General features: G+C 35.2%; 4 protein-coding genes and 1 non-coding gene across 8 annotated transcripts; 4 read left to right on the forward strand and 1 right to left on the reverse strand.

Moving 5' to 3' along the window:
* Positions 1 to 11271: 11271 nt before the first annotated feature.
* Positions 11272 to 15259, forward strand: LOC25494706 (ASC1-like protein). Its single transcript, XM_013598430.3, has 6 exons — positions 11272 to 11499; positions 12824 to 13053; positions 13152 to 13307; positions 13477 to 13662; positions 14277 to 14461; positions 14718 to 15259. Exons 1-6 carry the CDS (start codon positions 11362 to 11364, stop codon positions 14747 to 14749), a joined length of 927 nt encoding a protein of 308 aa, XP_013453884.1. The 5' UTR covers positions 11272 to 11361; the 3' UTR covers positions 14750 to 15259.
* A 2692-nt stretch (positions 15260 to 17951) lies between these two features.
* LOC25494707 (ASC1-like protein) lies at positions 17952 to 25678 on the forward strand. 3 transcript variants are annotated; one of them, XM_024784305.2, is made up of 7 exons: positions 18127 to 18263; positions 19114 to 19279; positions 20514 to 20743; positions 20889 to 21044; positions 22987 to 23172; positions 24878 to 25062; positions 25402 to 25678. In XM_024784305.2, the coding sequence occupies exons 2-7, from the start codon at positions 19277 to 19279 to the stop codon at positions 25431 to 25433; spliced, it is 792 nt and encodes a 263-aa protein (XP_024640073.1). In that variant the 5' UTR covers positions 18127 to 18263; positions 19114 to 19276; the 3' UTR covers positions 25434 to 25678. The 3 variants fall into 3 exon arrangements, with proteins under 3 accessions (XP_024640072.1, XP_024640073.1, XP_024640074.1); XM_024784306.2 differs by having other exon boundaries at positions 18144 to 18263; positions 19126 to 19279; XM_024784304.2 differs by lacking the exon at positions 19114 to 19279 and having other exon boundaries at positions 17952 to 18263.
* A 1552-nt stretch (positions 25679 to 27230) lies between these two features.
* LOC25494709 (uncharacterized) lies at positions 27231 to 28240 on the forward strand. Its single transcript, XM_013598434.3, has one exon. The coding sequence runs from the start codon at positions 27382 to 27384 to the stop codon at positions 28141 to 28143; it is 762 nt and encodes a 253-aa protein (XP_013453888.1). The 5' UTR covers positions 27231 to 27381; the 3' UTR covers positions 28144 to 28240.
* A 3752-nt stretch (positions 28241 to 31992) lies between these two features.
* LOC25494710 (peroxidase 11) lies at positions 31993 to 34593 on the forward strand. Of its 2 annotated transcripts, XM_024784392.2 has the most exons (5): positions 31993 to 32120; positions 32373 to 32457; positions 32905 to 33096; positions 33194 to 33359; positions 33997 to 34593. In XM_024784392.2, exons 2-5 carry the CDS (start codon positions 32380 to 32382, stop codon positions 34419 to 34421), a joined length of 861 nt encoding a protein of 286 aa, XP_024640160.1. In that variant the 5' UTR covers positions 31993 to 32120; positions 32373 to 32379; the 3' UTR covers positions 34422 to 34593. The 2 variants fall into 2 exon arrangements, with proteins under 2 accessions (XP_024640160.1, XP_013453889.1); XM_013598435.3 differs by lacking the exon at positions 31993 to 32120 and having other exon boundaries at positions 32171 to 32457.
* A 34103-nt stretch (positions 34594 to 68696) lies between these two features.
* LOC120580750 (small nucleolar RNA R71) lies at positions 68697 to 68803 on the reverse strand. Its single transcript, XR_005646507.1, has one exon. It is a non-coding gene; the product is annotated as a small nucleolar RNA R71 (small nucleolar RNA).
* Positions 68804 to 72089: the final 3286 nt, after the last annotated feature.

The raw sequence follows: 72089 nt of genomic DNA on the forward strand, positions 1-72089 counted from the left end.
TGTGGATGAATTATATGATAGGGTGTTAGATTCAATTGATGTATTCTTTATCTATATTTTGTTGTGAATCTCACCCCTTCTGCTTGAAAATGTTGCCCTTCCTATGGGTAACTTGCAGGTGATCCTGAGTAGTTGGTGGTGGCTCAATGTGTCTAGGACTCTGATGCGTGGGATGGGGTTTATAGTTTAAATTTCTATCTATGTATCAAATTTTGGAACATGTTTAATGTTGGGTTTTTATGTTGAGGCCTAGTGCCAAGATTAAATGTTGGATAATGGAGTTTTAATATGATGAATATTCCGCTGCAATTTAATGAAGTTTATGTTAAATAGTTTTAATCTATTAAGTATTTATGTTGGTAGTGTGACATGCCGTTTGATGTTGAACTCTGATTTTATAAATATAATTAAATTGATTTTGGGGAACGGGGTGTTACAATTGGTATCAGAGCCTGGTTGGTCCGTCCGGCCAAGTAGTAGAGTCGTGTTGAGCCACCATAGGATAGAGTGTCAACTCTAATATTGTTGTGTTGTTGTTTTTGTTGTTCTGAACTGTTGATCATTATGTAGAATCTTTAGATGGCTGGTAGAAACGACGCTGCTATTGCTGCTGCACTTGAGGCCGTAGCTCAAGCTGTTCAACAGCAACCGCAAGCTGGTAACGGAGAGGTGAGGATGCTGGAGACCTTTTTGAGAAATCATCCCCCAGCATTCAAAGGAAGGTATGATCCAGATGGCGCCCAGTCATGGTTGAAGGAAGTGGAAAGGATTTTCAGGGTTATGCAGTGCTCTGAAGTGCAAAAGGTGCGGTTCGGGACGCACATGTTGGCTGAAGAGGCAGACGACTGGTGGGTAAGTTTGCTACCAGTATTGGAACAGAATGAAGCTGTGGTGAACTGGGCAGTGTTCAGAAGAGAATTTCTGAATAGGTACTTCCCGGAAGATGTCCGAGGTAAGAAGGAGATTGAGTTCCTGGAATTGAAGCAGGGTGATATGTCGGTTGTTGAGTATGCTGCAAAATTTGTGGAGCTTGCAAAGTTCTACCCCCATTATGCTCCGGAGACAGCTGAATTCTCCAAGTGCATTAAGTTTGAGAATGGCTTGAGAGCTGATATCAAGAGGGCCATAGGATACCAACAGATCAGAATTTTCTCTAATTTGGTGAGTCGCTGCAGGATCTATGAGGAGGACACCAAAGCTCATTATAAGGTGATGAGTGAGCGAAGAGGTAAGGGACATCAGAATCGTCCTAAACCGTATAGTGCCCCGGCTGATAAGGGTAAGCAGAGACTTAATGATGAGAGGAGGCCGAGTAAGAAGGGTGCTTCTGCTGAGATAGTATGCTTTAAGTGTGGCGAGAAAGGTCACAAGAGTAACGTTTGTACCAAGGATGAGAAGAAGTGTTTCAGATGTGGACAGAAGGGCCATATGCTAGCCGATTGCAAGCGCGGTGATGTTGTATGCTATAATTGTAATGAAGAGGGTCACATCAGTACTCAGTGTACACAGCCGAAGAAGGTTAGAGTTGGTGGGAAAGTTTTTGCTTTGACTGGCACACAGACTACTAATGAGGACCGCCTCATCAGAGGTACTTGTTTCTTTAATAGTATTCCTTTAATTGCTATTATAGACACTGGTGCTACTCATTGTTTCATTGCTTTAGAATGTGCTTATAAACTGGGTTTGATTGTGTCTGATATGAAAGGAGAAATGGTTGTTGAAACTCCAGCTAAGGGTTCAGTGACTACTTCTCTTGTTTGCTTGAGGTGTCCAATTTCTATGTTTGGTAGAGATTTTGAAGTAGACTTAGTTTGTTTGCCGCTGACGGGAATGGATGTTATTTTTGGGATGAATTGGTTAGAGTATAACCGAGTTCATATCAATTGCTTTAACAAGACTGTGCATTTTTCTTCTGCTGAAGAAGAGAGTGGAGTTGAAATTTTATCTACAAAGCAGATGAAGCAGTTAGAACGTGATGGAATTCTGATGTATTCTCTAATGGCATATCTGTCGTTAGAAAACCAAGCTGTGATTGATAAGTTAGCAGTGGTGAATGAGTTTCCGGAGGTGTTTCCTGATGAAATTCCCGATGTGCCGCCAGAGAGAGAGGTGGAGTTTTCAATTGACCTTATTCCCGGAACAAAGCCGGTGTCGATGGCACCGTATCGGATGTCAGCTTCTGAGTTAGCTGAATTGAAGAAACAGTTGGAAGATTTGCTTGATAAGAAGTTTGTAAGACCCAGTGTCTCACCGTGGGGAGCACCTGTGTTGTTGGTGAAGAAAAAGGATGGTAGTATGAGGTTGTGCATTGACTATCGCCAATTGAACAAAGTTACAATTAAGAATAGATATCCGCTTCCGAGGATTGATGACTTGATGGACCAGCTAGTGGGTGCAAAGGTGTTCAGTAAGATTGACTTGAGGTCAGGTTACCATCAAATTAAGGTGAAAGATGAAGATATGCAGAAGACGGCCTTTAGGACACGATATGGTCATTACGAATACAAAGTGATGCCTTTCGGTGTTACTAACGCGCCCGGTGTGTTTATGGAGTATATGAATCGAATTTTTCATGCTTTTCTGGATAAATTCGTGGTGGTATTTATTGATGACATACTGATTTATTCGAAGACTGAAGAAGAGCATGCAGAACATCTGAGAATTGTGTTGCAAGTTTTGAAAGATAGGAAGTTGTATGCCAAACTGTCGAAATGTGAATTTTGGCTAAGTGAAGTAAGTTTCCTTGGTCATATTATTTCTGACGATGGTATAGCGGTTGATCCATCAAAAGTTGATGCAGTATCACAATGGGAGGCTCCGAAGTCAGTGACTGAAATCAGAAGTTTCTTGGGCTTGGCTGGTTATTATCGTAGATTCATAGAAGGATTTTCAAAGATTGCATTGCCGTTGACTCAGTTAACTTGTAAGGGTAAGTCCTTTGTGTGGAATGCTCAGTGTGAGAGTAGTTTCAATGAATTAAAGAAAAGATTGACAACTGCTCCTATTTTGATCTTACCTAAGTCGGAAGAGCCATTCGTGGTTTATTGTGATGCGTCTAAGCTGGGTTTAGGAGGTGTTTTGATGCAAGAAGGCAAGGTGGTAGCATATGCTTCTAGGCAACTGAGGGTGCATGAAAAGAATTATCCCACTCATGATTTGGAGTTAGCTGCGGTGGTTTTTGTTTTGAAAATTTGGAGACACTACTTGTATGGTTCCAGATTTGAAGTGTTCAGTGACCACAAGAGCTTGAAATATTTGTTTGACCAGAAGGAATTGAATATGAGGCAGAGGAGATGGCTTGAATTGTTAAAAGATTATGATTTTGGGTTGAATTACCATCCGGGCAAAGCTAATGTAGTAGCGGATGCATTGAGTAGGAAGACGTTGCATATGTCTGCTATGATGATGAAAGAATTTGATTTACTGGAACAGTTTAGAGACATGAGTTTGGTGTGTGAGTTGTCGCCTCAGAGCATACAGTTGGGGATGCTAAAGATTAACAGTGATTTCCTGAATAGTATCCGAGAAGCACAGCAAGTGGATGTCAAGTTGGTTGATCTAATGGTTGCTGGTAATGGTATTGAAGATAGTGACTTCAAGGTTGATGATCAGGGCGTGCTAAGATTCAGAGGTAGAATTTGTATTCCTGATAGTGAAGAAATGAAAAAGTTAATCCTAGAGGAAAGTCATAAAAGTAGCTTAAGCATTCATCCGGGAGCTACGAAGATGTATCATGATTTGAAAAAGCTGTTTTGGTGGTCTGGGTTGAAGCGAGATGTTGCTCATTTTGTGTATGCATGTTTAACTTGTCAGAAGTCTAAGGTCGAACATCAGAAACCTGCAGGATTGTTGACACCATTGGATGTACCGGAGTGGAAATGGGATAGCATTTCTATGGATTTTGTGACGAGTTTACCAAACACTCCGAGGGGACATGATTCGATTTGGGTGGTGGTTGATAGGTTGACGAAGTCGGTACATTTTATTCCTATCAACATTAGTTATCCGGTAGCTCAGTTGGCCGAAATTTATATACATAGTGTGGTGAAGCTACATGGAGTTCCTTCGAGTATTGTGTCGGATAGGGATCCGAGGTTCACTTCTAGGTTCTGGAAGAGTTTACAGGACGCTTTGGGTTCGAAGTTGAGACTGAGTTCGGCTTATCATCCTCAGACAGATGGTCAGTCGGAGAGGACGATCCAATCATTGGAAGACTTGTTGAGAGTGTGTGTGCTTGAACAGGGTGGAGCTTGGGACAGTCACCTACCATTGATAGAGTTCACCTACAACAACAGTTATCATTCGAGTATAGGAATGGCACCATTCGAAGCATTGTATGGTCGAAGGTGCAGGACTCCATTGTGTTGGTTTGAATCAGGAGAAAGTGTTGTGTTGGGACCGGATTTGGTTCAGGAGACTACAGAAAAAGTCAAGATGATCAGAGAGAAGATGAAAGCGTCGCAGAGTCGACAGAAGAGTTACCATGACAAGAGGAGGAAGGCCCTTGAATTTCAAGAGGGTGATCATGTATTTCTAAGAGTCACTCCGATGACAGGTGTAGGACGTGCTTTGAAATCGAGGAAGTTAACTCCGAAGTTCATTGGTCCGTATCAGATTTCAGAGAGGATTGGAACGGTGGCATATAGAGTTGGCTTGCCACCACATCTATCGAACTTGCATGATGTGTTTCACGTGTCACAGTTGCGGAAGTATGTAGCAGATCCTTCGCATGTTATTCCGAGAGATGATGTGCAGGTTAGGGACAATCTCACAGTTGAGACCTTGCCGTTGAGGATCGATGATCGGAAATTAAAGGCATTGAGGGGCAAGGAAATACCCTTGGTGAGAGTAGTTTGGGGTGGAGCAACTGGTGAAAGTTTGACTTGGGAGCTGGAAAGCAAGATGAGGGACTCTTATCCTGAGTTGTTTGTTTGAGGTAAGATTTCGAGGACGAAATTCAGTAATTTGGGGAGAGTTGTAACACTCTAATTTTTATTTAGTTAATTTTTAATTGTGTGGTGTCATTTATGTGATTTTTGGTGATTTATGTAGTATATATTTGTTTATTATATGATTATTTTACTAAATAATTAAAATAATACAAGAATAGGATTAATTATTATTTTGGGGGTTATGAAATAATTAACATAATTAATAGGGAGTTAATTGCTAATTAGGGAGTGGGAGGTTACATTTTGGGAGTGGAGAAAAGGAAAGAAAAATAGAGAAAACTGTCTTACGTGAAAACAGTCAAGTTAGGGAGAAAACCAAGAACAAGGGAGAGAAGCCTAGGAACCAATTGCTGCTGTGTTTTTCTGCGAATCAAAGGTAAGGGTGAGGTTTACTGCAATTCTATAGATTCTGAATTCTGATTATTGATCTAACAGGTTTATGTGAGAATTGAGGGAAGTTAGGTTTTGGTTGATTAAAGGGGTTTTGAGTGTAGGGATTGTAGGATTGAGGTTAGAAATGGGTTCTGGGTGCATAAAACCTTTCATTGCATATCTGTAAACTAATTTGGGGAGTGAATTGAGGAAAAATGGGATTTTTAGGGAAAACCTGCATTCTGCCCGTACAGAAGTTCATCGCTCGCCTCGCGAGTAGCCATTACTCGCCATAGCGAGGGAACAACTTCATCGCTCGCCTCGCGAGGGATATAGCTCGCCGTGGCGAGTAGCATTGTAAAAATCTGGATTTTGAAAATGTTGTTATAAGCCGTGTTTTGGGTAGTTTCGTGTACCTTGATGATTTTTAAGAGGACTAGAGCAAGTTTTAAGTTTGAAAGATGATTAGGGAGCTTAGAATTGAGGTTTGAGTGAGAAAAATGTCATTTTTCCCGAGAGCACCATATTTCTGTTCGCCTCGAGTTCGCCTCCAACTCGCCATGGCGAGTAACTGTGTTCCTGAGCTCGCCATAGCGAGCAGATGAGCTCGCGAGGCGAGCTGCCCAGTTTTTTTGTTGGTTAATTTCTGTTGTTGTTTGGATGGTGTATTTTGTTGAATTATTGCATGGCTGGTATGCTGATATATATTTCCCTGGATGCTTTAGTTGGTGTTGATGAATGTATGCTGACTGATTGTGTGGTATATAATTAAAATTCCCTTAAAGGTGTAAGTTGGTTGGTGAATCATATATATGTATATGTCTAGGTTGGTTGGTATGTAGATATACTCTATGGGGATTAGTTGCATTAACATAACAGTGGGAGAGCTTCGGCTCTGGAATGCTTAGTCATTCAAAGTGGTGGAGTACTAGTTACTCAAAGTGGTGTAGTGGTGAGGACTTATGTCCTGTTGAGAATGCTTTAACCATTCGACAGCGGTGTGGGTCACGGCCCTGATCTTTGGTACCACATGCATGGGTGTTTAGAGGAGTCTTAGTGGAGTAGTGGAGAGGTGCATTTGTTGTTGAGGAGTTTATGAATTAATATTGTTGTTAAGATGCGAACATGATGTTATGTAAATATTAATGTGGATGAATTATATGATAGGGTGTTAGATTCAATTGATGTATTCTTTATCTATATTTTGTTGTGAATCTCACCCCTTCTGCTTGAAAATGTTGCCCTTCCTATGGGTAACTTGCAGGTGATCCTGAGTAGTTGGTGGTGGCTCAATGTGTCTAGGACTCTGATGCGTGGGATGGGGTTTATAGTTTAAATTTCTATCTATGTATCAAATTTTGGAACATGTTTAATGTTGGGTTTTTATGTTGAGGCCTAGTGCCAAGATTAAATGTTGGATAATGGAGTTTTAATATGATGAATATTCCGCTGCAATTTAATGAAGTTTATGTTAAATAGTTTTAATCTATTAAGTATTTATGTTGGTAGTGTGACATGCCGTTTGATGTTGAACTCTGATTTTATAAATATAATTAAATTGATTTTGGGGAACGGGGTGTTACAAAGGCCTCATCAAAGTATCTCATAAAAATCCAATTAACAACTTAATCATGTAAATTCATAAGCAACACGTAAGGAATAGAAAAACATGCAACAAAGTTCCCATCCCGTTACGTATCAGAGCAGCTAAAGACACACATGAGAGATAATCCACTCACGACAGCAATCTAACAACAACTTAAACTCGATCACCTGCAAGTTACTCATACGAAGAGCAACATTTCCAAGCAGAAGGGGTGGGATTTCACAAAACAATAATATCAAGCATATGATAATCAAATCATAACCATCATCATATAACATCATAAATCATCACATCATAAACATCATCTTATAACATAAACGACACAACATAATCATCACTTAATAATAATAATAATCATATACAACACAACATAATCATCATCTCATAATAATATAAACAACACAACATAATCTTCATCTCATAATAATATAAGCAACAACATATTCACCATCTTATAATAACATAAGTAACAACATAATCATTAATATTCCATGGTTTGTCTTTATCAACAACTTCAACAATTCATCAACGACAACGTCAACCTGACAACACAACTACGTGAGAGTACGCCACCTCTTATAATACGACAACGTAAGAATACACCACCTCTTAAAGAATAACAACATAAGAGTACACCACCTGTTATAAACGACAAGTAAGAGTACACCACCTCTTAAAGAATAACAACGTAAGAGTACACCACCTCTTAAAGAATAACAACGTAAGAATACACCGCCTCTTATAAACGACAACGTAAGAGTACACCACCTCTTATAAACGACAACGCAAGAGTACACCACCTCTCACAAAACACCTGAACATAAACAGTCACCAACAACAGCTTCAACTACGACTTCAACAACTTAGACAACATCAACAACTTAAGACTCCAATACTTTGGAACGACAACTTACAACTTAGATAACTTAAACCAACATCTGCAACTTGATCAATATTCAACAGCAACAGAAACAACACAAACAATTCTCAACATAACAATATTAATGAAAAGCATCAACAACTTAAACATCATACATTTTCCACATAAGGCATATAATTATTTCACATAATAATCAACATCTTAAAACATCATATATACATATAACACTTCATCAATCATGGACAATATCGTATTCACAACATATACATACATATATTAATTCATCAATCATAAACAACATCATACTCATAAACATATACATTCATATAACACTTCATCAATCATGAACAATATCGTATTCACAAACATATACATACATATATTAATTCATCAATCATATTCAATTATTCACTGTGACCTACGTGCAGTAATTTGACCATAACTCAAGTTCTATAAATCCTTTTGAAGTCAAACCAACGGCATTAGAAAGCTAACATCCATACCTACAACTTTCGTGTTTACACCTAAGACCAATTATGTACCAATCAATATCAGTTTTCATTTCAAATTCGGAAAAAGTTGTGCTGAAATTCATAAAAATTCACTGTGACCTACGTGCAGTAATTTGACCATAACTCAAGTTCTATAAATCGTTTTGACATCAGGCCAACGCATTAGAAAGCTAACATCCATACCTACAACTTTCGTGTTTACACCTAAGACCAATTCTCTACCAATCAATACCAGTTTTCATTTCGAATTCGGGGCAGAGATGAAAAGAAAAATCAGAAAAAGCAACCTATATTATTCAACTTCACTTTCATTCAAAATCATCACAATCATCACTATTAACCCTAATTCTCAAAAACTAAAACCTACAACATGTTAAATCCAATTTTTAGAATCATAGACTTAAGATTATTGAATGTTAGTCCCACCCTTACCTTAGATTGATTGACAGCAAGGTTCTACAGACTTTTCATTCTCTGACTCTTCTCTTCTCTTTGTTTTCTCCCAAATCCTTGTTTTCACGTAAAAACTATTCTAACCTAATTTCTCCTCTTTTATATCACTAACCACTTCTCTTAATTCTACTTAAGCCCACTAAACTTCTTTAATTTCTAATTCAGCCCCCCCAAGTCTACTTATTCTATTATTTAATCATATTCTAATAAATAATAAAATAAAACCACTTAATAAAATATCAACATACCACATAATCAAATAAATCATATAATTCGACTCTATCTCATTAAAATAATTAAATAAATCAAATAATTCAAAGAGGGTGTTACATCTTGCCCTGGAACGCCTTGTCGTTCAAAGCGGGAGGACTCATGTCCTGGAACACTTATTGTTCAGTGCGGTGATGGCTTAGGCCCTGATGAATGCTTTAACTATTCAATATCCGGTGAGGGCTTCTGCCCTGTAAATTGGTACCACATGCATTGTCGTGTTGTCGCATTTGTTGAGGAGTCTTAGAGGTGTAGTCATGTCATTGCATGAGTCGCTGTCGTTGGTTGAATTGCCATATTATTGATGATGTTGATGATTATGAAATATATGTATATTGAACAATTGATGAATTCATTATCTATATTTATTGTTGTGAATCTCACCCCTTCTGCTTGAAAACGTTGCCCTTCCTATGGGTAACTTGCAGGTGATCCTGAGTAGTAGGTGGTGGCTCAATTGTTTAGGACTCTGATACGTACGGGATGAGATTTATTTGCTTATTTTCATTCCTATGTATCAATTTTTGGAACATGTTGACGTAGCCCTTTATTTGGTTGTTGGATTTATGTTGATGAGGCTTTTATGCCAAGATTATTTATTGGAGAATTAATATGTTGGATGCTAGTGGTTAATTAATGTTGAAAATATTCCGCTGCAAGGTTTTGATGAAACTATTAAGTTGTTGTTTTATTAAATAGTTTTATAATCTATTTAAGAAATTTGAAAAGTAGTGTGACATACCCGTTTGGGATATACTCTGATGTATGTTTATTTGTTATTTAATTGCTTTGGGATAACGGGGTGTTACAGTAAACCGTCTTTCAAATTACTAGATGCATTTGTTATTTTTTTTTCCTAAACATACCCCTAATTAATACTACAAACTTGTCTTGAAACATGAAAAGACAAATTTAATACACTACAAACAAAGGACAATTTGGTAATATTAACATACAAAATAGACACATTAAGTACACTAAAAACATTTCTTAAGAAATGTGAAAAAGACAATGGGTGCCTACATTAAGGGACGGAGGGAGTATTAGTCGTTCATTCACTAACGGGGGGTTATAGGAAGGTGGAAGACTAAGGATGGACATCCACTAAGTTATTTATTTATAACACTCCCCATTGGATGTCCATCACGATATGCTTCGTTAAAACCTTACTGGAAAAAAAATTAGTGAAGGAAAAATAGTACAATATCCTTTTACATAATATATTTATTTCTCCCCCTCAACAATACAACCATCTCTGAGACGACGAATATAGGAATTCGGATCCGCTCTGCTCGGAGAGTATGATAGAACACAGATTGGCGCTAAAAAAAAGGTTCTTTAGACGATAAAGAAATGCAAACGAACCAGAAGTCAGCACGGTAGTTAAGTACGAATAAACTCCTGCAAGTTCAAACCATGTATGAAGCCGCTACCACAACACTCATTTTGCTGCTTTTGCTTCTCCGACAAGCTGTCTATTTAGTTGTATGGAAATTCTAAGAGACGATTATTTCTAAGAAGAAGAATAAGAAGATGAAGATGATGATGATGATGATTAAGAAAGAGAGACAAAGCCACCAAAATCACTCAAATGAAACCCGAAAAGTAATAAGAGTGTGGTCGAAAACTTGTTTCAACATATTTCTACAAAGAAAAATGATATTTTGACAACCAATTTTAAACAACATTTAGTGACAACATTTTTCCTCCGTTCTTAATGGACAATAACAATAAGAGTAATGATATTTGAACAACCATTTGAGACAACTTCTATTTTCTTTCTTTTCATTGGTGGAAAACAATAGAGAGAGAAAAAGAAAAAAAGAAAATAAGAGCATAACCTGAGCATGAGAGAAAAAATTGTTAAAAAGTTGTCACAAGTTGTACAAAAAAAAAAATAGAAAGAATAAAAATACAATGAAAATATGAAAAAGAAAATTGTCACATAATTGTTAAAAACGTTTCAAAATATTACTACCTCCGGTCCTGAGAAATTTAGGTCAACAAAAGTGAATGTATTTGGACTGAATTTTTAATTAGATACATCAACTTTTGTTGATCCAAAATTCTCTTATAAATAGGACCGGAGGGAGTATATTTGTACAAATATCAGTTTTGATTTCCAAGTAATCGAAGATGATGTGTCCTCACGAGAATGAAAGTTGACTATTCAGTCATGGCAACCAACAAACAAAGTTTGGTATATATAAATATAAATATAGATAGATATAGATGAAGGATGTGATTTGGTTGAACAAAACAAAGTATTGTACAAATTAAGAAACAAATCTGCAACAACAACAACAGCAGTTGGGTATGGATTTGTTTCAACAACTGACCTCCGTTGACTGGCAACAAGAATCCTTCCCTGCTTATCAAGATTTCTTCCTTCTTCCTTTCTTCGCTTTCTTCTTTCCATCGCTTCGTATCTTTCTCGACAGATTCATTTTTGAGGTATCTATCTATATGCTACTGATTTACTCTTCTTTCTTGATTTTATTTTTTGTTCAAAATTGGTAAAGTTTTATTGTATGAATTAACTGATTCAATTTGGGGGAATTCCATACCTCCTTTTTCTATGTTTTATTTCACTTAATTTCATTCTATTTAATATCATTCAATCCCACACTTGTTCAATTAAGTTTTGAAATCAGCTAGTGAGTAACAAGAACATCATCATGTATCAAGAAAGTAACTTAATGGCTATGAAGCACGGACACTCCTCGGATTAGGCGTGTCCCAGTGTCAGACACGTGTCGTGTCCGACATCGACACTTGTAATTACACTGAATTATGTGATTTTTTCAAATTATTAGCTGTGTTGGCGTATCAGTGTTCGTGTCCAGTGTCTGTATCCGTGCTTCATAGCTTAATGGTGAACCTGATAATGCAATTGTATGCACTAGGAAGTTACAAGGCCTATTGACACCAAGTGGGTGGGTAAAAATGTTAAGAAATTAGACAATGATTCATAGATAAACTTGGAGTATGAAATAGTGTTGTTGTAGCTAAAACTTGGGAAGAATGATTTGGTTGATGTTACAATGGTTGGATGAGTAGATGATTGTGGTAAGGACACTACTCGGATTTGGTGTGTCCTGATGCCGTACACGCGTCGGTGTCTGACACAACACTCACCTATTATTACACTTAATTATGTTATTTTCTCAAATTATTATCGGTGTCAGTCCGTGTTTGTGATTCGTAGCTTTTCATTGACTTTATACGTTGTGACGTGTGGTGGAACCCTTCCACCACAAGTCCTGTCAGTGTCGTAAGCATAGTTCCTCGCCATTATGGATGATTGCACAATATTCATTTGGATTTGCAAGTTAGACACCTTACCTCATTCGTTGTTTCTTTCTCACACAATTTCAGAAACAAATCAAGTCATTTGAACTGATAATGCAAAAGAGACTTTGATTAACATCTTATCTAAAGAATGTAGATGTTCTTCGTCAGATTTGTTCCAAATTACACCTATTGGTTTCTAACCTCATCTGTCAACTCATGTTAAGATTTAGACTAGAAAAACAGGATCAGAAAGAGTTACATGATTGACTTATCCTATCTAGCTGACATAACAAACAGTGTTTTTTTATTCCATATCAGGAGAGGGAGAATAATCGTTTATTTTCATTCTTTTCTCTAATTTTTCTTTCACATTCTAATGATACCTAAAGTGTACCTTTAATGGTTATTGTCTTTCTATGCATCTTTCCATTTTTTCTGGATAATTTGATTATTTTAGTCTATCTGAAGTAAATGGAATGTGTAGAAATTGGCCAGACGGTTCATTTTTGGAAAGGGACATGAAGTGCTTGATTTTCATACAGATGATGGTAGAAAGAAGATTAACAAATTTAAGGAATCAGCGTGGAAATGTGTTTATTTTCTATCGGCAGAAATTTTTGCGTTGTCTGTAACATACGACGAGCCTTGGTTTACTGATACAAAATATTTTTGGGTTGGGCCAGGGAATCAGAGATGGCCAGATCAAAAGATTAAGTAAGATTTTTATTTACATGCCCAATTGTTGTTATTTGTCGGTTGTCATTTCAAGTTAGTAGTTAACTATCGATTGAGTAACCATTTACAATTTTCAGATTGAAATTGAAAGGACTTTATATGTATGGTGCTGGATTTTATTCATACTCCATACTTGCTTTAATATTCTGGGAAACAAGACGCTCTGACTTTGGGATTTCTATGACACATCATGTTGCTTCTCTCAGCCTCATTGTATTATCCTACATTTTTAGGTGCGATTTCATTGTCTAAATGCCTTTATCTTTAGGAAATTGTCAGCGTCTCTACGGAAATTGGTTTTAAGAACACATTTTGGACTTAATGTCTGCACTAATTCTATTTTATTTAAATTCACTCCACTAGTTCAATTTCCTATTTTACTTAATTTTTCAATACACTCAGGTTTGTTCGAATTGGATCAGTTGTTTTAGCTCTTCATGATGCTACTGATGTGTTTCTGGAGATAGGGAAAATGTCCAAATACAGTGGTGCTGAAAAAATCGCTAGCTTTGCATTTGTTCTGTTTGTTTTATCTTTCACCATACTACGTGTCGTTTACTACCCATTTTGGGTTCTTCGAAGTACAAGGTTTGTTTTCTTTCTTTCACCTGTTAAAATTCCCCCAGTTGCCACTGTAGTTGCTAATCTAGGTGAATTATATAATGTCGGTAGCCATTTAGTGGAAGTTAAAAAAATCCCAAATGTAAATTTAAAGGATATGATCAGTTTACTGCTCTTCTTAATCTTGTAAAAAAGTAATCATCGGTGAATGGTGATAGGATAGGTACACTTTTTTTCTCCTAAACTCTTAATAAAACAGAGGCTGTGCGATAATTTTTTGGATTTTACTTCTAAAGTGAGCAATTCCCTTCAGATGATACAAAAAGTCACCTCATGATGGATTAAACAACTGTTTATATTGCGTCTATATGCATAACATATCATATATATGTTAGCTTATCAACAGTTGATTTTCTCATCAATAGCTGGCACATCTATAATGAGTAAAGTATAAGGTGGAAAAACCAAGAGTTGAAATTTTAACAAACTCGTAATTTGTCATGATTTATCTAGAATATTCACCTTTTGACTTGTTAATTAATAATTGATAATACTCATCACATAGTCTAAAGTGAATTACTCAGTTTATACGAGTGATATATGTTTATTTATCTATTTAACTGTTTTATTCTTTGTTGCAGCTATGAACTGGTTGCCACCTTGAAATTGGAAAATCATTGGGTGAATGGTTCTATACATTATTATGTATTCAATAGTCTTCTATTCTGCTTGCTTGTTCTTAACATTTATTGGTGGGTGCTGATTCTTCGGATGCTTGTTGGTCAAATTCGAGCAAGAGGGAAAGTTAGTGAAGATATACGATCTGGTAAGTTGTAAGATTTGTTGCAGATATAGCTTTCTAATGTGATTTTTTTATTGGAAAAGATACCAACTGCGATAATTGATCCATTTTAAAATCTATATGGAAATATAAATTATCACCTTTCGTTCAATCAATATTGATGTGGAAGACCAATCTACAAAGCCATAGTTTGTCAATGAATTTAGACTTTAGTCTGTAGAAAGTTTAACTGGTTGTCTAAATTTAAACCGCAGCTTGTCACATTTTCTTTTATACGCAGATTCTGAAGATGAGCATGAACATGAAGAATGAGCATGACCACAACATTGACCGTTGTCCCACTTTGTTTGAAATAGTAACATTTTTTTTACACCTACCTAGGCATCTCATAGGTACAAACTCTGATATCCCTCTTGTAGGGTTTATCCAATGGAACACCAAGCACAACCAAGTTTTAGTGTGGAAAATATTAAACTCATGAAGATGTATAAAGCTCATACCTTAAGCCAGTTTACCTGTGGTTAAGACATTTACCTAATTCCATGTGAACTCCTTGTGCTCTCCACTGGAAAAATCTGTAGCGATCTCATCGCTTACCAAAGATGAAATTGCTTGGAGGACCGATTCGATAAGAACTTTTGTCATTTACAAAATGCATTGTTTTATAAGTAAAATATCTGAAGTCATAATCTTATTTCATCTCACTCTATTTTTTTTCTTATTTCATCCGACGATTTGTGAACTCAGTGAATTACAAATGACATCATCATGTATAAATGGAGAAATGAGGAGATATTATTAAATCATTATGTTCATTTGATAGATTGTGAGTCAGAGGAAAGATCCTTGGTAAAGTGGAGAATTCTTTTCTCCATTTTCTTTCAATTTTCCATTCCAATAATACGATTCTTCCGTTCAAATCAAATTTTTCCCTAAGATGTGAGTTAGAAAGTTTTTGAGTGTCGTTTTAGCCCTGTTTGGATAAAACTTAATTTGCAATTTATAGCAAATTAAGGTCAATTGTTTTTCTTATACGTTATAAGTTGTTTTTATTAGCTACCTTGAAGAACTTGTAGAAATAAGCTAAAATAAGCTTTCTCTTTTTTTAAATAAGCTAAAATAAGCTTACGTGTTGGATTTTATAGATTAACCTTAGTTAATAATTAAAATAATAAATTATTATATTAACTATTAAATTCTAATTACAATTCTAATTACAATATTGTATTAAATAAAATACTATTTATTAATGGGTTGTAATTGTAAATGAACTGTGATGGGTTGAATTGTTTTCCATAATACACCTCTTGAGAGGTGATGTCTTGCTGCTGTCTTTGGTGATGTTCAAGTGGTGGTGATGCAGTGTTTTTTCTCTTCCCTAAGAAAAATGCTTTAGACCCAAAAATCTAATTTTACATAATTATCCTTACAAAAGGTGTATTTTATATTAATCTCTGATTCTCGGTAGAAATAGGCTACGGTAATTCGGAGTTCGGTTGGGAAGTAATTAAAGTTTGGTCGAAATTTTTTCAATCAGAAATCAAACTCAAGTTTTTCTAAACAATTTGTCATTAGGGTGTATTTGGATTGGGGGTTTTGGAGAGAAAGGGAGGGGAGGGGTCACTTTTATTTTCTAAATTACGAACAATGTAAAATATTTTTTTAAAATAAATTAAGTGTTTTTGAAGTATCATATGAACATTTATCATGTTGTTAATTCAATTTTCTAAAAATTATTTCATAACGTCCATAATTTAAAAAAAGAAAAGTTAGTCACCCCTCCCTTCCCCTCCTAAACCCTCCATCCAAACACACTCCTAGTGGAAGTCATTAAGCGTTTGACATCAATTGTTTAGTTCTTATAAAAGATATTCCCTTCGTCCCAAATTAAATGTCATTTTGAGTTTTACATGATTATTAAAAGAATGATTAATAATTTTGATTTTAATAGTAAAATGTGTTTTTTGTCAAAAAAAAAAAGTAAAATGTGTTTCATTTATTAAAATACTTTTATTAATTATGGTTAGTAGAGTAGTTAAATGATTGAAATACAATAAATAAATGTATGTTATTGAAAAAGAAAAAAAATATTCTATTGACATTATAAAATCAACAAACAATTTGAGACAAAAAGATACTCTATATGTCTTAAATTAAGTGTCATATATCCGGATTTTCTTTTTCTCATATTATTTGTCATTTTTATAATTTCAATATCACATTTATTTATTTTTCCACCAACTTACTCTTATTTACGGTTAGACATGGCAACAAAACCCGCCCTCGTCAGACCCGACCACCCTCGTCCTGAATTTAACGCGGAAAAGTCGATTTAATTGGATGCGGGTGCAGGTGTGGGGGAAATCTGGATTTTTAGTACGGGGGTGGGGATGCTTACACCCGCCCCACACCCACCCCCGCCCCGCACCCGCTTTTTAAAATTTACTTTATTAAATTTTATAATCTTATTCCATTAGCACCAACCTATTTTAATATATTATTACTCTTTAGAAACATATTTATTATAATTATTTTGCTATGTTGAAAAAAGTTTATTAGATCTTTAATTATTAATATAATTATTGTTTTTTATTAATATGAAAAAAATGTACATTTTTTTAATATTTTGTAAAAAATAGAGTTTTCACGGATGGGGATGGGGCGGGGCCGAGAGACCCGTCCCATTGAAGACGGGTTGCGTGTTCAATTTTTATCCCCAATATAGTTTGGGCACGGTGACGGAGGTGGGGGCGGATGCATGGAAATGGGGGCAGGGACGGGGATGTTTAAACCCACCTCTGATCCGCCCCGTTACCATGTCTATTTATTGTATTTCAATCATGTATAATTACTCAATTAATTATAATTAATAAAATTATTTTAATAAATGATACACATTTTCTCATACCATTTACCAATATGACAATTTTGTAAAACAATTAACACATAATTAGTTAGATTTTTTAATGGGTATTGTTATCGAGTCTCCCAAGCACTTTTTAAGGATTCCAAAAGAATAAATTATTTTATAAAATAGTCAAATATTTCGATTTCTGATACAATGATCACACACATTTTCATGATAAGTTATCCTTTAAAAACCTTGACTAGTGTCCTGGGCACTTGTTAACATTTTCCTTTTACTCCCTCCGTCCCAAATTGAATGACGTTTTGGTCATTTCACACGTATTAAGAAATATAATTAATATTGTGTGGGGAAGAGAAATTAGGAGTTGTTTTACAAAATTATGCTTAATAAATGGTATGGAAAAGATAAATGAAATAATTGAAAGAAGAGGGAGTAATTAATAATTAATGATATAATAGAAAAAATAACATTAATATTTCATTGGTATTGTAAAACAATATATAATTTGGGAAATTTTTTTTTCCAAAGCGACATATAATTTGGGACGGAGGAAATATAATACATGAGAAATGTCAAATGATGAAGTAGTTTGAAAAGGACAAGCATCTTATTTTGAAGTTAATTGAAGTTGACGTGTGGTTGTGTTTCCACGTTGACGTAGACGGTTCATTCACCCTTGGACTTGGTAATCAACTTTGGTACTTACTAGTAACTACTAGTAATAATTGAACAACAACAAGGGTATGGTTCAACAACTGAATTGAAATAGTATTTCATTAGAACAGTTAGTTATAACGAGACAGAGAGTGGTAATCATCAATGGATTTTGTTCAACAACTGACTTCCCTTGACTGGCAACAAGAATCCTACCCTGCCTTTCATGATTTCTTCATTATACCTATCTTCACTCTCTTCTTCCCTTCCCTTCGTTTTCTTCTCGATAGGTTCATCTTTGAGGTATGCTCTAAATCAAACCTTCTTCTAGAACTTATTGAAACAGCTTATCATCATTTTCATAACTTCTCCGATATAGCTTATAAACAATTTAACGTTATTCTATCCTTATCTGTAAAAATAGAAGGCTTAATTGCACTTTGGGACCTCTATCTTTCCAAAAGTTGCGGTTATGGACCACTAACTAATTTAAATACAAAACAGCCCCCTATGTTTTGATTCTTTGGCAGTTTTGGACCCCCAGTCTATTGTTGACTCGGTCAACGCTGATGTGGCACCTTAAGTGAGGTGCCACGTGTCAATTTTTTTTATTTTTTTTGTGTTGGGGGTCCAAAATTGCCAAATAATCAAAACATAGGGGACTGTTTTGTATTTAAATTAGTTAGGAGTCCATAACCGCAACTTTTGGAAAGATAGGAGTCCAAAAGTGCAATTAAGCCAAAATAGAAGTGTTTCTGCTATAAGCTACTAATAAGTTGTTTATCCAAGCAGTCCCTTGGTCTATGGGGTGTTAGCTTAGTGTTTAAGAGAAAATGACTTAAACTTGTAACCTCCAGAAATGGAGAAACAAGTCCTCAATTTACATGTCCTCTTCAGAAATTTCTTTCTGAAGAAATTTCTGTTCTCCAGAAATTGAGAAATTGAGAAGCAGTCCCTTGAAATAGTTTTTGTTTTCAGTTTTTGAAATATACAAGTCATCTTCTCATAATAGTTATCTTTTTACATGTTTTAGTTTTAGTCCTCAAAACTAAAAAATTCGAAACAGTTTCCAAATTGTAATTTTAAAAAATAGTTTAGCAAAAAAGTTTTTAATTTTCATGTTTTTAAAAACTAAAAAAGAGTTTTTGAGAAGTGTTTCAAACAGGCTCGAAGCCCCAACATGTTCTACTATCGTGATGTTGAGAAATCATCTATTTGAGAACTAGTCCAAGCCGGTGTGAAAAAAACCGGATGTCCAGTTGCTGACTCGAAACGAAAATTAGTACGATAGCAGGCGGAAACCACGGCCGCCTACTATGGTAAGAAATCTTTATTCCAGTAGGTTAGAAAAAATCTGTAAGTGAGATTTTGGTTAGAGAGAGAAAGGAAAATAATAATGTAGTGGAAAGGGTCAAAATTAATAAAGCTTCAGTTGCACAAATGAACACCAACAATTAATTTGGAGGGAATTCAACAAGTCCTTTTCTGTATAATCATATCAGTAAAATATCCAAATAAATTGATATTTTTATTCCATTGCACTCTATTTTATCCTATTCCATCCAGCACTCCTTCATTTAGTTAGTAAGAAATTAACCCATTTGGCTATATACTGAGGCAAGGGTTCTCATATTTTCTTGGATGGAAGTTGTTATGTTAGGATGAACAATAATTGGGAATTCAAGTATTTAGGAAGAGATAAGGACGTCATGATGCATAAATAATTAAACAAAGAGATATCTTTGTTAAATGGAGAGTTCTTTTCTCCATTTTATTTCAATTCTAAGTTAGTGAATGTGATTCTATTATACACTTGAACACTTGACGGTGAATTTATGAATGTAATTGGATGGACTAGGAATTGAATAGTGATGCATAGATAAAGTTGGGGTTGTAGATAAGACTTGGAATGAATGATTTTCTATAAATATTTGGGAGTTTCACTTCCTCTATTCAATCATTTTCCTTCTTCTTGTTACTGGATATCTCGTTCATACATATCTTCTGTGTTTCTTGATTTTGTAGTGAGTTTTGTGCATAGTTCAAACAGGTCAAATCAAATCTAGTTGATGCTAGGTTACTTGGATGATAGGATCATTGTGTTAAAACCTATAATTGAAACGAAGTATGTAGACACCCCAAACAAATGGTACAATTGTGAGAATATTTTAAAGGTTACACTGAGGTGGTGTGTGTGAATCATTTCATGTCTGTGTCTATTCTATATGGGTCTTCTCTTATAATGCTTTGTTTGTAAGGGTGGACTCACTTTATAAGTTGCTGAGAGATGTGTTCCATTTGCAAATAAAAATGATTGTTTATTGTCCATGTCGTGTAGAATCATGACATGTTTGGCAATAAGTATTATTTTGTTTATCCCTTAACAGAACAGGGGGGGAAAAATACTGGTTTCTTTTCATTCTTTTGCCTAATTTTACTTTCACACTTTAATTAAAGTATACCTTTAACAGGCTATGGTCTTTCTATACATCGATCAATTTTTGTGAATCTTTTGATTATGTTTAGTTAATCTGAAGTGAATGAAATTTGCAGAAAGTGGCCAGACGGTTGATTTTTCGAAAAGGACATGATGTGCATGATTTTCAGACAGATGATAGGAGAAAGAAGATTAGGAAATTTAAGGAATCAGCATGGAAGTGCGTGTATTTTCTGTCGGCAGAAATTTTTGCTATATCTGTAACATACGATGAACCTTGGTTTACTGATACAAAATATTTTTGGGTCGGGCCAGGGAATCAGATATGGCCAGATCAAAAGATTAAGTAAGATTGTTATTTACATTTTCAATTATTGTAGTTTTTAAGTTGCAATTTCAATTTATTCGTGTTATTGTTTGTTTCTCGTTCCAGTGACTTTAATTGTCAACCTAAGTTCATTAATTCAGCAGTAACCATTTTTAATTTTCAGATTGAAATTGAAGGGGCTGTATATGTATGGTGCTGGATTTTATTCATACTCCATACTTGCTTTAATATTCTGGGAAACTAGACGCTCTGACTTTAGGATTTCCATGACCCATCATGTTGTCTCTCTCAGTCTCATTGTGTTATCCTACATTTTTAGGTACAATTTCACTTTCTTAATGTCTTTACCTTAAGGACACTTAAGTTGGTTTTGTGAGCACATTATGGACTCAATGCCTGCACTAACTTTATTTTATTTGATTTTTTTTTTTTATCAAATAAAGAAATATATTAAAACGAAAAAAAGAAGGGTTACAAGATTGGGAGGACATACAGCATAAACCCGATTAAAGAACAAACCTAAAATTAGGAAAACCTAACAAATCTCTGAAGTAGAAAGGTCTAATGAAACTAGGTACATCTTTCCACCATAGCTCATCAGAGAGATTGTGGCCATGCTTAGCCAAGGCATCAACAATGCAGTTACCTACTCTAAAAATATGTATGAATATACATCTTTTGTTTCTAACCATCTCCATGCAATTGCTCCAGCGATTCCTTGTGGTCCAAGGAACCATATGGACATTGCTAAAGGCCAATACAACATTCTGGGAAACACTTTCTATCCATAAGTTATTCCATCCCTTGCTAGAAAAATCTCCACAAAACAAAAGTTCTGGTGGGCTGTATTGTGCGAGACCATATCAGTTTGCACCAGTTGAAAGTGATGCTAGAATGATTTGTGTTGAAAAGCCAATTTAGCAGTCAAATTGCCATCTATGGCAGTATTCCAGTTGAGAGAATTTTCAGTTTGAATTATAGGTATAGAAACCTTTGTAACTTTGTCAAAAAACTGTGGGAATTTTGCTTTAAAATAATCTGGGATGTTCCATCTGCCATCTAAGGTATAATCAGCTATATTCATGTTCAGTTCATGATGAATGGTTGGAGATATTTGTAGCATGTGCACAAGAGTCTCATCCATTCACTTATCAGTTCAGAACTTGATATTATTTCCATCACCTATGTTCCGGGTAGCATTAGCATAGATTGTACAGATGTGATGCTTAATTCCATGCCAAATGGAAAGAAAACATGATGAACAATTGGATTATTGTTCCTTAGGAATCTAGCTCTGTATGGAAGTGCCCATTGATCTTTGTCGGTAAAATAATTCCAACATAGGTGCAACATAGCAGCCTCATTGATAGTTATAGCTGACCTTATAGCCAAGCTCCCTTCATTAAGTGGTTTGAAAACATGCCTCCAAGCCACAATTGAAATTTTGTTGGTGCTAATATCACCACTCCACACAAATATTTTTATGCAAGTGTCCAATTCCTTCAATAGCTTGATTGGCCAAGTATAAATTCTGAAGGAAAATACATTAGCCTGCTAGTTATCAGTTACAACTGCATTTACCAGCTATACCCTGTCCATTATAGTCAGAAGGAACTCCTTCCAAGTTGCAAGTTTCAACTTTATCTTATCCAAAATAGGCCTAAGATAGATTTCCCTTTGAACATGGGAACACCTAGATATATAAAAGGGGTGGTGCCAATGTGCCATGTCTCAAAGATTCTTGAATTTGACAAATTTTCTATATCTAAAGTACTTTTTCTGCAGTTTATGAATTGGCCAGAATACTCACCATAGCTATGAAAAGAGACTAATAAGTCCTTCCACATTTGCACTTACCAAATCCCCTTTGTAAGAACAAAGTGGAAATTGGCTTTCATGGAGGTCATACGTGTTCAACACAGCATGCGCAAACGTCTTCGCAGCTTTCATGGAAATTGGCTTTCAGCGTGGCTTCCGGCGGACCCAAAAGCTTCCACGGGCAAATCATCTTTCAAGCAAAAACATCGAGCAAGAACAATCAAGAATCAGGAAACCATTCAAGAAACAGAGTGTAGGGCTTGATTAGAGAGGAAAAGCCAACAGAACGCAGCGATTTCGGAATGAAATGTCATCGGAAAATGTTTTTCATCCCCCAAATTTCTCTGAAACAAAGATTGAAAGTTTTTCTCTTAGTGTAATTTAGTGTTTCATTTTGATATTTTGTTAGTATATATTTTTTATTATTTGTTCAATACACTCAGGTTTGTTCGAATTGGATCAGTTGTTTTAGCCCTTCACGACGCTTCTGATGTGTTTCTGGAGATAGGCAAAATGGCCATATACAGCAGTGCAGAATCAATAGCTAGCTTTGCGTTTATCCTTTTTGTCTTGTCTTGGACCATACTGCGCATCATTTACTACCCATTCTGGGTTCTTCGAAGTACAAGGTTTGTGTTAAATCCGTTCCCAATTTACATTTTGTTTTCCTTTTGTCACCTGTTGAAATTCATATTCTGAAAAACGATGATAAGTTTGTTTCCTATTCATATTCTGAAGAAGCGACCATTGGGGATAAGTACTCTTTTTTTTCCAAAATTATGTTCAAAACAGAAGCTGTGCAATTTAGTTTTTTCATTATACTTCTCTGAAGTGAACAATTCCCTTTAGATGATAAAGAAGGTAATCTCAACCGTTTATGAATAAAAAACCTGTTGATATTTTGTGTACATGCTTAACTAATAATGGATACGTTAGGTAATCAACTGTAGATTTTCTCATCAAGAGTTGATATGTCATACTTTTCCCTTTAAATTGGAAGTTCAATTTAGACAGTCCTTAATTTTTATGCAATGGTAAATTAGTTGATATGCCTTGCTCTTTTTTTTTCTTCTATTTTTCTTGTCACTGTTAAGTTTATATGTATCTTTGTACCATTTTACCAATTAAGTGCTTTGAAAATCATCTTAATGATTTACTATTATAGGAAGATTCAGCAAGTTTATATAATCAATTAATGCAGGCTTTTTCTTAAGCAGAAAAAGTTTGGTGGTTAGTCATCAATACTTCTTACTTTAAAAAAATATAGCCCAGTTTAGATTAGCTTCTAACTTCTATAAGCCTGTAATCTGAAGTAGTAAATTTATGGTTCTCCACTAACAAAAAAGTTCTTATAAGCTTATTACTCCAGTATTTGTGGAGAATTTAAACGAGTTACTGAAAGAAGAAAAAAATGAGTTGCAAAAGTTAATCCACACTTGTACAAATTGCTATTGCAAGATTCTTTTATTTGTTTCTTTTTCAACAAGTAGAAATTGAGAAATGTATCCAAGCTAACTCTAGGTCATCCATTCATATTTTTCTGCTTCAAACTGAGAGGTCTGGATTAAGGCATTAGAAGTTTATGTTAGAAGTAAAAAATATTACATTTGGCAGTTAGGCTAAGAGGACATTGTGTGTATGTTTGGAAATTATTATATCCTGTAGGATAGGATGAGATTATGATGGGTGGAAATTATTGTATTTCTGTATGTACCAGTACCAGTAGCAGTCAGTTATTATTAATTTAATTATGAGTATTGATCTAATTGTATTGTAAGTCTGAAATTGGAGAACACATTTTGTTAAGGAACCCACTTGGGTTGGCCTGGTGGTATTGGCTTGGGACCTGGGAGTCTGCTACTCCTCGATGTCTCAGGTTCGATTCCCTCTGGTGCCAATTTAGGTGGGCTAGTTTAGCTTCTTCAAAAAAAACTTTTTGTTAAGGATAAGTCTATGAAGATTTGTGATGCTCTAGTTTATAATCCATGAATGCTGTCAAAAATATTCTTATTTCTTTGTGCACTCTCGAGTCTAAGACATATTTAGATTATCAATCGTCCTTCTTGACATGTTATTTCTGGCCTTTAAAAGTAAAGGCTGATTTCAGTGATACCCAAGTCTGATATTAGGTTTCCAATTTTTTATTGGGTTTGAAATAGAATTTAGCGAGAGGAAAACTTTACTTGGTTTAGGGAATATTAACTGTCTTGGCTGAGCAAATTATAAACTAAAGTTTCTCCTTTGGTTCAGCTCAAAAGTAACGCTAGAGCTGTCCATACCATTGTTCACATTTAATTTAATCATTCTGTTGAATTGTTTTCTTCTTTTTTGCAGCTATGAAGTGATTGACACCTTGAAATTGGACAAGCATCTGGTGGATTATTCAATACATTATCATGTATTCAATACTCTTCTATTCTGCTTGCTTGTTCTTAATATTTATTGGTGGGTGCTAATGCTTCGGATGCTTGTTGGTCAAATCTGTGCAAAAGGGAAAGTTAGTGAAGATATCCGATCTGGTAAGCTAAAGATTCATTACATATATGGCTTTCTAATGTGACTTCTTGATCGGAAAAGATACCAACTACAAGAAATGGTACCTCAAACTCTAAATGGAATTAAGCAAACAATTTGGAGCATACCTACCTTGCTACATGCATTTGCGCAGAAACGTGTATAGGAAATGTATCTAGTGAGAGGGTAGTTTTTATGTGAAAGTGGAGAGATCTTGACTATATAACTACTATATATGGACGGTTAAGACCATGACCACTAAAAAATTCACATAATTGTTTAAAAAAGTTTAACTGGTCGTTTGATTGTAAACTGCTGCCCTTAACATTTTCTTTTATATGCAGATTCTGAAGATGAACATGAACATGAGGAATGAACATGAAAACAAAATTGGCTATTGTCTCACTTTTTGAAATGGTATCAAATTTTTTACATGCACCTAGGCATGTCATATATTGTCACATTTTATGTTATAACAATGTAAAATTCACCAAAATTTAGTGTATATAAACACTAAGCTGCTTGTACAAAACATTTATGCTAATAGTTCATATAATCATGTAGAAATGTTCCCATACAGATGAAAATTTGAGCCTACATTTCTTTTTATCGCTCAATCAACCAAGGTATCTAATTTGAGGTCAATTCATGTCATAATTGCTTACAAGTCTTTCGAGACCTTAGGTTCGTGGGGTAATTGTTTTTGTCGAGCTATGTGAAGATAGTTTATAGCTCTTCATGGAGCCTAAAAGTCTGAAAGTGTTACGAGGGTGTGATGCATATTGCACTAAAGCTTGGGGGCCCCACCCAGTTAAACGAATCCACCCAACGAACATATAGCTCAGGGGCTTCGCCTGGTCAAAAGAAGGCACCTGGCGAGCATAGAGCTTGGGGACTTTGCCCACATAAAAGAAGGCGTCCAACGAGCATCAAGCTCGGGGGCTTTGCATAGTCAAAAGAAGGTGCTCAACGAGCATCAAGCTCGGGGGCTTTGCATAGTCAAAAGAAGGTGCTCAACGAGCATAGAGCTCGGGGATTTCACCCGGTTAAAAGAATTCTCCCAAGGATTATAAAGCTCAGGGGGCTGAAGAAAGCCTTATAAGACTTCCAGACATGTCTATTGAAGTAAACATATATAAATTTGTTAAGGTTTTTTTTTTTATATATATATAACAAATGTAAGTACATTACCTATTTAAGTAAACATGTATAAATTTTTGGAGAAAACTTAGGTACAATTCCTTAAGTGCTTTTCGTATGGTTGTGAACTAAATTCACCATGATTTCCTCAAATCCATAATTTTCTCCTAAATTTTTTATTATTTTTTCTAACAAATATTAGTACGTTAACTGTTGTATACATATTTTATCCCTTACTAATATTTGAACCGTACACTTTTAACTTGGTAATTTTTTTTTATTCAAAATTTTTCTCATATCATATCTCAACTCTTGAAATAGATTTTTCGTTGCTTCTAAATTTTCATTAGGCATGACCTATAAAATAAAAATAATCTGTTTAATAGGTAAATATGTAATACACATCATTAACAATGTGATTAGGTAGAATAAATTTAAGCATTAAAAAATAGAATATATTTCAGTTTGACTAAGCTATGTATCCATATTTTAAAATCCGATTAGTCGTGTATATGATTATCTTTAATTAAAATACATGCTTCATTCGTTCTTAAATATAAGATCTTTTTAGTCGAATCATGGGAAATAAAAAAATTGGTAGTAATATTAAATTTGTTTATAATTATTATTCTTACGATTTTATCATTTAAGAGATTGTTTATGTTTTCAACATAATAGTATTTATTGTTGATTGAAGAAAAATATGTAAAATAAATATGGGTATGTTGGTAAAAAAATAATTAATATAGTTTTGTTTATGGAAAATAATTAATATAGTTGAAAATGCCAAATGGTCTTATAAAGAGATAAATAAATTTAAGTTTTTTTTAGTCTCGTTTTGGTGCCTTCTGTTAGGTCTCCGTTAGTTTTAATAATAAACGTTAAGTGTGGACACGTGTCACCTCGTCATTGGCTCTGAGATTTTTTATTTTATTTTTTAAAAAATTTATTTAAGGGACCAAAAGAGCATTTAAGCCTATTTATAAAGATTAAAAAAAAAAACATATTTAAACCAAAGATTTATCGTTGTGTCGAACCAAATGTAACTCGCTTTGTGAAACTCATCAAACTCATCTTGTCCTTCACTCCACCTTAGGTTTACGGAGCGGCTACAAAGAGAGACACACATTCTTTGTTTGTTTATTGTGCTCACACCCACATAACAGAGCATATTTTCTTCAAAAATGGAAGATGTGATAACAGAAGCAGCACCACCATCAAGATTACTAGAAGAAGACCTAAACAATTTCACACCATCTTCTCCACCACTCCCTTCACCTTTTCTCCTCTTCCCTCACACACAACAACAACAACAACCTCTCAAACCCACACTCCTCATCATCGCTATCTCTTCTCCCTCTCTCTCCCTTTTCCACAATCTCCTCACCCCACAAACCCTAACCTCCTCTCTCATCCTCCCTGAACTCCCTCTCTCCTATCCTAACAACACCATCAACATCCACTCTCTCTCTTCCACCATCCTCCTCGCCGCCGTTCAAAACCCTATCCCTGATAATCGCGCTTACGCCGTCGCTGAAATCCTCCTCAGCAACCAGATCTGCCCTGATTCGGTTATTATACTTGATTCTATCCAGCCGATGAATCACCGTGGTCTGCTTTCTTCCGACGAGGCGGTTGCATTCAAGCTGGAGAGTTTTGCCGAAAGGAAGAAGGCGAATGAGGAGAAATTGTTGGGAGGATTGGATTATTACCCGTCTGGAAGCGTTGTTGATGGACTCGGTGCCGCCATTCTTGGACGGTGTCAGATTTTGAAAATTAGGGCTAGCTTGTGTGTTACTTGGCCTCAATTTGATTCAGATGTTGTTTTGTTGTTGAAGGATTTGCTTCGAGGTTTGGGTGAGTTTGAGTTTGGGTTTAGTGATGATGAGGTTTTCAAATTTGGGAGGAGTAAGGATCATGTTTTTCAATCTCACTTGTATATTTGATTAGATTTATTACAATGTGTGTTTAACATTTAGTTCTCAATGATTTGAATGTTTTGGAATTATGATGGTTATGAATAGTTATCTAGTCTTTGCTTTATTGTTGTGTTGCTTTTATATTTTGTCAATTTTATTCTACAAATTGCCATGAAAATTTGCAATATCTTGCTTTACTGGGAAGAGCTTCTATAGCTATCTGAATGTCACTTTCAATATCTAATAGCTTTGTTCTTTAATTTGTTAACTTTAACAATGACAATTGGTTGTGGATATCAAATTTGCATTTAGATTCACAGTATTAAACTATCTAAGGTTATGACTTATAGTGGATCTCCATTGTTATTTAAATCTTTTTACCAAATGATTCATCTGTGTCCTATATTTGTAATGTGAGGTTAATTGGTTGCAATGTTGATTGGTAGCTAATAAAAGTACATTTGATCTTTATGCTCTTTTGAATTGAATGCTTGCTCAGTTTTGTGTTGTCATCTTGAAACTACTGGTTTTGTTACTGGCATTGTGATTGATGTCAATATACTGCATCAAGTCGTGCTTGTGGGTCACATGGATACAAATGTAACTGTGGCATGCAACCTACAACCACAATGTGATTGTTAAGGCAATGTAATACCCTGATTATAACAAATAGTTATGATCAATGTAACCCTAAACCCTTTCGAGGACATCCATAGCTTAGTCCAAATAAATTTTGGATCATCATAGATCTTATTGGATCAGATGATGCTACATGTTTTTAAAGCTGTAGATTTGAATGATGGCTAGACATATTTTTTTTTTCTTGCTGCCTCTAGTGTTGTGTATCATTGATAAAAGAACTCAATAGTTTACAAATGTGATTTCTGTGTCCAGAATTCTCTAGAAAATCTTATTCTTCACTTGTATCTAGTGATTTATGTTTTTTTTTGTTTTGTTAACGTATCTCTTCTAAATGTAATTTAGGATGCTTTGAATGCTTTAATAGAATAGATTTTAATGTTATCTGTTGATCTTTATGCTCTTTTGAATTGAATATTATGCTACTGTCATGAGAGGATCCCTTCCCTACAATAATAGTGATTGTTTGCGGGCCACATCGGTCCAAATGTAACTGTCATGCAATAGAGCAGATGTTGTTAAGGCAATGTGATATCCTGACCATAATCGGTATATATGATTGATGTAATTCTTTTCAAGACATGTATATAGCATAGTCCAATAAGTTTTGATACATCATAGAACAAAATTCATTTGGACCATACTGCACTTTTCTTTTCATGCTACTCAAAATGTTTTTTTTTAGTGGTGGCCAAGCTTTGAACCTTGGACCTTGCATATATTATGTATTGTTTATACAAATTGAATTAAGCTCACGAGGACAAATGTTTATACAAGTTATAGATGGTAGAAGTCAATTAAACGAAGTGTTTAGTAGACAATAAGAGTTGTGTGAAACATATTTTTCATGTTGTCTCGACATTGGTGGTGTTTATCATTGAGATACGGAACCCATCTAGTGTAAGCTCTACAAGCAATTACTAATATGTTTTTCTTGTCCAAAATTCAGTACAGAAGTTTATTACTTTTCTTTAGCATATGTTTGGTTTGATGTTGAAATTATCAATCTCGCAGAGGAATTGGAGTTTTCCAAACCCATACTTAGTCTGTGTATCAATAGTGAAACTTGATTGGATCTGCATTGGGTAACTTCCAACCCAGATCTTGATTTGCTAGCCTTGACTGATCTTTAACCCAAACTTGAAATTAAAAATAATTCTCAAAAGGGAGGATAAACATGCGATTTTGTCAAAAATTTGGTGATGATGAGGTTTTCAAATTTGGGAGGAGTAAGGTTCATGTTTTTCAATCTCACTTATATATTTGATTAGATTTATTACAAAGTGTCTGTTTAACATGTAGTTCTCGATGATTTGAATGTTTTGGAATTATGATGGTTATGAATAGTTATCTAGTCTTTGCTTTATTGTTGTGTTGCTTTTATATTTTGTCAATTTTATTCTACAAATTGCCATGAAAATTTGCAATATCTTGCTTTACTGGGAAGAGCTTCTATAGCTATCTGAATGTCACTTTCAATATCTAATAGCTATTTGAATGATAGCAGCAGGTATGGAGGAACATTATTAGTAGACAATAAGAGCTGTGTAAAACAGATTTTTCTTGCTGTTTCGACATTGGTGGTGTTTATCATTGAGAGATATGGAACCCATCTAGTGTAAGCTCTACAAGCAATTACTAATGTTTTTCTTGTCCAAAATTCAGTACAGAAGTTTATTGCTTTTATTTAGCATATGTTTGGTTTGATGTTGAAATTATCATTCTCGCTGAGGATCAATAGTGAAACTTTATTGGATCTGCATTGGGGGCACTCCCAACCCAGCTTAATTGATTTGCTAGCCTTGACTGATCTTTAAGCCAAACTAGAAATTAAAATTAATTCTCAAAAGGGAGGATAAACATGCGATTATGTCAAAAATTTGGTAAGTTAGTTGAGACTTGGAATAGAGAAAAAAATGCATGTACAGAACTGAAATTAAGTTAAGTGATGAATTATGTGATTTTGTCAATATATTTAAGTGATTACTATTGATTTTGATCTATAGTAAGAATTAAGAAACATACAATATCTTTGGTGTACGATCTATAATGTTCTTTGAGCCTGCTCTAACTCTTGTGAGTCTCAGTGTCCAACTTCTTTAAAACTTTTTATTATAAAAATAAAAAACATGACGGGTCAATTTGAAGCCAAATTAATTCTTGTCACAAAGTTTCTAGTTTTGATCTGTCTTCAACATAACACAATCTAGAGGTGGAAAATTGTCAATATGGATGAGAAATTTGTAGATATATATGCTATGTATTCTTGCACGGATATATAAAGAAAGATAATACTCTTAATCGTGCACTTCAAAACCATGACTGAATTCGTATTAGATTTTGCTTCCTTAATTAAAACCTGCAAGAATTTGATTAAGTCCATATGCAATCTTTTTATTCTTGGAGGAAAAACAAGAATGCCAACATGCAATGCAAATCGACATCATATAAAATTGCTATTTGAATTTTGACGTGTGGAAATGTATCATACTGTTAAATATGACTTTTTGGTAAGCAAAATTCAATTGATTTCTGTCTCATAAATTAAATTAAATTAAGCTGATGTAATGCTAGGTGGTAACCTAAAACCTAACCTATATAACGTTAGACTAATGAAACCTGTCTCAAAAACGACAGAAAGATAACAACAAAATATGAAAAAAAATATTTGTCCAACATTTCATACAATTTTTTTTTTTGAAAAAGGCTAAAATGGAATTTATTAAGATAGCAATGAATCTTAACCAGTACAAGGAGTGTTAGGCTATGAGAGTCTTACCGTAGCAACAAACAAATGATGATGGGAAGCCCCCAATGGAAAACCCATACACCCGTGAAAATAAAGAAAAATCCAAAAACCTATAGGAAACGTCTCCTAACAAAGGACTATATCTGGAATCAATAAATAGAAACACCAAAACAAAGCTAACATCACGAACAACGAAACAACATAAACAAAATCCTCAAACATCGTCACAACTGCCACAAAAACAACTTCTACCACCCACATTCCGCTGCTCGCACACAACCCTGAACACCAACATGTCGTACATGATCAATGCTCATTGATAATAAAGAACTGAATATATAAAGTGCAAATTAGCTGTTAATTTGGATTGGATTTGGTGACTGGCCTTCAAATAAATAAATTATTAATTAGTTAAATTGTACATGTTGGTCACACAACTTTTAATCACTTTTTTTTTTTCTCTAGCTATACCTCTGTATTTCTATGTGTGTGTGGACAATGTTACTTTTAGTTTAAGAACACTCACCAACTTAGGCAATATTAGTTGCATCTTCTCTTGACTCTAAAGAACATCTTTAAGAAACATTGAATTCGCAAATGCATGGAAAAGGTCAAGGTGCAACACTACACTTCACATCACTTATTATATATTCACTTATTCCTATCTATTTCCCCAACTCAACATTCTTCTCAAGCTAACCTCTAATAATACACTAACAATGGATACTCCATTTCTGTTCAAATTTGTTTTTTTACATATTTTTCTTTTGTTTGGCTTTCTTGGTGACAATAGATTGTATGCAAGTGAGCCTCAACTAACACTTGATTACTATGCATCAACTTGTCCTACTGTGTTTGATATTGTCAGGAAGCAAATGGAATGTTCGGTGCTTTCTGAACCTCGTAACGCAGCCTCGGTTGTTCGGCTTCACTTCCATGACTGCTTTATTCAGGTCTCAAAAACTTGCCTTTTTTCCTTGTAATTATTGCTTCTGTTTTCATGTTGGAAAGAAAAAAGAGTAAATCCTCGACATATTTCCATTTACCACACCGATTCTACTAAAATGTTAGTCATCTTAAACATCATCTTCGGGTTTTACAAAATGAATATCTAAGAACCAATGTGGTGATAAAAATACCTTTAATTGAGAGATAAATTTGGAGATAAAATAAAAATTTCAAAATACTAATATGGCTGTGATTTTGATTTTTGAAGGACTAATTTAGTAATCAAAATGTTGAATGAAACAAGTTATGTCTGTGTATACTTTGCAATATCAACTTAAGTTTTACTCCAAAAATAGTAAAGCTACATTACATGTTCCATTCAAAGTATTAGATGAACCTATTGAGGAGATAAAGAAAATTCGTACTAAAGAAACTTGATTTTATGTGTTCAGGGTTGCGATGGATCGATCTTGCTCGATGATACATACACACTTAAAGGTGAAAAGAAAGCAGCTACCAACATCCACTCTTTAAAAGGCTTTGAAATTATCGATCAAATCAAGAACTTTGTTGAATCAGAGTGCCCTGGAGTTGTTTCTTGTGCCGATATTCTCACAATTGCGGCTAGAGATGCTGTGATTCTGGTAAAACAAACAATACAATATGTACAACAAAATTCAATCTTTATCTTATATAAGTTATTGGATTTATGATATCTCTTTGTCCTTTGATTTCTTGTAGGTTGGTGGACCATACTGGGATGTTCCTGTGGGAAGGAAAGATTCCGTGACTGCAAGTTTTGAACTTGCTAACACCAATCTTCCAACACCTGATGAAAGCCTTGTTTCTATCATTCCCAAATTTCTTTATCAAGGCCTATCAGTCACGGATATGGTTTCCCTTGTCGGTATGTTCTTATGACTGATTTACAACTTAGGACTCAGAGTACTTGCCGAAGAAGCTCATAGTTCTTGTCTTAATGAGTGAGACAGTGACCTGATCGCTATTAGTTCGAGAAAAAAAAATGGAAAAATGAATGAGTCGTCAAATCTGAACTCATATTCATTTTCCTTTGTTTTTGTTTTTGTAGAACAAACATCCATCAGGTCACCGTCTCACATATGAATGAGAACAAGGATCACTGAGTTTCTATTTTCAAGGAGCGGCATTATTCACCATTGGTGTGTTTTGTGTAATTTTAAAGCGTGATTCATCGTAAAACCCGCCTTCCTTGATTTATGATCATTCTAGCTAGCATATTAACTAGAGAGAATAGACCTTACACAGATTGTTTTGTACAATTAGTACAACTCTCAGTTTTACCACAATAATCCTCATCTCGGCTCAAATGAAATGTACAAAATAACAAACCAAATTGCATTGCATAAATAATAACAATATGAATATTTTGACCATTTCTTCACATTGCCTTGCAATAAAAGTCAATAACTGGTTTCCTCGTAAGATTCCTAGGTAGTTGTAAAAGTAATTTGTAATAAACGTTGTTGCGTGCTATATAAATTTCCTGATCACAACACATGCAGGATCCCACACCATTGGTATGGCAAGGTGTCAAAATTTTCGATCAAGAATATATGGAGACTATGAATCAACTTCAGTGAAAAATCCAATCTCAGATAATCAGTTCAACAACCTGAAATCTATTTGTCCACCAATTGGGGGAGGAGACAATAACATAACGGCAATGGACTATGTGACGCCTAATCTCTTCGACAATTCTTTCTACCAGTTACTATTAAAAGGCGAGGGAGTTCTTAACTCAGATCAAGAAATGTACTCGAGTGTGTTCGGAATCGAAACAAGAGAGCTTGTCAAGAAGTATGCAGCAGACTCTCTTGCTTTCTTCCAGCAATTCTCTGATTCCATGGTCAAAATGGGAAATATCACAAATTCAGAAAGCTTCATCACGGGAGAAGTTAGGAAGAACTGCAGATTTGTTAACACATAAAACTTTCATTTTTTGGATTATGTATTTTATGTTTGTTTCGACACATATAGAACCATTAATTTTATGTGTTTCAGTCACTTTCAGCCATAGCTAGTTGATACAATGATATGTAACAAATGAAGCAAGCAATTATATAATGAACAAATGAAGTAAAATCGACTGATTTCCTTTTCATACAAAGAAAGGTGTTGAGTTTGAGAATGAAAGTTGATGTAGCCAATGTTAGATTTCCTTGCAGATCAAACTTTAAAAATTCAGATCTAATACATAAACTAGCTCATGATCTTGATCTAACCATATTAACACTATGGTATGGTATGCTAGAATAAAAAAGGGTGAGAAATTATTATACTATATGGGAGAATGATTTTTTAGAGGTGACGCATATGCATAATCATAGCTTAAGAATAATGAGTCAAATTTAATTTATGGGAATATCTTTGAGGTACCATATCATCACAATGCTAGATCAGGAGTAACTCAAACTTACTTTACAATATAAATATAGAAGACAAATATATAATTGATAGAAACACTTATACATTCAACCTTAACCTCATACTTTCAAATATATAAAATCCATATAAACTTTATTAAATTAAATCTAAAAATATTGCTAATAAATTTATTAAACCTTAATTAAAAGAAAACAACTAAATGGCAATAATGTCATTTAATTATCCTTAAAATAAGGTAATAATAAAACTTCCCCAAAAGAATGTGAGTATAGTTAGACAATTTCATAAGATGCACCCAAATTTACTCTTAATTGTAGGAAACTCAGTTGATGGAAAGCATGAAGGTCAGCCAATTCCATGATCAAAGGTTAAATTTTCATGTAAATCATCAAAACATGATTTTGACTCTCTAATTTCACGAAGATCATAAGAACATTTCATTAGAATTTTGAATAGATGTGTGCTTCTACAATTAGTTACCTGGGCCTTGAATAGATGTGTGCTTCTACAATTAGTTACCTAGGATACTTGATCTTATAAGAACCTATTCAATTAAAAATATAATAAGAGTATTTTCACTTATTACAAAGACACGAATACTTGATCAAATTAAACCAACACCTATGGATAAAGATTCTTACTTTCTCTTGTTCGACCGTTTAAGATTTTTGGTGTTGAGAGTTTTGAGTTTTGAGTAAGATCCTACCAAATCCTCCTCCATCTATGGCAATTAGTTGAGAAGGAAAAATCTCTAATAGTTATAGCAACAACCACATGTTGGCTTGGAATAAAAATGAATAAAAATATATTCATTTTTTATGCATTTTTAATATGTTTTCTTCCACATGTTTAGTGAACTCTTGATCGCATAACAATGTTAAATATATGAAGTGTCCTTTCAACAAAACTCTCTCTTTTACCAAAACCTGTGTATTTGAAATCAAAGAAAAAATATCCATTAGAGAATACGAAAAATTATAGAAATAGAAACACACACAAACAAAGCTTAAAAAGAAAATCAAAACTATCAAAAAATGAAATGGAAGAAGAAATGAAAAGGATAACATAAGCAACATATATAAGCTTAGAAAAAAATGAGGAGCTTTATAGTAATAAACTTGTGTGTGTAAGAGGATTGATTAAGAATATGAATAATTTTAAAATTTAACCCCTCAATATTAATAAAATGGATTATAATGCATTCATTGTGTAACTTGCATGAAGTGAAGTAAATGAAGTGTTTTTGCAGCCAATGGAAAATGAAAGATAGATAGTAAGGAATGACTAATAAAGAATCAAGAACAAAAGATAGCCACATGACATAAGTATGAGAGATTAGTTAGAAAGGGGGTATTGGTAAGGTGACACATAGGAAAAATGTAGCTTAGAATATATATATATATATATATAAGGACTAAAACCAAAAAAAAAAAAATTGCATAGATCAAACTCAAAAAATTGTGTAACTGCAAGAACTAATGACATGTATAAACCTATTCATTATTATTCACATTTAAAAATACTTGAAAAAGATTTTTAAATTTACGGGTTCCATGTTGATTGGAACATACATAATTGAATGATAAATTATAATAATTTATAATAAGACATAAGAAAAGTAAATATAAAAACTTCCCTAAAAAAAAAAGTAAATATAAAAACTATGTGTCCTTCAAAATATATATATATATATATATATATATATATATATATGACAAATTCTATGGTACACCCAACAATTTGAGTGTATTGGTACACCAAATCTTTAAATTAATAGTTAAATGAGTTATTTTTTATAGGAAAAAAATATTTTCCATCACCTATAATTATAATAACTAAATCTTATTTACCAAAAACGTCAACACAATAAAATTCGATTTTTCTGAATTCATATTACTCATAATAGAGAATTTTGATTATTTTTTTACAATAAAATGTAGAAAAATTTAATATGATTTTTCTAAAAAATGAAATGATGTTCTTTTTTATAAAATGATATTTTCTAAAATATATATGTCAACAAACACCAATTTTCTTTCATAAAAAATGATAGTTAACTTATAAAAATTGTAAGCGAGAGTACCGGTACACCTTAATTTACGGATACACCGTAGAAATTCCATATATATATATATATATATATATATATATATGATGTTTTAATGAAACTAGACTTGTTGAAGTGATTATCAACGTGTCATAACCCATGTGCAATGTTGCTTTAACTTTATTAGCTGTGTACTTTGGTATATGGTCATCAACAGTAACATAACATTTTATTTTTGAATTTGAGACCGTCAATGATATTACTCCGTTTCTTTTTATCTGTTATTTTTTTATATTTTACACAAACTAAGACACTTAATAAATATTACTTTTTCTTATACAATAATTTATATTTTTACTATAATATCCTTATTCATTTAATATTTTATTTCATATATTTCTTTCTCCGTAATAAATAATTAAGGGTAATGTTGGTAAAACAACATTTATTGTTGCATTGAACTTTGAAAGTGACAGTTAAATAGGAACAAAAAATTTCTCCAAAAGAGACATTTAAAAAGGAACGGAGGGAGTAATAGATGAGTACGACATCAGAGAGGTAGAAGTGAACCTACCTATGATTTTATGATTTTTTTTAGATAGACAAAATGACAAAACCATTATAAACTCATACATAAGGGTGGACAAAAATTCAAAGTCCAACCCAAACCGGTATAACCAGCTGTATAAACGGACGGGGTTTAAACGGGTTGTCGGGTCTACGGATTGCCAATTTCGGTTTTCTGTGAGTATATATGGACGGGCTCGGATGTCCAAAATGGAACCAAGGGAAACCGAAACCCGCCCGATTAGCTACCCACCCATGTCTCACTTTTCATTCAATTACTCAGGGATGGATGTGACGAAACTCACAATCTGTCAGATACCCCATCTTATTAAATAATGCAATAAATTTACTTTTATTATTACTATCACAACAACTTAGTACAAGTTATTATTACCATCACAACCACTCAGTACAACAACAAATTGTATTTTATTTTTCTTTTTGCTGATATTGCTGTATGGAAAAGAGAGAGAACAGGGCTATACTAATATTTATCAACGCTACTATCATCCATCACCTTGAGATATTAACTTTCTTTTTCCTCTCTCAAGACACCTTCCTACGTCCCACCACCTCTCTCTATTTTCTCTTCACAATTGTTGTGGTCAATTTCTTTTGTTATTGTCATTAGATCTACAAGTTTTGAACAAAATAGTTGTTCACCTATATGGATTTAACAATCTATCTTCATCTTCTGTGTTATTATTTCTGTGTATTTTGCTTTTGATGTTATTTTAGTTATTTGTAGGAGGTCAGTAACTTCTTTTCATTATTTATAATACAAGTAAAAATAATTACTTGTACTGTAATGAGTAATATAATAATTTGATAAAAATTAAAGAAAAAAAAATACACATTTTCTATTGTAAAGTTCACCATAAAACAATACATTTTCATCTCATTCTTCTTTTTTCCTCTATCTCTAATTTAAGTCATGACAAAAGTAGGAGTTAGTGTTGGTCTGAAGTATGGCCGTGTAAATGAAACTAATGATGTTAATTACCTTAGAGTGCTTGTAAATTCAGCCGTTTGAGTCAAGGACTTGTTGATAAAGTGTTTTGGGTTTAAGTCTGAGGATATAATCCTTCTCATAGATGAATATCCGTCGATGGCTTCTCCTTCAAAAAATTATTTTGAAATAAAATCAAGTGTTGTCACCCACGCAACCCTTTTGACATTGTTGCTGGATTTGTTTAAGAACCTTAAAGCGGGTGATACCTTGTTTTTTTACTTTGCTGGACATGGATTTAGGTCAAAGAGTAAGCCAAAATACGATAACGACACTAGTTATGTAGAAGCCATATGTTTGAACCTTAACTCTAATATTTTTGGTAATATGTTTTCTCTTTGATTGTATTCGCTCTCTTTCTCCATATAAAATCTCTGATGTGTTTGGTGGCTATCTGTTACTTGTGTTATGCAGATTATGACTTTAGAGAACTTGCGAAGCATGTTCCTGAAGGATGTTAATTTGTTATGATGGTGGACAACTGCAATTCTGCTGGGTTACTTGATGGTTTGACTGAAGTTATCGACGATAGTCATCAGTCTGCAAACGTCGTTAAGAACAAAACTCAACAATCAAATTTTTTTAAGGGAGCTAAAATGGATAAAGAGCCTTCAGGTGTGTTGGTAAGCTCTTGTCAATCTTATGAGAGTTCTGTTGGAGAGCTTATTAGTAGTATATCAAAATTGAGGAGGTGTATTTGGATCTTCCATACATACCTCCACTATTTTAAAAACTTCTTCTTCTTCCATTTTTTAACGTCACCAGAATTGAGGAGGTGACGCTAAAAAATGGAAGAAGAAGTTTTTAAAATAGTAGAGGTCTGTATGGAGTATCCAAATACAACTTCTCAATTTCGATCTACTACTATAAACCTTCCAACAGAACTCTCATAAGATTGACAAGAGCTTACCAACACATCTGAAGGCTCTTTATCCATTTTAAATCCTTTAAAAAAATCTGATTGCTGACGTTTGTTTTTAACGACGTTTGCAGACTGATGACTATCGCCGATAACTTCAGTCGAACCATCAAGTAACCCAGCAGAATTGCAGTTGTCCATCATCATAACAAATTGACATCCTTCAGGAACATGCTTCGCAAGTTCTCTAAAGTCATAATCTGCATAACACAAGTAACAGATAGCCACCAAACACATCAGAGATTGTATATGGAGAAAGAGAGCGAAAACAATTAAAGAGAAAACATATTACCAAAAATATTAGAGTTAAGGTTCAAACATATGGCTTCTACGTAACTAGTATCGTTATCGTATTTTGGCTTACTCTTTGACCTAAATCCATGTCCAGCAAAGTAAAAAAACAAGGTATCCCCCGCTTTAAGGTTCTTAAACAAATCCAGCAACAATGTCAAAAGGGTTGCGTGGGTGACAACACTTGTTTTATTTCAAAATTATTTTTTGGAGGACAAACCATCGACGGATATTCATCTATGAGAAGGGTTATGTCCTCAGGCTTAAACCAAAAATGCTTTATCAACAAGTCCTTGACTAGAAAAGCGGAATTGATAGATCCTCTAAGGTAATTAAGATCATTGGTTTCATTTACACGGTTATATTTTAAACCAACACTAACTCTACTTTTGCTATGACTTAAATTGGAGATAGAGGAAAAAAGAATGAAGAGATGAGAGTGTATTGTTTTATGGTGAACTTTGCAATAGAAAATGTGTGTATGTTATATAGACTAGGGGTGGCGATGGACAGAAACTCACAATCCGTTTGAACCGACGGTTGCAATATCCAAGCCCACTCCCGTCCGTTCATGGAATCGGTTTCCTCGGATGGCGGTTTAGACGGATTACGGTTTCTTCGGTTGGTTTATCTCGGGTCCTTATTGATCATCGTCTCCATTATCGACCAAAACTCATAAAAAAAAAAACAGAATCAGATACTAGAAATAGAGAGGAGCTTCTGGTTAAGATCAAAGAATGCGGTCTACGGTCACCGGTGCCACTCAGCATGTCCCCTACACTCCGGCTGACAGGGTAAAGAAACTCTAATAATAATTAAAGATGAAGAGAGGGTTTTGAGTCTAGAGAGGTGAGAGTCAATTATTAAGTTGTAGATCTACGTTGTTAACTCATTATGGTGTCTCTCAAACCTCCAGCACAAGGCCAACATATTGTGATATCTAACCTTCGTGAATCAGTCTGGGTAAATAACAAAATAGAGAGTAAAGAGCATATGAAAGATTGAGAGAAGTATTTGGGATTTTTGTTCTTGAGAAGAAGATATGTGTCGTGAGAGAAATATGGGGAGAGCGTAGGTAAGGTTTTGGGAAAGTACTGTCACTACTTTCTACACACAAAAAATAACAAATAAATACAAAAATAAAATATAGGTCACAAAAATGAGTTTATTCTTAATTCAATTAAAAAAAGTAGACTTAAAAAAACAGTGTATGTGGCTCTGTACAACAATAAAGTAAGCTATCTGCTATGAATATAGTAAAATATAGGTGAAAAACTAAAAAGTAGTCTGATACTCGAAAAAGTCTTAGTTGATCACAAACACAGATAAATAGTACTTAGGCGCACACACATGGAAGAGAAAAATTAAAAGATAAAAGTAAAAAATGATGTGATTAATTTATTTCTCTATTAAATTTTTTTAATTATGAGTGTGTGCCCAAATGTTTTTCATTTGGGTTTGTGTGTATAGAAGAGTTGCTCCTGATACTCTTTGTGATTGATATATAGGATTGGAAGCTGCTACTAGTATAATACTCCTTCCGATCCTATTTACAAGATAAAGTTAACTTTTTAGATACATTGAATAATGTATATATTTAGTCAAGAACCTAAACCAAATACATAAATTATTTAATGTATATAAAAAGTTAATTGTTTCTTGTAAATAGGACCGGAGGGAGTATAACTCTCGATCGGTTAACGGATTTCGATGAGTTAAATTTCGTCCAATTCTATCTGCAGTAGACCAAAAACATAAACCTGTAGGCCCGAAAACCCGAAATGGGCCGCCCGCAGCATTTATTTATTTATCGGGTACATCGATTTCGGGCGGTTGTCGGATTTTTGTCCAGCCCTAATATAGACGTGTTTAGAAAATGTGTATTTTTTTTCTTTAGTTTTTATCAAATTATTATATTACTACAAGTAATTATTTTTACTTGTATTATAAATAATGAAAAGAAGTTGCTGACCTCCCACAAATATAACCAATTTCTGATACAATTAAAATTCATAGGTAGGTTTATAATGATTGTTAGATCGGACGCCCATGACTGAGGTTCGAATCCTAATACTTCCATTTATATGTGTAAGTTTATAATGATTTTACCGTTTCAACTATCTATAAAAAAAAAAAAAATCATAGGTAGGTTCACTGCTACGTACCTCTGTGATGCCGTACTCATCTATTATCATTGACGGTCTCAAATTCAACAAGTAAAATGTTCTGTTACTATTGATGACCGGTGGCATTTTACATTAAATTTCAATATAAACATATATGTATAAGATGATGCTCCGTTGCAAAATACAATGGAATCCTTTCCCATCATAGGAAAAGTGACTTTTGTACCATTGATTTAATAATAAAATAATTGAATGGTTGAGATGTATTACTTGCTACCCTTTGAAAACTTTTTGTTTTTACAAAATCACAAAAATGCGGACCCCACACGTAAATAGAATGTTGTCTATTTGTTTGGGCTGATTTTTTTTATTGAATGGGCATGTTGTTTATAGGTTTACGTCAACCCGAAAATAAGCCGCATTTAGCGAATAACTTACAAGCTCGTATGTTTAAAAAGGCTCCGTTTGATAAACGTTATTTCATCACGAATTTTTAATATTGATAAAAAATAAAATTAAAACTCTTGTTTTAGAAAACAACATTCAGTTTTTTTTTTGCTCAAAAAAAGAAAAAGAAAACAACATTCAGTGGATAATATTGTTGTACAATTTATACACAGAACAACAGTCAATCGCTAATTAGTTAATTAAATTTATTTTCTTACACATCTTCAAAATAATAATAAGATAATTTATGACACAATAATTTGACGCATAAGTCGCGCTTTAACGTATAATTCGTATGGACCACGGTCTGTTGTTAATTTTTTTATTAAACACTTAATCCTAAAACTAAACGGAAAAAAAAGCAAAAAGAAAAACCAAAAAAAAATATTAAAAATGGTTGTTCCCTAAAGCCTATGTAAAACACTAAAAAAATGGCTTGTTCGCCAAAACGAAAATAAAACAACAAAAAAAAAATTGAAAACAAATGCCTGTTCTCCAAAGCATGCATAGAACAAGGCATTTGCAATTTTTCCAAAAAAAAAAAAAAAAAAAGACATTTGCATTATTAAATATCAACAAGGGTATAGTTATCAATAATTTTAGTCTGTGATGCAGAAAAGAAAAAATTTCGTCAAGAACTGAGATACATAAGGTGGTGGTGTACAAAGTAATGTTTTCTAAAAGAGGAGGTGCAAATCAAATTTAAATATAATATAGCATTCAATTATGTTTGTTCAAACCAAAAAATCAAATAAAATATGTAGCAACTTGTTGCATTGTCATATGTAGGTAAAAAGTGACCTTTCCTATGGTGGGAAAAGATTCACCTTTCCCATGGTAACCTTCACCTGGTAGTTAAGTTAAAAACTTAGAAGAGTTAAAAAGTATGCCGGTAGAAAATCTGATACTCTCCTCTAATATATAGATCCACACCTATATATATGAATTGTGATGACTCGGCATATTTAGTTAAGATTCATCACCTCATTCTCATTTGAAACCTCCCTCTTCTTCATCTCTCAAAAATATCTCCAATTTACATTCAGGATTGAAAGAAAATCAACCAGTGGAAACTGCCAGTTCCTGGGAGAGAATCAAATATCCTGGGCCAGCAAAAGACAAGCAACTATTGCTATGTCTATAGCTGAAGCAGAATACATCTCAGCTGCAAGTTGTTGTACACAACTACTTTGGATGAAACATCAGTTGGAAGACTATCAGATAAATGCTAACAGTATTCCCATTTATTGTGATAATATTGCTGCTATTTGTTTGTCAAAGAATCCAATTCTGCATTCAAAAGCCAAACATATTGAAATCAAACACCACTTTATTAGAGACTATGTTCAAAAAGGAATTTTAGATATACAATTCATTGATATCGAACATCAATGGGCTGATATATTTACTAAGCCTTTAACTCTGGAAAGATTTGAATTTATAAAGAAAAATTTGAACATGCACCTTGTGTCTGATTGAATTTGCTTGCTCCTGAACTAGAAGTTTGGTTCTGAAGTCTTCTCAGAAGCTATGGTCCATCAGAAGCTTTTAACTGAGATTCTGAGGAAAATGGGCTTCTGAAGATGATGTCAGCACTTTAACTTCAGAAGCTGAATTCTTTGCTCCTGAATAGCAGGATTAGTGGAAACGTTGGAAGTTACCCTTCAAGTAACACCTGTCCCACTAACTTAGCAGTTACTCTGAAACGCTTCTGACGTGGTTTATTTGTATTGGTGTATGACTTAAGAGGGCAATGATGATTTTTTAGCTTTGAAAGTACTATCTCGCGCCCCCAATTGTCATTAATGTTGTGTTTGTTTGTCCCCTTCTGAATTGCAATCGTTTTTACTCAAAACACTTAGACAAAACACACACTACTCACTTTAAAACCTACACTTTCATCGTTTCAAACTATTCTCTGCGAAGTAAGCGCATTCCTCTTCACTCAAATCCTTAGAACCTTAAAAATTCATCTTCATCATGGAAACTTCAAGCTCTGTTTCCAGAATCATCCAACATGCAAGAAGCTGTTCCTGCTTACGAAATCAAAGGAAGAACAATGTCTTTGGAGGAATGGGATTTGAAGATTCAAACGGAAAATCCGGTTGATTTGACATCTCTTGCATTTCATGGCTGTGACATAAGAAGATTCTATGAAGCACAAGGCCTAATGGATTACTTCAATATGTTGAATGGACCAACATATCAAACACTGGTAAGGCACTTCTTGGTTAGAGCAAGTGTCTACAACAAAGAAACTGCTAAGCTTGAAGAAACAGAAAAGATACTCATTAACCCTACGCTGGAGGGAAAATCTCGTGAAGAAATGGGTCTAGAACCATTTGTCTGCACTGAGATAAGATCAAGCATCATGGGAATTCCAGTGCATATCTCAGAAGACATAATAGCCTTTGTCATCAGAAGGGCTGCTGAAGGTATAGGCAATAGTAAGACCAGTCAATGGAATGAGGTGGTCAATCAATCCATGTTCAACAGCTAAGACAAGGGTATGTATGCTGACTTGAGCATGGAGAAGAAGATGCTCCTGAAAATCCAAAATGAAAACCTGCTACCAAAAGGTGGTGGCAGTGATCAACCTTCATAGGAGCATATGATCCTTCTACACTTCTTCATAACTGGAGAAAAAGCTAATGTGCCCAGATACATCTTCAGGCACATGATCCAGCAACTCAAGGAAAGTCAAGATAAGAAGAGATGTTGGGTTCCTTATGGAAGGCTAATCTCATAAATTTTTCATCAAGGATGGATTCTGAGATCTCTCAGCAAAGTAAACTTCTTTACTGATGAGCAGCTAGGCACAGAGACTGGGAAGATCATTAATTGAAGTACTCTAAAGCACATAAAGCTGATTAATTGAAGGAATCTTTTGCCATATCAAATCTGATGGAAGACTTTCCCCCCATCTGCAAACAAGATCCACTTGATGTCCAGATGAACTGGATCAAGGATCATTTTGCATCAACAGGCACAAAGATTAATTTGGAAGATGTGCATGAAACAATGTATGGTGGAGCTCTTCCAGTTGCTAAGAGCAGGAAAACTAAGAGAAAATCTATCAACAAGGATGATTACTTAGAAGATGCTTCTAAAAAATCTTCCAAGAAGGCAAAGAAAGAAAAGTCCTCTTCTGGTGTACCAACGATTCAGGAAGAAGCTAAGGAGCTGAATGTTGATGCAATTCTGAAAAAGAAAACCAGAAGTGACAAAGCTTCTATTTCTTCTCAAACTGTTTCTGATCAACCTTCTATTCCTAAGAAGAAGAGAAAGCAGGCTATCATGAAGTTAAAGATGGCAGCGGATGTTGCTGAAGAAGAAGAAATTGAAGTTGCTACTAATCTTGTCACCAGAGAGGTAAGGCAGAAGAAAGCTGAAGATGCTACTACACTTCAGAAAGCCTTGGAGTTAGCAAAGAAGATTGAAATCACTGCATCCAACATAGTAAGGGAAGATGCTGGTGCAGATGCTCAAGAGGTGATTAAGGCTGCTGGAGAGGTGCAATAGCTTGTGGTAACTGAAGCTGGAAGCTTGTTGGAGCTTGCTGAAGCAGTTCAGAAGGAACATGTTGATGTGTAACGCAAATAAGGCATATATTCAAGAAATAGACGCTACGTCATCATACAAAATCCAAAACAACATGCATGTATAAAAATCTCAACAGCCGCAGCGGATATATAAACCATATACTTCAAACATACATGCCATGATATCAAAAATACATTAACATAAATGTTCTCCAAGTCCCGACAAATGGGTAAACCTTCAACATGAATAAATCCAAACAGATAATCTAGACCAACATAGACAGACGCCTGGATTAGAGCCTATCCTAGACCCGACTAAACCGATACCGGAGATAGCTCCCGATATCCGACCAAGCATCAATCAACTCACCGGAGTAACTAATCCTGCACAGCGTCTACCCATCCATACAGACATGTAGGCGGTCAAAACCACTGGGGTAAGTATTACATCAATCATAATCAACATAAACAGTTAGACATGAACAAATCAATTCATGTAACATTTCATTAATCAAGAATAATTAATTTCCATATACACATTCATTCAAAAATTCCAAATCTTACAACATGTATTTATCAAACACACTTATCATCAACAATCATCATTAATATGCCACAAATAAGACTCATGTCAACATGAAATGCGCCTAGTTCGACACATATATGCATGTGGTACCAAATCACCTCAAGGTCGTCACCTTCGATGCAACAAAAACATCGTATGTAAAATTTCACACCCGTCTTACATAATCACCGAAGTAAAAGAGTTCAACTCTTTTACAGCTACAAGACTCAACATGATTATGATGCATGGACATACAAGTAAGGACTCAACAATGCAGATCACCTCAAAATTTTCACAACAATATAAAGGACAACTTCCAAATATATTGATCATCTCCTCAACAATTGCATTATCAAGTAATTACGTCCACACAACATTCGAGTCATATTTCAAATAAGAGTCATCATCACATTATCACATAATCATCAATAATCATCAACATCAACTATTTCATATAGTCTCACCATTCCATTTATTTCTCATATTCCAAGTAAGAGAACATACAACATCTTATGATAAATATCATATCAACATACAACAAGTCATTCACACATCTTCATTTATTCATATAAGGCTAGTCACGAAAGATCATAAGATTAATTAGTTGACTTAAATGAACCAATTCCGGTAAAGTCCGTGTCAAGTTGCAAACGGCCCTCATTGACAATTTCCAAAACAAGGTAACAATATAAAGTTTGAAAATCCTCAAGAGAGTCTTAATCAATCATGTGATCATGAACGTAAGCCACTTACAAACTATTAGACATTAGTTCAAAGAATAACTTAAGTTCACATAAGAAAACCCAAGTTCACATTTCCCATATTCCCACCCGAAATATCAAGTTTACCATGATTAAGATGCTTGACCAACTCTACAATTTCCACCTAAGTATATATAAGCTGTAGGCTTAACTTGTAATCTCATTCAACTCATAAAGGTTCAATTCGACAAAATTCGAAATTCCCAAAAATATCCAAGTTTCAACCCAAAATGGAAAATCCCAAATTTGAATGAGCTAAACATGTTCCAGTATGTTTAGGGGTTCAAACAGTAGTTAAACAAGTTGAAAGAATCATTTTACAAAGCTCGGATTGGCCCCCTAAAGCCCGGAACAAAAATCAAAAGTGGCTGAATCTGGGCAGGTTCGCTTAAGCGACCATCTGGTTCGCTTAAGCGAACAAGTTTCAGTAGCTACTTGTAATGTACGCTTACTGATCGCTTACTATTCGCTTACCTGTTCGCTAAAGCGAACAAGTTCCAGTAGCTATCAGTAGTGTACGCTTATAGGTTCGCTTAAGCAACCTATTTCCAGAACTTGCTATGATGGTTTGCTTAAGCGTTCGCTTAAGCGAACAGTCATAGTTCTGCAGAAAAATATTACGGGTTTCAACTCCTTTTCACCCAAAACCCCCAATTTTGATCTCCCAATGCCCAAATGTGTTTTCAGAGTTTGTTTGCAGGTCAATATAACTAACAAGGCTCAACAAACATGAAAACAAATAACATTTGAACATAATTCACCAATTCAACCCATTTTACAAAACCAACCACAACAGCTCACTTCTCATCATCAAATCATGAATTATGAACACCCAAGCCATGAATCAACAACAACAATATCACTTAGCAACAACAACATCAATTGAACATGAATCTCATCACAATTCAACAACAACATAGAACAATTCAACATTTAGAGCATAGTTCAACATATAACACTTTCATATACTTGGAACATGCAATTTCACTAACAACAATCCAATTATCACCAATTTCATGCATTCAAACATATCATCATAATTAGAGCACGAATTCTAACAACTAATGAACAATTAATCCCTTACTCAATTAAGCACTTAATCATACAATAATTGAAAAATTACACTAAATGATTATGATTGAATTCTAACCCCCTTACCTTAATTAGCACAATTCCTAGCCCAACCTTCACTTTAGCTCCTAGGATCTCTACCACTTCTTGAATCTTCAAGCTTCTTCTTCTCTAACCCTTTTTCCTCTTCTCTTACATTTTCTCTTTCTACCTCTCTCAAAATATCTTATGTAATGAAAAATGAGTGATATTTTCTCTCTTAAGACAAGTCTTATATAGGCTATTCTCCTAATGGGCTTAATGTAACGCCCTAATGAATTATTTAATTATTTTATTGGGTTTAGAGTCTATTTATATGATTTATGTGATTTAAATGGTTATGTGGTGTGTCGTTGTTTTATTAAGTGGCTTTATTTTATTATTTTATGCAATAAACTTTGAAAATAAAATAAAATTAATTTGAGGGGGCTGTTTTTGAATTTAGAAGAGTTTAGTGGAATAAGTGGAAATAAGATAAAGTAGGTTGAGGAAATAAATAGGAAAAACTAGGGTCAGATAGTTTTTCACGTGAAACCTTTTTTTGAAGAAAAAAGGAGAAAACCAAGAGAAGAGGAGAACCAGAGAAGAGAACCTTTCGATCGATAAATCTAAGGTAAGGGTGGGACTAACTTTCTCTAATTCTAAGTGATATAACTCTAAAAATTGAATTTAACAAGTTGTAGGTTGTAGTTTTGGGAATTTGAGAATTAGGGTTAGAAGTTGAAATTGATTAATTTGAGAGTAGGAATATGTTGAATTGATGTAGATAGTGTCCAAACCTTAGATTATTCATAGCACAATGATTAGAATCAATTTTAAGGTTAGAGTTATGGAATTAGGTGAGTTTTGTGAAATCTGCATTCTGCCCGTAGAGCCAACATTCATCGCTCGCTATAGCGAGTAGCTGTTCTCGCCTCGCGAGTGATCATATTCATCGCTCGCCATAGCGAGTAATTTCTCTCGCCTCACGAGTAAACCCAGTTGTCACTCGCCATTGCGAGTAAATCTCTCGCCATAGCGAGCTACCTAGTGAGAAAATTATGATTTTGTGGATTAATGTTCGGGGTCAAGTTTTATACGGTTTTAGTGCCTTAACATGTTTAGAAATGATTAGGCAAGTCTTTGGATCAAATTTGGGCATAGGGAAGTTAAAAATAGGATTTTTGAGTGAAAAATGTCAAAACTCCCAAGAGCCATCAATTTTAGCTCGCCACGGCGAGTACCTTGTTCACCATAGCGAGTAGCCTTTTGTTGAACTCGCCATAGCGAGTAGAGTGGCTCGCCTCGCGAGTTACTCAGTGGAATTCAACTTTGTTTAGGGTTCTTGCGATCTTTTTCGCACGTAACGTTCTAAGTTGGTCTTTGGGTAGGAATGGAAGTTGTTTATAATTATGTTGTTGTTCAGTGAGTCTGAATTATTATGAATATTCTTGTTGGATAATTTGAGATAAATATATTATGTGAATATTGTATGATATAGAAATATTGTTGTTCATATCATTCAAGTTATTGTTGTTGATGTTGTTATGTTACAAGTTGCTATTGTTGCTGTCAATGCTGTTGTTGATTGATAAATATCGCTAAGGTGCAAGTTTGTTGTATTAAGATGTTGAAGTCGTCTAAGTTGTCAAAGCGGTCTAAGTTGTTTAAGTTGTTGGTTGTTGAGTCCATGCATACTCATTAAAGTTGAGGGTTTGATGGACTTTATGCCATGTGAGCCTATTTGCTCTATAAGTTGAGGACTTATGCCCTGTGAGCCTATTTGCTCTATAAGTTGGGGGTTTGATGCCCTGTGAGTATATTTATACTCTATATGTTGGGGGCTTGATGCCCAGGTTGGTACCACACGCATGATTAAGTTGTTGTAGTTGCATCGTCGAGATGACGTCGTTGTTGTTGCATTGTTGAGTTGATGTCGTTGTTGTCGCTTTGTCGTTGTTGTTAAGTTGTCAATTATCAATGAGTTGTTAATGAAGAACTATACGAAGAATTAATATTATTAATTGATATTGTCTATGTTGTTAAATCCTATTGATGAATTATATGCTTATTATTATTGAATGTGAAATCTCACCCCTTCTGTTTGAATGTTGCCTCTACGTGGGTAACGTGAAGATAATCAGGAATAGCTGTTGAAGTGAGTTAACTCTCTCATGCGTCGTCTTAGGGTCGCTCTGATACGTAACGGGATGGGGATCTTACTTGTTTTCCATGTGTTACGTAATTGCTATGATTTTATGTTGATGAATCACTTAGATTGAATTCTAATAAGTTGTTTATGTTGAGGCCGTTGTGCCATTACGTTGTTCAATTAATGTTTTCCGCTGCAATGAGATTTGAATTGATGACATGAGATGTTTTGAATAAATAGTAATTTTACTCTATTTATCTGATGACATCCTGTTTTAGTTGTTTACTCTGATGTTTATGCAAAAAATTTCAAGTTGGGAAAATGGGGTGTTACAATTGGTATTAGAGCAGGTTGGTTGGTCCGGCCAAGTAGTTGAGTCGTGTAGTGTTGAGTAGCAGTTGAAATACTGTCATTATGTTGTCCTGATTGTTGTTTGTTGTGTAGAGAACTAAGATGGCTGGAAGAAATGACGCTGCTATTGCTGCTGCATTGGAAGTTGTGGCTCAAGCTGTGGGTGGTGTAACACCCCTATTTTTATCTCACTTTATAGGGCGCGTCCCATATAATTATAAGCGCAAAAATGTAAATAAATATAATTCGGCCGCGCCAAAGTAGGGCGTGCAAAATAATAATATTATTTCCATCCTGGTCTTAATTATTATTATTTTCCCTTTTCTCAACAACCTTTTTTTTTTTTTTTTTATCGTATGTTTCTTTTAAAGGAACTTCTACACAACAAAATTTTTGAAACATAATTAATACACATTTAAGTCATAATATATATATATATATATATATATATATATATATATATATATATATATATCATTCGGTCTAAGCCTGCGGCTCATAATGCTAAAGTCATCTTAGTGAATATTTTACAATGATCCATAATTATTCATGAGACTTATTAACAAAATATAAATGCCATCTAGCTAGAGTCATAATGCATCAATCATACAACGTCATCCTACTATGTCACCAACCCTAGCTACCATCCAAAATATAGAGTTTTAAGAGACATTAAGTACACAACAAACTAGTTAGCACTCTTAAACTCTTTCTTGCACACAGAATGTCATATCAAAATATTTCCATTAGGGTCTCCCCCAATGAACTCTCCCTCCTCAAGGTACTCCTCTGGGTCCTCCTCCGGGTCCTCCTCTGGATCCTCCTCCTCATGTGCATGGCCACCTCTTACTCCCTTATCAGCAACATCAGCAGGATCACCAATAGGGGGAACAAAGGGCTCCTGTCGGTCTGGCACTACGGGTGGGACAACACCCATGTCATGGAGAGCTAGGTACAACCTCTGAAATGGTAGAATCATCTCTGTGGTTTCATGAGTAACAATAGTCGTAGTAGGCTGGCCACCGAATCATGTGGTAGTGCGAACAAGTCCGGTAAAATTCAATGTTTGGGTGGCCAGATTTATTTCCCAAACATCGCGTCTCGGATCCTCAAGGAACTCGATCCTGCGGGTTTCCGAGTGAGCTAAATGTTTTCCTGGCATCATCTACAAAATGTCCGAACATACCCAAAAAAAAAACAACAAGATACAAAAAAAACAAAGAAGGGTGAATTACTCGTACACAAGTTTTCCACGTGATATATTACATAAGGAAAAAGAAAATAATATATATACAGCAAGGTAAAGTGATATTTCCATAGATATAATATTTTCTTTTCATTCACTGTCCAACAACAATTACAAAGCATGAAAAAAAAACTATCTTTTAAGAGGTCAAATTAGAATTAATAGTTTGACATTCAACATAACACATGCATGAACTCTTTTGACCCTTTTTCTCGACTCTAGTTCATTTTCTTCTCATAATTCACTACTCCATGGAGGTTCCACTCTAATAAGCATAAGGTCGTTTCGGAAACTATATCATGATTATTAGTATTTTGAGCAAGATATGCTTAAACTCTAATCATTCTAGTCCGATCGCACTCCCTTATCATAGATAGTATAGTTTTGTCAGGCTCACCGTGTCTGGTAGTACGAGTACCTTCAGCCGGGAAGCAATCCCCAACTATTGATAGGCGTTCGAAACACAAGTGCCCTCGATAGGTCCTCAAAGTAACCAAACCATAACTATCCTCATTCCCATCTACACCTGAGTGTATAGGGACCTATTATAGCTCCTTAATTGTCCCTCCTTCCTAGACAAGACAAAACACTCATACTCAATTCAACAATGTCAAACAATTAACCATTTATGTTTATAAAATTGATTAGCCACTTCAGAATTTTATTCAATTAGTACAGTGATGTAAATCAAACCAATATATAATAACTCAACAATTAATGATCAACATATGTTCTTTTTCATTTATTTATATACTCATTCACTTAGACAAGAGTAATACCAAATAAACATAATATAACTATCTAATCAATTCATCATTTACAAAACTTTTTCTTCTATTAATTATATTAACTCAAACACATATAAGTTGATGTCATTTGACATGTACTTTTTCTTCAGAACTAAACTACTGTCACTTTCTCATCTGATAAAAGAACATTCTAATACTATGTTGTTGTTTTCTTCCTAAAAGAAGGGTTGTGGGGACTGAGTCTGAGGTTATTTTAGTAGTAAATCTTGTGTCTTTCAAAAGAATAAAGAATGACCATAGATTGAATAGAGAAAGTTTAAAAAAGGAAAGGAAGAGAGAGAGAAAACTAAGCTGATTTTCTAGAGAGAAGAGAGTTTTGTGGTGTGAGTTTTATGTTCAGCTAAACATCTTATTTATTGGAAGGTGAGAAGTGTAGGTGTACACTTATTGAAATTTATCTCAGGGTTTCTCTTTCTTAAATATCTATTTTTTTTTTTTAAATAAATTTTGAGAAAACGTGGGGAGAAAGTATATAACTTTCTTTTTTTTCTTTTTCTTTTAACAACAAAAATTACTCTCTCCACCCCTTCTTTCACTTTTCAACCCTTCTATTATTATTATTCTATTATTTATTTATTTTAATATACTTTTGAATAAAGCATAAAATTTTAGGATGTTACATTACTACCCCACTAAATAAAATTTCGTCCTCGAAATTCGTATACCTTCAAATAATTCTGGATATTGAAGTCTCATCTTCTCTTCTAATTCCCATGTGGTGTCTCATGTCGTTTGATCCCACACAACTTTGACCAAAGAAATTTGTTTACCTCTAAGTTGTTTGATTCTCTTGTCATCGATCTTTACAGGTAATGACTCATATGACAAATTTTCTTTTAACGGTACTATATCAGGCTCAATCATATGAGATGGATCGGAAATATATTTCCTCAGTTGTGAAACGTGAAACACATCATGGATGTTTGAAAGAAAAGGGGGCAAAGCAATTTGATATGCATCTGGGCCAATGCGACGAAGAATTTGATATGGTACAATAAATTTAGGAGTCAGTTTTCTAGACTTAATAGCTCTACCTACCTCAGTCGTCGAAGCGACTCTCAAAAATATGTGATCACTTTCCTCAAATTCAATAGGTCTTCTTCGTCTGTCTGAGTAATTCTTCTGTCTGCTTTGCGCGGTACGCATCTTTTCACGGATCTATTTGACTTTGTCGGTCGTTTATTGTACAATCTCTGGTCCTAAAATGCTGCTTTCCCCATCTTGATACCAGCACATCAGTGTTTGACATTTCCTTCCATACAGAGCTTCATAGGGTGCCATTCCTATGCTTGAATGAAACTGTTGTTGTAGGTAAACTAAATTAATGGTAATAAATTATCCCAACTTCCCCGGTTATCCAAGACACAAGCTCTCAGTAAATCTTCTAGGGATTGAATGGTCCTCTCTGTTTGTCCATCAGTTTGTGGATGATATGCAGAACTTAATCTTAATCTGGTTCCTAAAGATTTTTGTAAACTCCTCCAGAAATGAGATGTGAATTTCGGATCCCTATCTGAAACGATACTTGAGGGTATGTCGTGCAGTCTAATGATTTCCTTAATATAAATCTGAGTCAACTTTTCTACATCGTAGTTAGTGTTAACAGGCAAGAAATGAGTTGAATTTGTCAATCGATCGACAATGACCCATATTGAATCAAAATTATTTCTGGTTTTTGGCAATCCTACGACGAAATCCATTGAAATGCTTTCCCACTTCCATTCAGGTGAGTCTAAAGATTGGAGCATTCCAGCAGGTCTTTGATGTTCTACCTTTGCTTTTTGACATATCAGGCACGAGGCAACATACTCAGCAACTTGCTTCTTCATTCCTGGCCACCAAAATTTTTGTTTTAAATCTTGATACATTTTGGTTGTTCCTGGATGAATACTTAGTTTGCTTTTATGTGCTTCGTCCAAAATCATTTTTCTTGTCTCCGGATTATTTAGGATGCAAACCCTCCCATTACAGCGTAAAATTCCGTCTGCTCCCAAACCAAATTCCTAATTTGTTCCTTGTTCAATCCATCTTATCTTCTCCTGAAGTTGGTCATCTGTTGCTTGTTGCTCTTTTATTGTATCCATCATTCCATTTGATATCTTTACCATTCCCAAATGAATTATTAGATCTCGATATTTTTCTATCAGCTCTAAGTCTTTGACCATCATTGCAGATATATGAATTGTCTTACGACTTAGCGCATCAGCTACAACATTTGCCTTTCCAGGATGGTATAGCAGGGCAAAGTCGTAATCTTTAAGAAATTCAATCCATCGTCTTTGCCTCATGTTGAGTTCCTTTTGATCAAACAAGTACTTTAAACTCTTGTGGTCGCTAAAAACTTCAAACTTTGCTCCATACAAATGATGCCTCCAGATTTTCAACGCAAACACGACTGCAGCTAACTCCAGATCATGCGTAGGGTAATTCTTTTCGTGGGTCTTAAGCTGCCTCGATGCATATGTCATTGCCTTCCAATGTTGCATGAGAACGCAACCTAGTCCTTGATGTGAAGCATCACAGTAGACTTCATAAGGCTCATCTGGTTGCGGTAGGACCAATACTGGTGACGTTGTTAATTTTTCCTTCATTGTTTGGAAACTTTCTTCACACTTTTTAGTCCAGATGAATGCTTGTTCCTTTCTCGTAAGTTGTGTTAATGGTGCTACTATCTTTGCAAATCCTTAAATGAATCTTCGATAGTATCCAGCCAATCCAGCAAAACTTCTGATCTCCATCATCGACTTTGGTTGTTCCCATGAGAGCACAGTCTCTACCTTCGCTGGGTCTACGACACTACCATTTTTTGTGATGACGTGACCTCCTCACCAATTTTATGATTATGCAATGGACTCCACTTGTGTATATCTACATACAACTCAACAATACATACAACGACAATATGAACGACAACAACTGCTGCTCAACAATGCATATATATGAATATGACTTACACTTCAACATTGTCAACTTGTGACACAGCAACTTTTGTTACAACATCATTCAACAACCTGTATAATTTATTTAAATATAATCATACGTAGAACAACAATCAATAATCATATAACCCCCAATACTTAACTCCCCTTTATTTCATTTAACTCCCACTTAATTCTATTAATTAAAATATAACCCCAAAACTTCAAATAATTCTATTTCTCACATTATTCTAAATAATACCAAAAATAAATCATATAATAAAATATAACACACCACAAAACCAACAATAATTATTTAAAATCATATAAAAGACTCTAAATAAATCAGAAATAAATAAATAACGACTAGGGCGTTACAACTCTCCCCAACTTAGAGAATTTCGTCCTCGAAATATTACCTCAAGCAAACAACTCTGGATAAGACTCCCGCATCTTACTCTCCAGCTCCCACGTCAAACTTTCACCAGTTACTCCTCCCCAAACAACCTTCACTAGAGGTATATCCTTGCCTCTCAACTTCTTCACCTCACGATCTTCGATTCTCAACGGTAACGTCTCAACCGTAAGGTTGTCTCTAACCTGCACATCATCTCTCGGAATCACATGCGAAGGATCCACTACATACTTTCAAAGTTGCGACACATGAAACACATCATGCAAATTCGAAAGATGTATGCATCTTTCTTCTTCACCAACAACACTGGTGCTCCCCAAGATGAAACACTTGGTCTAATGAATTGTTTCGATGATAAGTCCTCAATCTGAGATTTTAGTTCTGCTAACTCATTGGGTGACATCCTATATGGCGCGATTGAAATTGGACCTGATCCAGGTACTAGATCGATCGAAAATTCGATGTCTCTAACTGGGGGTAAACCTGGAACATCTTCTGGAAATACAACCTGAAAATCTTTTGCGACTGGTATTACGTTTAACACTAAGTCACTCTCGACTTCTAAGGAAGATAATAACATGTAGTCTTGGGCTCCTTCTTTTAAGGAAGCTTTTACTTGGTTGGCAGATATTAATCCAGAAACCTCGGGTTTAGGAAATATTACACTCTTATGTGCACAATCTAAAAGGATCTGGTTGGAAGATAACCAGTTCATGCCTAAAATCACATCTAATTGTGTTAAAGGCAAACATATTAAGTCAACAAGGAATTTTCTATCCGGGACAACAATAGGATAGTTTTGACATACAAAATATGCAGAAATAGGTTCAGAAGTTGGAGTAGAAACAATTAAGTGAAAAGGTAATGACGTAATTGGTAAATTTAACTGTTTCACACGATCCATGGAAATAAATGAGTGGGTTGCGCCTGAATCAAATAGTACAGTTAGAAGATTACTTGACATATCGCAACTTCCCTGTATGAGATCTTTAGATTGAGAAGCTTCAGCACCATTCATAGTGTAATCTCTTCCTCTGAAAGTTGGTTTGACAGCTTTCACATTGTTCATCTTTGGCACAACTCTTGGGTTTGAGCAGTCTCTAGCCATATGTCCTAGTTCTCGACATTGATAGCATACCAATCCCTTAATTGGACAAGTGTTTGCCAAATGGTCTGTTTTTCCACATTTGAAACATCTTCGGGTATTGTCTTGAGGTTGGTTCTTTTTTTGTCCTCCCCCAAATGCATATGCGACTGGACGATAAGGTTGTTGATCACGGTTGTTATTTGAAGTTCGTGAATATGGTTTCTTTTGTGGTGACTTTCCTTTCTGGTTCGATCCTTGTTAAGGATGTTTCCACCTAGATGGTCCTCCTACATTGTTCCGATTAAGTCGACTTTCTTTCATCCTTTCTACCTTTCTACATTTTTCAACCAAGGGGTTGAAACTGACGAATTTCAGATTCGTTGATACTAAATCTAAGTCCACCTTCAAATCTTTCGCACAACCAATCTTCGTCAATTTGATCCTGGAAGAAACGAAAGTGTTTGGACAATGATTCAAACTTTGCCGCATATTCATCAATTGTCATTCCACCTTGTTTCAAGAGAAGGAACTCTTGTTCTTTGTTAGTTCTAGCACTTCTAGGAAAATACTTGTCAAGAAATTTTGTGCGAAATACTTCCCAAGTAACATCTTGATTGTTAGCTTCAATTATCTTGCGAGTTCCTTTCCACCAGTATTCGGCATCTCCTAACAGTAAATAAGATACATATGTAACTTTTACTTCGTTTGGACACCTTAACACAACAAATATATTTTCTATCTCTTGGAGCCATAAGTCAGCCTTCTCTGGTTCTGTTTCTCCAAGAAATTGTGGAGGATCATGGCGTCCGAAGTCTACCAGTCCTTTATTTTCAGCATTTCGTTCTTCCCTCTGTTGTTTTCGAATATCCCTTTCAGTTTTAGCATCAGTTTGTTCTGCAATACTTGCTGCCATTTCTGCCATAGCTTGAATAGCCCTTTCCATACTTCCTTCGGTATTGGTTGCATCTCCATTTTCCGCTTCTATACGATTATTTCTACGAGTCATTGGGTTCCTAAAATTTATAATTGGTTAGAACCCAATTATTAAATTATAGAATAATCTACACAAAGTTAGTACACACAAACGCAATAATTCAGACATTCTCTAAATATCCCAAATGAATCGACCTGCTCTGATACCACTAATGTAACACCCCTATTTTTATCTCACTTTATAGGGCGCGTCACATATAATGATAAGCGCAAAAATGTAAATAAATATAATTCGACCGCGTCAAAGTAGGGCATGTCAAAATAATAATATTATTTATTTCCTGGTCTTAATTATTATTATTTTTCCCTTTTCTTAAGATCCTTTTTTTTTTATCGTATGTTTCTTTTAAAGGAACTTTTACACAACAAAATTTTTGAAACATAATTAATACACATTTAATCCATAATATATATATATATATATATATATATATATATATATATATATATATATATATATATATCATTCGGTCTAAGCCTGCGGCTCATAATGCTAAAGTCTTCTTAGTGAATATTTTACAATGATCCATAATTCTTCATGAGACTTAATATTAACAAAATATAAATGCCATCTAGCTAGAGTCATAATGTATCAGTCATACTACGCCATCCTACTATGTCACCAAGACTAGCTACCATCCAAAATATAGAGTTTTAAGAGACATTAAGTACACAACAAACTAGTTAGCACTCTTAAACTCTTTCTTGCACACAAAATGTCATATCTAAAGATTTCCATTAGGGTCTCCCCCAATGAACTCTCCCTCCTCAAGGTACTCCTCTGGGTCCTCCTCCGGGTCCTCCTCTGGATCCTCCTCTGGATCCTCCTCCTCATGTGCATGGCCACCTCCTACTCCCAGATCAGCAACATCAGCAGGATCAGCAACAGGGGGAACAAAGGGCTCTTGTGGGTCTGGCCCTACAAGTGGGACAACACCCATGTCATGGGGAGCTAGGTACAACCTCTGAAATGGTAGAATCATCTCTGTGGTTTCACGAGTAACAATAGTCGTAGTAGGCTGGCCACCGAATCCTGTGGTAGTGCGAACAAGTCTGGTAAAAATCATTGTTTGGGTGGCCAAATTTATTTCCCAATCATCGCGTCTCGGATCCTCAAGGAACTCGATCCTGCGGGTTCCCGAGTGAGCTAAATGTCTTCCTGTCATCATCTACAAAACGTCCGAACATACCCAAAAAAAACAAGAAGATACAAAAACAACAAAGAAGGGTGAATTACTCGTACACAAGTTTTCCACGTGATTTATTACATAAGGAAAAAGACAATAATATATATATTCAGTAAGGTAAAGTGATATTTCCATATATATAATATTTTCTTTTCATTCATTGTCCAACAACAATTACAAAGCATGAAATAAAAACTATCTTTTAAGAGGTCAAATTAGAATTAATAGTTTGACATTCAAAATGACACATGCATGAACTCTTTTGACCCTTTTTCTCGACTCTAATTCATTTTCTTCTCAAAATTCACTACTCCATGGAGGTTCCACTCTAATAAGCATAAGGCCGTTTCGGAAACTATATCATGATTATTAGTATTTTGAGCAAGATATGCTTAAACTCTAATCATTCTAGTTCGATCGCACTACCTTATCATAGATAGTATAGTTTTGTCAGGCTCACCGTGTCTGGTAGTACGAGTACCTTCAGCCGGGAAGCAATCCCCAACTATTGATAGGCGTTCGAAACACAAGTGCCCTCGATAGGTCCTCAAAGTAACCAAACCATAACTATCCTCATTCCCATCTACACCTGAGTGTATAGGGACCTATTATAGCTCCTTAATTGTCCCTCCTTCCTAGACAAGACAAAACACTCATACTCAATTCAACAATGTCAAACAATTAACCATTTATGTTTATAAAATTGATTAGCCACTTCAGAATTTTATTCAATTAGTACAGTGATGTAAATCAAACCAATATATAATAACTCAACAATTAATGATCAACATATGTTCTTTTTCATTTATTTATATACTCATTCACTTAGACAAGAGTAATACCAAATAAACATAATATAACTATCTAATCAATTCATCATTTACAAAACTTTTTCTTCTACTAATTATATTAACTCAAACACATATAAGTTGATGTCATTTGATATGTACTTGATCGCTAGAAATTACCACGTCATCGAGAAATTAACTCTCACAAGTAGAGTTATTGACTCACATATAATCACTTAAGCACATAACTTATGCAAAATCTTTAAAATTTATTAGTAGTAATTCCCCTTACCTTCGGATTCTTCGAAAGTGGTTGCAATATCGTTTCCGTTGAAAGCAGCTCCAATATCACCTAGAATACTCACCCAAAATAAACTACCTATTAGACTATAGTCATTATCAAGGTCATAATAATAGAATTAACTAGTTAAAGTTTTCTAATTCCTTTGTTTCTCTGTATCACGTTTTTTTTTTCTTTTCTAGTTATATTAGGTATATTTTAATAATAGTTTGATTTTATTTTATTTCAAATGAAACTTATGTTACTACCTTCTTATATAGTCAGAATGTTTAAAAGCCATTTAATAGTCATTACTTCATTCTTAAAACAATGTTCATTTCTTTATTTTTCTTTAAACTAACAATATGAACTAAACAAGATCTCAACTTTCTTTTGAACTTTGTTTTAACCTTCATAGTTTGTATCAGTATAAAAAATACAATAATTAATTAGTGTAATTTTTTCTACTAAAAGTCTAAAACAGATATGAGATCTCTTTATTTTATTTTATTGAATGATGTTTCTGTTGAAAAAGAATGGTTGAAAAGAACTAAACTATTTTCATAGTTTGATTAGGTTGAAAAGAACTAAACTACTTTCATGGTTTTGTTAGGTTGAAAAGAACTAAACTACTGTCACTTTCTCATCTGATAAAAGAACATTCTAATACTATGTTGTTATTTTCTTCCTAAAAGAAGGGTTGTGGGGACTGAATCTGAGGTTATTTTAGTAGTAAATCTTGTCTCTTTCAAAAGAATAAATTTTGTTAGGTTGAAAAGAACTAAACTACTGTCACTTTCTCATCTGATAAAAGAACATTCTAATACTATGTTGTTGTTTTCTTCCTAAAAGAAGGCTTGTGGGGACTGAATCTGAGGTTATTTTAGTAGTAAATCTTGTCTCTTTCAAAAGAATAAATAATGACTATAGATTAAATAGAGAAAGTTTAGAAAAGGAAAGGAAGAGAGAGTGGAAACTAACCTGATTTTCTAAAGAGAAGAGAGTTTTGTGGTGTAAGTTTTATGTTCAGCTAAGCATCTTATTTGTAGGAAGGTGAGAAGTGTAGGTGTACACTTATTGAAATTTATCTCACGGTTTCTCTTTCTTAAATATCTATTCTTTTTCTATTTTTTATTAAATAAATTTTGAGAAAACGTGGGGAGAAAGAATATAACTTTTTTTTTTCTTTTAACAACAAAAATTACTCTCTCCACCCCTTCTTTTACTTTTCAACCCTTCTATTATTATTATTCAATTATTTATTTATTTTAATATACTTTTGAATATTAGCTTAAAATTTTAGGATGTTACAGCTGGTGCTGGTGCTAATGGTGAAGTTAGCATGTTGGAAACTTTTCTGAGGAATCATCCACCTACTTTTAAAGGGAGTATGATCTAGATGGAGTTCAGTCGTGGCTCAAAGAAGTTGAAAGAATTTTCCGGGTCATGCAATGCAGTGAACTTCAAAAGGTGCGCTTTAGTACACACATTTTAGCAGAGGAAGCTGATGATTGGTGGGTTAGTATTCAACCAATCCTAAAGCACGGAGGTGGAGTTGTTGTGTTTAGGAGAGAGTTCTTGAACAGATACTTTCCGGAAGATGTTCGCGGGAAGAAAGAGATTGAGTTTCTTGAGCTGAAGCAGGGTGACATGTCGGTGACCGAGCATGCTGCAAAGTTTGTGGACCTGGCTAAGTTTTATTCGCACTACACTACTGAGACTGCTGAGTTCTCCAAGTGCATCAAATTTGAGAATGGCTTGCGTGCTGAGATCAAGCAGGCCATTGGATATCAGAAGATCCGTAAATTTTATGAACTGGTGAGCAGTTGCAGAATCTATGAGGAAGATACGAAAGCTCATTACAAGGTTGTGAATGAGAGGAAGGGTAGGAGTCAGCAAAGTCGTCCAAAGCCTTACAGTGCTCCTGCTGATAAGGGTAAACAAAGGGTGAATGATGTGAGGAGGCCTAGAAAGAAAGATACTACTGCTGAGGTTGTTTGCTACACTTGTGGTGAGAAAGGCCACACGAGTAATGCTTGTACTGGGGATGTGAAACGATGTTTCCATTGTGGTAAGAAATGGCATACTATTACAGAATGTAAGCATGATGATGTGGTGTGTTTCAACTGCAATGAAGAAGGTCATATTGGTTCGCAGTGCAAGAAGCCTAAGAAGGCTCAGACTAGTGGGAAAGTGTTTGCTTTGACTGGTACACAGACAGTGAATGAGGACCGGTTGATTAGAGGTACATGTTACTTTGATAGTACTCCTTTAATTGCTATTATTAATACTGGTGCTACGCATTGTTTTATTGCTGTTGATTGTGCTTCTAAGTTGGGTCTTGTTATGTCGAATATGAATGGGGAAATGGTTGTCGAAACTCCAGCTAAGGGTTCGGTGACTACTTCTCTAGTGTATCTTGTAACACCCCGTTTTCCCAATATAAATATTTCTTAAAACATTTATCAGAGTAAGCATCATAAACAACGGGATATCACATATAACATAATCCAAAAACAGTTAAATAATAATTTAACCAAATATCTTAAACATTGCAGCGGAAATTATATCATAATCCATAAAACGTTTTGGCACGCAGGCCCCATCAAAGTAATCTCAAAAGAGTTAGTTCAATATCACAAATAGCATATTATTCACGTAATAGAACGAAGCATGCATATCATATAGCCCCATCCCGTTAAGTATCAGAGCGACCTAGACGACACAGTGAAGGCAAGGCCACTCACGACGGAAACTGCACACTAAGCACGATCACCTGCAAGTTACCCATACGAAGGGCAACATTTTCAAGCAGAAGGGGTGAGATTTCATAACAAAATAATGTTAATCAAAGTAATTTGAATCATAATTAACATTATATCAATCTTAAACAACTTTGCATATTTGATAAACACTTATCACGTAATCACATATTCAATCGTCATCAACAACATAGCATATTAGACATGACAATGCGACAATGCTCTTAGACTCCTTATATGCATGTGGTACCAATCGTCATCATAAGTATTAATATACTTTAAACGTGCGGAGGACAAAGCTCCTAATAAATCGTGCGGAGGACAAAGCTCCTAATAATCGTGGTGAAGACTAAGCTCAATGAATGCTAATGCATGGACTCACAAATCACCGTAATCATCATATCAATATGCATCCAATAATTTGGAGCTAAACGTCATCTTATTCATCACATATAGACATTATGCACTTAGTTAAATAACAGCAACAGCATTGTCAAGTCACACAACAACAGGATGATATCATTATATCAATTGCAATTCAATGGCATCATAATATTTCATTCATATCTTACATAATGCATAATACATTAATCATGCTCAATTAATATCAACATATCTTAAACGGCTTTACATATTGCATTAAACATCATCATTAGGTTTCATTACCAATTAGGGTTCACTCTTGATCAAGACGTGCGACACAGATCGCACAAACACTCAAGGACCAACTCATGAACTCATTAGACCATTATACAAGGTTATCTCTTTCCTAAAAACATCTCTAGATGGTTAGGGTAAAGTTCCTACACTTAAGAAGAAGTTTGGAAACATTTGGAGTGAAGAAAAATGCATTTTAAAAGTTCCTGGACATGCAAAATCGTAGCCCGATTTTCCCCCATCGTAGTACGATATTTTACGTGCTGAAACACCCCAAAACCTGGTCAAAATCGTAGCCCGATTTCTAAAATCGTAGCCCGATTTCTGCTTGACAGACAACATCAGATTTTCTAATTTTCATGTTTTCGCGCGTAAAATCCAAATCGTTAACCCGTTTTCGCCTATACGCTCCTGACACTTAGCTCTATCATAATCTACAGAAAAAATTCAAGTTTCAACCACCCAAAAATCGGTTTCCCAAACCTCACATAATCTCTTATTTGCAAAACATTTAGACACCGACTTTTCAAGCGAAAATCCCAATTTTCATCAATTCAACCACAAAACTGGTTCTAATCATTGTACTATGAATAATCTAAGGTATGAACACTGTTTCTACATCAATCTAATCATTCTACATCAACTAATTCTCAATTTCTCTCATTAACCCTAGTTTTCCAACTTCTACAATTCAATCCTAACTTGTTAATTGGACCATCAGAATTACGTAGATTAACACTATTGAATCATTAGTCTCACCCTTACCTGGTTATGAAGAAATCGCAGCCCTCTCTTTGATCTTCTCCCTTCTAAGCTTTTTCTCCCTTTTCCAAAAGTTTTCACGTACAATGGTTTTTCTAACAATTAGGTCTTCTCTATTTATATCTCCTCTTAATAACTTATCTTATCTCACTTTCTCCCCCAAAACTATCTAAAATCTCAAAACAACCCTTAACTAAATATTTTATATTATTTTCAAATCTTTATTTTATTTAACAATAAAATAAGTCCCTTAATCTTATCAAATCTTCCAAAACTCATAGCTTATCACAATATCAACCAAACCATCAATATAGTCGTAAATCATTCAAATCATACCAAAATCATGCATATATTATATAAATATAATATAATCGCCTAAACTCGATTAAATAAACAATTAACGAAAGTGGGCGTTACAACTCTCCCCCACTTAAAAGATTTTTGTCCTCGAAAATTTACCTCAAGCAAACAACTCTGGATAAGACTCCAACATCTTACTCTCAAGCTCCCACGTCAAGCTTTCGCCAGTCGCTCCCGTCCAAACGACTCTCACGAGAGGTATCTCCTTGCCTCTCAACGTCTTCACTTTACGATCATCAATCCTCACCGGTAAAGTCTCTACCGTAAGGTTGTCTCTAACTTGCACATCGTCACTCTGGATTACATGAGATGGATCCGGAACATACTTCCGAAGTTGCGACACATGGAAAACGTTGTGCAAATTCGAAAGATGCGGTGGTAAACCCACTCGATAAGCCACCGTTCCAACTCTTTCCAATATCTAATACGGACCAATAAACTTCGGGGTCAACTTCTTTGACTTCAATGCACGTCCTACACCCGTCATAGGAGTGACTCCCAAAAACACGTGGTCTCCTTCCTGAAACTCAAGATCTTTTCTACGCTTATCATGATAACTCTTTTGTCGACTCTGCGACGCTTTCATTTTCTCTTGAATCATCTGAACTTTCTCAGTAGTTTGCTGGACAATCTCTGGTCCTAAGACCAATCTTTCACCTGACTCAAACCAACACAACGGAGTTCTGCATCTCCGACCATATAAAGCCTCAAAAGGTGCCATTCCAATACTAGAATGATAACTATTATTGTATTTGAACTCGATTAACGGAAGATGACTATCCCAAGTTCCTCCTTGCTCAAGAACACAAATCCTCTAGCGACTGAATTGTCCTCTCTGACTGACCATCTGTTTGTGGATGATACGCCGAACTCAATCTCAACTTTGAACCCAAAGCCTCCGCAAACTTTTCCAAAATCTAGAAGTAAATCTTGGATCTCTATCTGACACGATGCTCGAAGGAACACCATGCAACTTCACAATCTCCTTATTGTAAATCTCTGCCAACTGGGCAACAGGGAAACTAATATTGATCGGTAGGAAATGAGCCGATTTCGTCAATCTATCAACAATAACCCAAATTGCGTCGTTCCCCCTAGGAGTATTCGGCAAACTCGTCACGAAAGCCATCGATATACCATCCCATTTCCATTCTGGCACATCTAAAGGTACCATCATTCCAGCAGGTTTCTGATGCTCGACTTTCGACTTCTGACAAACTAAACAGGAATACACAAACTGTGCCACATCTCGTTTCAAACCAGACCACCAGAAAATCTTCTTTAAATCATGATACATCTTCGTAGCTCCCAGATGAATACTCAAGCTACTTCTATGACTCTCTTCAAGAATCATCTTCTTAATCTCCTCATTGTCTCGAATACAAATTCTCCCTCGGAATCTCAACAAACCTTGATCATCGATTTTAAAATCACTGTCTTCAGTCCGATCTCTAGCAACCAACAAGTCCACAAACTTTACATCAACTTTCTGTGCTTCCTTGATACTTTTCAGAAATTCGCTATCAATCTTCAGCATACCCAGTTTCACACTCTGAGGTAACCATTCGCAAACCAAACTCATATCTCTGAACTGTTCAAGTAACTCGAACTCTCTGACCATCATAGCGGACATATGCAATGTCTTCCTACTCAAGGCATCTGCAACAACATTAGCTTTACCTGGATGATAATTCAAACCAAAGTCATAATCTTTCAGCAACTCTAGCCATCTACGCTGCCTCATATTCAATTCCTTCTGATCGAACAAATACTTCAAACTCTTGTGATCACTAAACACCTCAAATCTCGAACCATACAAGTAATGTCTCCATATCTTCAACACAAAGACTACGGCCGCCAACTCGAGATCATGCGTAGGTGATGAGTCATTTATTGACTATTTTAATATGCCTTTTAGTCTAGTTTTATTTAGATTTTATTTTATTTTATACTAGCATTATTTCCTTTTTAGGATAGTTTACTTTAAATTGCATTTTATTTTATTTCAGGAATGAATATTGGATGGATTGAGTCTTGGAGCAAAAGAAAGGGGCTTGGAGCCGATTGGATGCAAAAATATGAAGATTGAGAGACAAAAATATGTCTCCCCCAAGTCAGAAGCCTGGCACGGCCCGTGCTAGACTTGGCACGGCCGTGCCACCGTCCAGAGTCACTTTTGCTGCTTTTGCTTAGATTTTAAGCTACTCTATTTTTAGCCCGAATGTAATAGCTTAGATTTTAAGTCGAACAAATGCTATAAATAGAGTAGCCATCCATCACAAATATTCATCTTTACTTGGAATAAAATAAGTGACAATTGCTTTTCTAATTAAAGTTCTTTTCCTTTTCCTTTATTTTCTCGTCATTTACTTTTATGCTTTCTCTCTTCTCCCCCATGCCTACGATGAACATGAGTGAGTAGACTTCTCCTTGTCTTGGGATTGTTGGATAAGTCTAAATGACATAATCCTAATCAAACCAAGCTCTAAGCCTTAATCTTATGTAACCCTAATTTCTTATCTAAATTCACCGCTTTAACATGGATCAACCATTATCAAACTGTGGAAACGAAAGTGGAGGGTTTGATAATTGTTTATCCATTATTCCAAATATCAATTCATAAAACGAAAGTGGAGCTTTGATATTCGAACAAGTGAATTTAGACAAGGATTGCAAAGTCAGCGAAATAGGCTTTGCAATCTTTGAGACATATAGTTTCGATCTTCAAGGGAACTAATAACAGTCAAGTCAGGGAAATAGGCTTGGTTGTTAGAGGAACCAAAATTTAATAGTAATCAAGTCAGCGAAATAGGCTTGGTTGCTAGAGGAACATAAGAGAAACTGTCTTGAGAAATTAGGTCTAGCATAACATTATAAGCTTATAGTTTTGGTTTGAGAAGGACTTGTTATTTAGATGAAACTAACGATCCTAAGGCTCTTTTTATATTATTAATTTTCAATCGCTTGAAAACCCCCAACTTACAATTCTTTTCTCTTCTAATCATTTCCAAAGGTTAATTGAATTGAACTACTCCCTGTCGGAACGATACTCTTTTATACTACTTCGGTAAGACCGTGCACTTGCGGTTTTATCTCATCAAGTTTTTGGCGCCGCTGCCGGGGAGTAAACTAATTTGATTAACTCTCTCTTTGTGATTAGAACTCTCTTCTCTTCCTCTTTTCTTCTTCTTCTTTCTTTGTATTACCACTAACTTCTTGGGTTCTCGATTTCTTATGCGAAGAAGTAAAAGTCTCGGAGAATTTATTCCTGAGATCGAAAGATATTTGCATAAGAAAAAGAGAGAGGCACAAAGTAATATCGCTATGGCTGAACGCACTCTCAAAGAGTATGCTACTCCTTCAACGGAAGAGCCACAAGCTATTATCGTGTACCCAACGGTTGAGGGTAATAACTTCGAAATCAAGCCTGCACTACTCAATTTGGTGCAGCAAAATCAGTTTTCTGGATCACCCACTGAGGATCCAAATCTCCATATTTCTTCCTTCCTTAGACTCAGTGGCACCATAAAAGAGAACCAAGAAGTCGTAAGACTTCATCTCTTTCCCTTTTCCTTAAGGGATAGAGCTAGCGCTTGGTTCCATTCCCTAGAAGTCGGTTCCATCACTTCATGGGACGATATGAGGCGTGCATTCCTTGCCCGATTTTTCCCCCCATCTAAAACTGCTAAACTTAGAGATCAAATCACGCGGTTCAATCAAAAGGATGGGGAGTCTCTCTATGAAGCGTGGGAGCGTTTCAAGGAAATGCTCAGACTTTGTCCCCACCATGGCCTAGAGAAGTGGCTTATAGTCCACACGTTTTATAATGGCTTGTCATATACCAATAAGATGTCTGTTGATGCAGCTGCAGGTGGAGCTCTAATGAACAAAAACTACACGGAGGCTTATGCCTTGATTGAAGACATGACTCAAAATCACTACCAATGGACCAACGAGAGAGCCGTAACCGCTCCTACTCCCTCTAAGAAAGAGGCAGGTATATACGAAGTCTCTGAATATAACAACCTTGCTGCTAAGGTTGAGGCATTAACCCAAAAATTTGAAAAACTTAATGTTAATGCTGTCGCACCTTCTTCTGCATCCCCTCCCTGTGAAATCTGTGGTATATCCGGTCATATCGGTGTTGATTGTCAGTTAGGTAGTGCTGCCAATATTGAGCAACTGAATTACGCTCAATATAACCAAGGAATGAGGCCAAATCAAAATTTTTACAAAAATCCTCAAGGTTCCTATGGACAAGCAGCACCACCTGGCTATACAAACAACCAGAGAGTGGCTCAGAAATCAAGTTTGGAGATTTTGTTGGAAAATGGCATAGCTGATCAAAATAAAAATCTTCAAGAACTGAAAAACCAAACGGGATTTCTGAACGACTCTCTCTCCAAGCTCACTACCAAGGTTGATTCTATCGCCACACACACCAAAATGCTTGAGACCAAATCTCCCAAGTAGCCCAACAAGTGGCCACCTCTTCTCAAACACCAGGAGTCTTTCCTGGTCAACCTGAAACAAACCCCAAAGCCCATGTCAATGCTATTTCTCTTGGGGGTAGTAAGTTAGAAGAGACCGTTATTAAAGCCAAAAGTGTCAAGGGAGAGAATGTTAAGCTTCTAGGTGAGACGGATACGACAAAGAAACCGCTTAATAAGAACAAAAGCCTTAACCCATTAAGGCTTACTAAGCTCAACTTGGAGGCCCAATTCGCTAAATTCTTAAACATACTTAAAAAGATTTGCATTAAGATTCCCTTTGCTGAAGCTTTGTCTCGTATGCCTCTATACGCCAAGTTTTTAAAAGAATTTTTCAAAGAAAAGGGCTATAGATCACAAAGAGACAATAGCTTTAACTAGGGAAAGTAGTACAATCGTCAAGAAGCAACCCCAAAAGCTTAGAGATCCAGGTAGTTTTGCCATCCCTTGTGTGATAGGGAAAGAGACCGTTGACAAAGCCTTGTGTGACTTAGGAGCCAGTGTTAGTTTGTTGCCTTTATCCCTCTTTAATAAGATGGGAATAGGAGAGTTGAAACCTATCGAGATGATATTAAAATTGGCTGACCGTTCGGTCATCCTGATAGCCGGATACGTTGAAGACATCCCCGTTAAGATAGAAGGGACATACATCCCAACTGACTTTATGGTTGTTGACATCGAGGAAGACCACGATTGCCCTATGATACTAGGAAGACCCTTCCTCGCCACTGCGGGTGCTATAGTTGATGTTAAGAGTGGTAGGATAGTTTTTCAAGTGAGTGAAGACATGGTAGGATTTGAGTTTGAAAACATTAAGGAAGGTCCCGCCCTTTATTATTGCAATATGGTCAAAGAACATGATGTGAAAGAACGCTTTTTAGCGTCATCTACACAATACAACATCTTTGACCCTTTCTAATGGACACTTTCTTTAACGTCAAGCTAATGACTATAAAGAAGCGCTTCGTGGGAGGCAACCCACGCATTTAACTGCTTTTGTTTTGTTCTTGTTATTTTAAGTATTTTGTAGGTGATTGTCCGAGTAGGATTCAAGAAAACAGAAAATTTTGAAGCCTCGTCCTCCAGAATCTTGGCACGGCCCATGCTCACACTGGCACGGCCGTGCCAGACCTTGACTACCCAAAACAGGCCATTGTTCCAGAAAGTTGGCACGGCCGTGCCCGACCATCAGGTAGGTATAACCACACCTTTTGGCCTTCTTCTTCCCTCATTCTCCACCACAAACATCTCTCTACATCCAAACTTCTCTCTAAAACCTCCATATCCACAAAACCCTAAACCTCCATTTATATCCTAAAAACTCACCAATTCACAAAATTTCTCCACCCAACCAACCCCAAACACCATTCCAATCATAAACCCCCAATTAAAAACAACTTTCATACATCCAAACCAACATCACCCAAATTCGTAACCCCTCCTACCCTAACCCAAAAACCAGAAATTCTTTACCAACTTCCATAACCCAACCCCTAAAAATCACTTAAACCTTCACCACAACACTACACCAACCTTTTCCACCAAAACAACCCAACCACAAACCATCACCGCCATCACACCACTAAAGCAAGGTCAAGGTAATGGCTTCAAAGAGAAGTGGAAAAGAAGTTGGAAGCTCATCAGGGGGACCTCCCCCGAAGAAGAAAGCGCAAGCCAAGAATCATGGCATCACCTTCAGGGACAACAAGCAAAGGGATAGGTACAAAATTCTAATCTCTAAACCTTTACATCCTTGTAGGTACCCTGATAACCATGACTTGAATAAGCTAGGAATTAAAGATAATGTGTTTAATCTGCTAGAAAGGTTAGGATGGGTTGATATGTTGAGACCTATGAGAGAGTATGAGAATTTCACCTATGAATTTTTAAGTTCTATTGTTTTTACGAAAGATAGGTTGAATTTTGATAACCCTAACCATAGAGTTTCTTTCCGGCTTATGAATATTGATTATGAGATGTCTCTTCAACACTTCTGTGATGAGATGGGCTTCACAAATGCGGGGTTCATCCACGACTCTTGGGATCAAAATTTAAAACCGGTTGACTATCAACCCGCTGCCTTTTGGGAGCGAATTACAGGTCTTGACCAGTTTAACACACGTGCCAACAAAGCTAGCAACATTCACAACCCCGTACTTAGGTACCTTCAAAGGGTTATGGCTTGCACTATTTGGGGAAGGAGTGAATTAGGGAACAATAGGAGTGATGAACTCTTCATGCTTTGGGCTATGCTGCACAACCACCCCGTTAACACTTGTTTTTACTTGCTTGACTACCTTTCCCTTATAGGAAATAGGTCCGATAGTAGGGGAGAAATAGTAGTTGGTGGTATCATAACATACATAGCTAGGCGGTTAGGCGTGAGTGAAGATCAAGGGATAAACAAGATTGAGGGTAACAATAGACTAAACATAGAAACCCTTATCTCTATGAATTTCATAAAACCCCGAATCCCCTTTGTTTATACACTCAAGATCAATGTGCCCACTTTGATTTTATTGCCTAACCCATCTCGGACTAACACCGAGGTGGAAGAAAATTTGTTGTATGTTAATGATGACCCACAGGT

The sequence above is a fragment of the Medicago truncatula genome, chromosome 5 (genome assembly GCF_003473485.1).
Source record: "Medicago truncatula cultivar Jemalong A17 chromosome 5, MtrunA17r5.0-ANR, whole genome shotgun sequence".
In the NCBI taxonomy this organism is placed as follows: Eukaryota; Viridiplantae; Streptophyta; class Magnoliopsida; order Fabales; family Fabaceae; genus Medicago; species Medicago truncatula.

What these genes read in the sequence shown, in the direction of transcription:
- LOC25494706 (XM_013598430.3), top strand. Translation starts at nt 11,362, where the DNA reads ATGGATTTGTTTCAACAACTGACCTCCGTTGACTGGCAACAAGAATCC. An exon ending in TCGACAGATTCATTTTTGAG is followed by an intron (nt 11,500 to 12,823) that starts GTATCTATCTAT and finishes TGGAATGTGTAG; the next exon opens with AAATTGGCCAGACGGTTCAT. An exon ending in GTATTATCCTACATTTTTAG is followed by an intron (nt 13,308 to 13,476) that starts GTGCGATTTCAT and finishes CAATACACTCAG; the next exon opens with GTTTGTTCGAATTGGATCAG.
- LOC25494707 (XM_024784304.2), top strand. Translation starts at nt 18,126, where the DNA reads ATGGATTTTGTTCAACAACTGACTTCCCTTGACTGGCAACAAGAATCC. An exon ending in TCGATAGGTTCATCTTTGAG is followed by an intron (nt 18,264 to 20,513) that starts GTATGCTCTAAA and finishes TGAAATTTGCAG; the next exon opens with AAAGTGGCCAGACGGTTGAT. An exon ending in GTGTTATCCTACATTTTTAG is followed by an intron (nt 21,045 to 22,986) that starts GTACAATTTCAC and finishes CAATACACTCAG; the next exon opens with GTTTGTTCGAATTGGATCAG.
- LOC25494709 (XM_013598434.3), top strand. Translation starts at nt 27,382, where the DNA reads ATGGAAGATGTGATAACAGAAGCAGCACCACCATCAAGATTACTAGAA.
- LOC25494710 (XM_013598435.3), top strand. Translation starts at nt 32,224, where the DNA reads ATGGATACTCCATTTCTGTTCAAATTTGTTTTTTTACATATTTTTCTT. An exon ending in TCCATGACTGCTTTATTCAG is followed by an intron (nt 32,458 to 32,904) that starts GTCTCAAAAACT and finishes TTATGTGTTCAG; the next exon opens with GGTTGCGATGGATCGATCTT. An exon ending in CTAGAGATGCTGTGATTCTG is followed by an intron (nt 33,097 to 33,193) that starts GTAAAACAAACA and finishes GATTTCTTGTAG; the next exon opens with GTTGGTGGACCATACTGGGA.